The sequence below is a fragment of the Brienomyrus brachyistius genome, chromosome 8, assembly GCF_023856365.1.
Source record: "Brienomyrus brachyistius isolate T26 chromosome 8, BBRACH_0.4, whole genome shotgun sequence".
In the NCBI taxonomy this organism is placed as follows: Eukaryota; Metazoa; Chordata; class Actinopteri; order Osteoglossiformes; family Mormyridae; genus Brienomyrus; species Brienomyrus brachyistius.
This window is the reverse complement of record NC_064540.1, coordinates 13,816,489-13,888,577: the sequence shown is the minus strand read 5'-3', so window position 1 is coordinate 13,888,577 and position 72,089 is coordinate 13,816,489. Positions and strand designations below refer to the sequence as shown.

Here is a 72,089-nt window from a genome sequence, read left to right as displayed (position 1 = left end):
AAAAATCTTCCTGGTCTAGGTCATCAGAGCAGCGGTTTGAGGGGGGCTTCACATTTTAACCACATTTCAATGCTGTAACCTTTTGTTCAAGCGGCCCAGATTGGGTCTATTTCGGGAAGAGATTGCCTTCTGAATTGGACATTGCTCTAGAGTCAAGGACATCGGTTCCTCTTATTTCGTCAGTCTCTCCTGCAGCCATGGGGGGTCGTAGCCGCTGACAGTGCCTCTGCCCTGTGAAGCTCAGGTGCGCAATAAAATAAGCAGGCGTGGTTTTAAAAAAAGAGCGAGAAATGGTAGCTATATAACTAAATAATCTGCGGCTGGATCAGAGAAGCACTGTTAAACCTGCTGCAAAGATATTTATTTTCATGTCTTTATTAGTATGCAGTTCAGTAAATATTCATCCTGAAGTCTTTTGCTGCATTTGATAATGAATACGGAGCATAATGAACATGAAAATTCCAACCAAGACGATAGCTATACTTGGTTCACCTCCATTCAACGCCTCACACTCTCACCTAATTCCATACAATATGACAGACTTTACAGGTTTTCAGTCCACATTAATAGTTGCACTGTCTTGCATCAGTGCTACAGGTTCTCTCTGTGTAGCCCGGTACCAGTTTCTCACCTATTCCTAGTTACTATGTTTTTCACGTTCGGTGTTAAGCATAAATACTTGAATCAGATTGGAATTATTTAATAACAGTCAGAGTTCTCGTGGTGTTGATTGGTTATGCTACAGGAAGTGAGGGGCGGGTCCTTGGAGAAGGATTGATTAGTAAGCTGTGACTTCACTTATATTTCCAAAAAGATTGTAAGTTATTCTGTTCCGTTTCATTTTAAGTAAGCAGCACCAAACCTCCAAATCTAGCCTGATACCAGACAGCCATGCTTTTGTCCTCCTTTTTGCTGAAACTGTCACGGACTCGGGTGGTTCTGGAACGGGGGCGTGGCATAGTAAACTATCAGAACAAAAAGGATCTACAAGGGAACTGGTTACACTAAGGATCAGGCGGGAAATCAAAACTCACACACAGTCAACAAGAACCATCAGCAACCACGACTACATCAATGAGCTGGTAAATAGGCAACAGGTGAAACTAAAACATGAAACTCAAACTAGGAAACAGAATCTAACACTAGGGGGATAACAGACAGGTAAAACACAACCACAGGCACAAAACAAAAACCGAATACAAATCACAAAAAACACAGGAACTACAAAAACCTGATACGAATGAAATACTAGGGAAGCAAATCTACAAAAACAGAGAAAGCAGGATTTGTACCCAAGATTACAGGGATTGGTAGCCACATGCTCACCTCATTGAGCCATGCAGCTGGTCAGGTAGCAGCGGAAATACACTGAAGACCTTAACAGGGAGGACGGGATGGCCAGCGACATCTGCTGGCCAAACGGGGAGGAGACACAAAAGTCTCGGACAGAGGGCTGCTGACCCTGACAGAAACACCGTTTATTTTTATGTTTGCTTTTGTGTGGCACTGAACCCGGTCCTGTCCCTCCCCGTACTGTAAGAACCTCCCATCGAATTCCCTGTCATGTCGCTCTGCCTGCGATTCTGACTCGGAAAGACCTCTGCAATGCACTGACCTCCTTTTATCCATAACTCTCTGACCCCTGCCACTAGTACTGTATATGCTTGGGTGAAACTGCATTTAGCTGTCAAAGTAATTAATATCTTAGGTGAAATCAAACAAAACAAGTCTAAGTGGTCTGCACTTAAATATAATCTTTGACAGCATTAAACGTATTCAAGTTATTGAACTGAATTTCCTAACATAAGGTTATGAAAGTGCCTCTTCTAAGATACGCAGACCCAGGAGCATTTAATACAAACAGGCTCATCTCTTTTATACAGATCCATGGAACATAAGTATTTTTTATTGATTTCTTCTACACAGCATCTGCCAGGCAACTTAAAAGGTCTATATTTTACGCCTATTTATATAGCTGGATATTCACTGAAGCATTTCAGGTAAGCACATCGCTCAAGGCCACAACAGTACAGTCTCACTTGAGATTAAAACTTACAACTTCCTGATCAAATGGCCTTGGTATTTGTGTGGCTGTAGTGATGTTCTGTAAATATTTTTATAGAGTAACTGGTTCAATTTAATAGTAACATGAGCATTTTTTTTAAAAATGCCAATTTCTTCAGAATCACCTTTAGAAATAGATGTAGACATGCTGGATTACGATTTTGATATTGTAAGCCTGAATAAACCCAAAAATGTTGAGAAAATGCTGAAAATGCCATATGAGTTTGAGATATATATGCGGAACAGGGCCACCCTTAGCCTTCAAAACAGTGTTTCCTGGAATGCTGTCATGGAAGTCATGAGCCGTGTGTAGCGTGATATTGGATCATTCTTCAGGAAGAAAGGCCTCCGGTTGTTTGAGGGATGAAGGAGATGTAAAGCTGCATCATACCCTGAGCTCCAGAATCTCCCGGAAAGATCCAGTGATGTTTAGATGTGGTTGTTATTCTAAGTCGTCTTCTACAGCTGATGCATGGCATCTGTGACACATGCTACTTACTGGTATCTAACCTGATATGACTCACCTTCGAGCTACATTTGAGATTTTCTTATTTAAAGTTTTCTTTTTCCTTTTTTATTTTACATTGTTTTGTCCACCCACTCTATATCTTCATATTTATACACTTTAACAGCAAAAAAAAATCATTTTAAGTTAACAGCATTTTAAAACTGGTTTGGGATGGTTTATTGACAGCAAGTTCTCACAGAATCGCTGTAGGATGTAAGCCAATATTCAGAAATGGAGAATCAAGCTCTTAAATTCTGCTGCATATTTTGTGTAATTTATTTATTGAGCCCTAGAATGACCAGTGACCCCATGCAGTTTATGTATATTGCCATTGCTGCAAAACAAGCTGATTACTTCACAAGCTGTATAAGGAATCTGCATTGTTAATTATCCTTCAGGCAGCTCGTGCTGGAAGGCGAGCACACATCCAATACATCGATATTTAGCATTTTAGTGTGTCTCCTTTTTACCAGTGTGGCGGAAGGTAGCGGGGGGTTTAAATAATCTGAAGCAGCTTGTTCTTGTCCTCCAAGAAAGCAGCATTTCCTGACCTTGTCAATATTCCACAGATGAAGAAAGACACTTTAGATGTATTTCTAATGTAAGCATTTGCTAGGTCTTCAATAGTAGCAGCACCGACGTCTTTGATTTCACCTGCATTGACACCAAAGTCGACTTTCAGCTTAATGTCGAAAATTGTACGTCTGAGTACAAAGGGTTTAATAACAACATTTTTTTCTTTTTGAAGTTCAGTAAGAAGATGTTCTCTGTCATGCAGCCTCTAACGTCAAGTTTTAAAAAACTTATCAGGCTAAAATGCTGGCAAAATGTTTTACTTAGTTTGACAGTTGCACCACAACATTCAGTATCTTGCTTGTGAATAATATCCCCATGGCAGGAGGGGGGGGGGGGGGTCATATGTATGAGGAAACTAGTGGACTGAATACTGAGCCCTGTGGAACGCCGAATGCCAAACTCCGCCCCTAAGTAATTCCGTGATTAATTATTCATTATTGCGTCATGATGGCAAGCTGTTAGATAACATCTGAAGCTGGATAGCAGCTGTCCTCTGAAGGCAACGGGATTTTCTAATATGTCCATAAGAACATGATCTTTACTGTCAGAAGCAAAGTCCAGATGTACAAGAACAAAGAGATTACCTCAAGAGAGAAACATTGCCCTTACAGGTGCATTTTCATTGTTGTGATGCTGCCTGAACCAGAAGAGAAGATGTCATAGACATTTCTGCTTCATAAGAAGACAAACAGCTGCTGAGCAACTCAGTCATCGAAACTTTTGATAAAATGAGAAAGTTTGAGAGGGCTGTAGCTTGACCAAGATGTGTTTACCCTTATCTCGCATCTGTTTTCCAGCGATATGGTGGATCAGAGGGGAGCACTCCACAAGGATTGGAAGTTTAAATTCCACCCTGTGTGTACCGCAGTTTGTAAGCTCTCTTTGTGTTGCACTTGTTTCCCGCCACGGTCCAAATGCACACACTCAAACACATCAGCATCCGATCCAGGGTTTCCTCTTGCCCAGGATTGCACTGGCCATCTGGCATACCAAGAAAATGCCGATGGGTTTTTGGGCCTGTCAGCAAAAGTCCAGCCATGCTCCAGCCTTGTGCCCAATACTGAATGAACATTACATTTATATAGTGCTTTCTAAGACACCCAAAGCGCTTCCCAGAACTAACGGGGAGCCACTTCAACCACCACACTCTGCAGCACCCACTTGGATGATGTAACGGCAGCCAGTTTGCTCACCACGCAGTAACTATGGTGGTGAAGGGGCAGGAGAGAATTCACCAATTAGGTATAGGGAATGGATAGAGGCCATATTTCATAGGGCCACGGTGGGCAGTTTTAGCCTGGTCATCAGGGTACCATCGGTACTCTTTCAAAGGATGCCCAGGGATCCTATATGACCTCAGGACCTCGGTTTTATGTCTCATCTGAAGAATGCTACCATTTTTACAGCACAGTGTCCCTGTCACTGCACTGGGCCATTGGGATCCACACAGACCACAGGATGGGCCTCCCTGTTAGCCCCAGTGTCCCCGTCACTGCACTGGGGCATTGGGATCCATACAGACCTCAGGATGGGCTTCCCTGTTAACCTCAGTGTCCCCATCACTGCACTGGGGCACTGGGACCCACACAGAACACAGGATGGGCTTCCCTGTTAGCCCCAGTGTCCCCATCACTGCACTGGGGCACTGGGACCCACACAGAACACAGGATGGGCTTCCCTGTTAGCCCCAGTGTCCCCGTCACTGCACTGGGGCACTGGGACCCACACAGACCACAGGATTGGCTGACCTGTTGGCCACATCAACACCTCTTCCAGCAGCAAACCAGCTTTCCTACTGTAGTTGGTCTCCAATCCAAGTACTGGCCAAACCTGCTTAGCTTCAGGTGGATTAACTAGACTGATGGTGCGTTCGTTTTTCTCTAGGAACTTGTAAATTCCAAGTTGAGTGACATCACGTCCATCAATCTCCTGTTCGAGTTACCACATCTCGGAACAAACATGGCTGCCTCCATGAACATGCTGTTCTGTGTTGTTGCTTTATATTTTAGCAGTTTTGGAGTAAGATTATTTTTCCGAGAGACAAACAAACAAGAAACATGAACTAGTCAAACCACATAAAAATATTTTAATACATTCAAAGTGATGCTCTTTTTTTCAAGAGGCAAACAAACTACAAACAAACCAAAGATACTAACAAGTCTGGTAAAAATATGATATTGCTGCTAGGATACTGTTTACGGTCATGATATGGTATTCTCTAAATCGAACACATGCAATCACATTTATAATTATTAATACATTTAGCAAATTAAACATTTTTAAAGATTTATAAAATAGAATTACTTTAGAGTTGAGTGTGTAAACCGCCATGTTTAAATTACATCACAGGGGAAACTCGGACAAGAAAATTCTATCCGACATCAATGTCATACAAGAGGCGTGTTTCCAACGGGAAGTGACATTTTTGTGTGACGTTTTGTGACGTTTCCGTCTGAGTTCCAACTTGGGGAGAAATAATCGAACACATCATGAACCGCAGGTGGTACAGTAGGTATCACAAGAATTCCTGACAGTAGACATGTCACGCACTTGCCAGTAGCAGAAAGTTGGTCATCTTCCCACATCACTTTATCACTACTGTATAGTATATGGGTTTATTTATTTATTTTTTGTGGTGGATTTTCCAGGTAATTAAGTAACTTTATTACTAAGAAATCTGTGGGTGTTCTAATCTCTGTCAGTTACACTGGAGTATTGTATCGACTGAGCCACTGAGAGCACTTTTCACAATATAGGTGACTTACAGTAGCTGTATTTGGAATTCAGAAGGACACCATTTTAATCGTTAAGCAACCAATATCAGAATATGGCCCATTATACCGAGTCATACATTTATCTTTTCCACTTCTCCTTTGTATCTGTGTCATTAGTCTATTTTTTTCTGCTCCTCAAAGTAGAAACAATTACATTTTTCCTTCTCAGTATCAGATTGAGTTGCACTCTATGAGACCTTCATAGCAAAGGCTTTGCTGCTCACGCAAAAGGCAGAGACACCTGTAATCACAGAAGTTCTGACAGAGGCCCTGGAAACGTTTTGTTCTTGTTTCTGAGGGTGTGCCAGCCTCGCTTTCATTGTCGTGATGCAGGCTTATTTGGAGAGACAGAAAGATGGAACAGCAGTGCCATCGCTTAATGTTGTGAACTGCAAGCATGTGGTTCCAGGATACCACAGAAAACAGCATCTTCCTTAATTCTGCAAGGACATATAATTTACAATGAATGTCGTTGTAACGTACAGTAATGCTGCTTCTAAAACTCCTGCTCCCCCAAGGGTCACCAATATCACATCAGATTAGAAATCAATAGAAATATATAAACATTCAGCTTTGCTTACAAGCTATTTGTCATTATAGACACAACTGTCATGTCTGGCATCTCTAACAGGGTGTGTGGCGGACATTTTAATTTTCTTGTTTTTATAATGCTTTATATGAAGTCAAGGAAAATCTTGTCACTTAAGATATCAATACATTAAATATGAATATAAAGTTGCTGCAGATGTTCAAGAAATTTATGAATTCCCAAATGTAGCATTCTGAGTGTGGAGTCATTGTTTGCGTCATGCCTGTGCTTTTCCATTAGCTGTCAGGTAAAATTCTGGGTGCTAGTTTGCTCCAAATTCAAGGGACATTATTCAAATGAAGAGCTGGTTACTGTGCGTTGGCTCCACAGCCAAATGCTCAGCAGAAGTGCCTCAGTTTCTCCACAACCTTCTGCTGAAGAGAGAAATAGCCATCACTGACTACTGTAGCTGGCCGCCCGTGTCTCCCAGCTGTGAGACCAGATAAAAGATGTGTTTTTGTCGCTCTTCTATTGGGAACATTGCATTTTATGGATTTTCATGCATGGTGTTTTAGCCGGTCATTGGAGAAGGGATCCCTTGAAAGACAGCAAAATTATGAGGTTATAGTTACAGTAGAATGATGTAAATACTGTATATACAATTTTTTATCATTTTTCTTATGAAGAAATAAGATTCTTCAAAATACTAATACACTATACTGGCAAAAGTATAGGGACATTCTCAATACACAGGCTTTAATATGGAGTTGGCCCACCCTTTGCAGCTATAACAGCTTCGATTCTTCTGGGAAGGCTGTCCACAAGGTTTAGGAGTGTGTTTATGGGAATTTTTGACCATTCTTCAAGGAGAGCATTTGTGAGGTCAGGCAAGAAGGCCTGGCTCACAGTCTCTGGTCTAATTCATCCCAAAGGTGTTCTATCAGCTTGAGGTCAGGGCTCTATGCAGACCAGTCAAGTTCCTCCACACCAGACTCGCTCATCCATGTCCTTATGGACCTTGCTTTGTGCACTGGTGCGCAGTCATGTTGGAACAGGAAGGGGCCATCCACAAATTGTTCCCACAGAGTTGGGAGCATAGAATTGTCCAAAATGCCTTTGAATGGTGCAGCATTATCAGTTCCTTTCACTGGAACTAAGGGGCCAAGCCCAACCCCTGAAAAACAACCGCACACCATAATCTCCCCTCCACCAAACTTTACACTTGGCACAATGCAGTTAGGCAAGTACCGTTCTCCTGGCAACTGCCAAACCCGTCCATCGGATTGCCAGACAGGGAAATGTGATTCGTCACTCCACAGAACACGTGTCCACCGCTCTAGGGTCTGGTGGCGGCATGCTTTATACCACTGCCTCTGACGCTTTTCATTGCACTTGGTGATGTATACAGTAAGGCTTGGAAGCAGCTGCTCGGCCATGGAAACCCATTCCATGAAGTTCTCTACGCACTGTTCTTGAGCTAATCTGAAGTCCACATGAAGTTTGGAGGTCTGTAGCTATTGACTCCGCAGACAGTTGGTGACTTCTGCACACTGTCCACCTCAGCATGCGTTGTCCCCGCTCTGTGATTTTACGTGGCCTACCACTTTGCGGCTGAGCTGCTGTTGTTCTCAATTGCTTCTATTTTGTTATAATACCATTAGCAGGTGACCGTGGAATATTTAGTAGCATGCAAATTTCACGACTGGACTTATTGCACGGGTGGCATCCTATCATGGTACCATGCTTGAATTCACTGAGCTAATGAGAGTGACCGATTCTTTCGCAAATGTTTGTAGAAGCAGTCTGCATGCCTAGGTGCTTGATTTCATACACCTGTGGTTATGGAAGTGATTGGAACACCTGAATTCAATGATTTGGAGGGGTGTTCCAATGCTTTTAGCAATGTAGTGTTTGTATCAGAAACACATGAATTGAATACTCATTAATCAGAATCAGCTGTATTCGCCAAGTGTGCTGGAGCACACAAAGAATTTGTTTCCGGCTGCTAGAGACTCCCTAGTACACTGACAATAAATGACACTGTACAAATAATAAATTTCACTATATAATATCTAATATAGCATAAATACCTCATTAAAAGTCTTTTTAAAAAGTGAGCAAAATGACGCCAGTTTTGCAGACTTTTTTTCTTTCGTTTGATGCGTACAAGAGTTTGTGTTTTTGTCAAATTTGCCGTATCATCAAAAGTCATTCTGGTGATAAATTTGACGATGGCTTTTTAATTTATTTGTTTTTCTCACCACTTTTTTACATTGCATCATATTTGGAATTTATTTCTTTTAATGCTATTTGCAAAAATATGCACAATTACACTGGAAACTACTCTATAAAGTTTTAGATTATATCAATAATTGTATGTGTGAAAAAAAGTGGTCCTTTTCATCTAGGTATAGGTTCTCTAAAAATAGCATGACAACTCAGAAATGTACTTTACAGTTTTGCATTGCAGTGTTCTTCACTGTCTGCAGTTTCAGAATTCTTGGATAGGTAGTCTTTGTATGTAGCATGATTAACAGCAATAGCAGGAACAAGTACAGTAATCCTGCATTTGGGACTCTCATATTATATTGGCAGCCCTCTACCCTTCTGCTCCTTGGCTGTGGATTACTAAACCCAAAACAAAAAGCTTCACCAGTTACATTTAATTTAATTTTGTCATACTGACTACTTCAAATTAAACAATATTATTATCATGGTGTGAGCAACTGTGAGTACAAAATGCACCTCATTAAATACTTCTGCTGCGCAACATTTTTTGCGAATTTATCTACAAGAACTAGTCATACTGCAAGCGAGTTACATAGTTATATAAAGTGGTTTATAGAGAACAGATTACAGCTTTTCTCCTAGATACTTTATATCGTAGTTTATTTGTAATATATTCTATCCTTTGTATTTTATCTTGTTTATTCAGTTTTATTTCATTTTTGTTTGCCATATATTACTTTTCCATCCTGTTAAATATCGTTCATCATGTCCAATGGCGTCTCTGTATATCTGTACTGTTCTAGTATAAGCAATTTCCCTCCTGGGATCAATAAAGTTTTTCTCTTATTCTGATTCTGTATTAACTACAATAACACATATTGTAATTAGTAATAAATAATCATATATATAATGTCTGATATGATTGTTTGCATTCAAAATGTTTTCTGGTCTTTCCCACATTATATTACCGATTAATGCATTTGCAAAAATCTCCAAATGCATGTTTGAAGAGGTTTTTCTTCTCATGGTCAATGAAATTTATACATAAAAATTACAAGCTGTTTACCTACTTCATAAACACATTAGCACAATGCATGAAATCGCATTTCAAAAGGAAAACATCAACTTGCAATTTTTGTGTGGTAATGAGAGTTGAAGCTTTTGTTGTACAGTACATTTATAGTACTTTGATGGTACTTAACCTTACTGTCCTGGGTCCTAAAGTTTGTTGCGTATCGTAAGGATATCCCATGTTTTCATTGTAAGATATCTGTTTGTAAATGTTTGCAATACAACTTTTGTTTTGATTTTGCTTACCACCAAATTTATAAATATCCAACAAACTTAGCAGTTGCTGTAAAGTCGTACAGCTGCTGCTGGAATGATAATTAGTGTTGTACTTCCGGAGATAACAGTAAAAAGCCTTTGTTCTGGTGTTGTCTTGCTCATTCATCATCGTTTTGTAGCTTTGAGTGATCCATCATTTCAGAAGCCGTACTATAGTCTAACGTCACGGCGCCACCTTTACTCAAAAGCATTTTACAATATCATACGTCATGCTGTGACTAATCAATTATTTTATTTTTCACCAGTGTGGGGCTGCCTCTAGAACAAGGCTTATCGCCAAACACATCGCTTATTACGTGGCTTTGTGGAGGTTTGCATAACCCTAAGCATACATCAGTTAGGGCAGATAAAATGCTTATCTCTTTTTATCTCACTTTTATAACACTTAAAGCAGTCGGTCCTTTCACTCTTACACGGAAAACACCCTGACAGGTCAAAGGCAGCAACTCCGAAGTTGACATCCTGAGAATTGTAATTTCTTGGGGATTTATATTACATTTCCTGAGTAGGGATGAAAGCCAAACTTTACCTTGGATTTAGCGTCAAGCACCAAAGATATTTGTAATCGGGAAACAATATAGGTGTCACTGATCTTACTATGGAGAGTGCCGGTTGCCGCTTTTATCAAGCAAATGTAAAAGAATGCATTATGTGAGGGATTAGACGGCAACAACAAGTAATGCAGTATAAGGCAAAAACAAAGGCCTACTGAATAGTTATATACGCACAATAGTCCTCTGTCGCCTGGGAGGAGAGATTCCCCAATGACCTCACAAACAGCCGATAAAGTCGTTAACATCTGATCTGAAAACATCTGAAATGGCTTCTTATGGGACGGGAAGTGAGCAGGGAAAGGTGTCCTTGACAAAAAGCAAATCGGACAATAATTAAGTCTGCTACACCATAGCAAGTGAAGGCTATAGCGAGTTCACTTCTAAAATGAATCCAAGACGCCACTAAATAGAAATGCATTCTCTTAAATGTTTCACAGCTCATTTGCTTTTGGGTGAACACCAGCCTATTTCTGTGGTTAAAGGTGCAGGGCAAAGAATAAAGAGGTTACATGAAAAGCAATGTTTGTGTGAACACTGTGAAACATCATCTGAGACCATGTCAAAAAGATCACAGTGTTCCGAAGACCTGGATTGAGGTTATTATTATTTTTAATATCCTGTAACTTACTCTGGACACTGCAATTAATCATTGCATTTAGAACATATACGTGTCATTGGAAAAATAATGGCTATAATCAAGGAAGAAGAAGTGCCAAAGCCTGACTTTTGTGTCCATGTCATTGATTACATTTCCCAAGCCAGCCCAGTCCCATCAGACAAACCAAACTGCCCCAGCTTTCTCTCTTAACTAACACTTGCCTGGAATATAGATGTGGGGGCCCTGGCTCCGAGCTGTCTGAGGCCATGCTCCTTCCCCGAGGTCCCGTCTACTGCTGTTTTAAATATAACTCATTTCTGTTTGAAGAGCTGGATACTCAGTGGTGGCTCTATGTTTTTTTCCCTTTGAGTGTGCCAGCTAATAAACGTGCCTTTAATCATACATTCAGTGTTAAAATATCGTGTGTCTCCAGGCTCTTAAAAACCCTTCCTAAGAGCTATGATTTTCTTCCCCATTCGTATCAGTATAAAAGTGTTGACTTGTGCTGAAGCACTGCACACTGCTAACCATTTCATTTCATTAGAATTAAAACCACTCAACCATCCATCCATCCATTTTCCAACCCGCTTATCCTACTGGGTCGCGGGGGTCCGGAGCCTATCCCGGAAACTATGGGCACCAGGCGCGGAACAACCCAGGACGTGGGCCCAGCCACCATTCAACCATTGCTTTGATTATCTGTGTTTATGTTTATATGAACACAGGGATGGGAGCTATTCCCACCACAGGAATTGTTCCCCTCCCCGGTCTTTGAAAAGCATGAGAACCATGGGAATAGAGGAACTGCCCAGGATCTTTGGATTGGCTTGGGGATCGCCATAATCCTCGGTTGGAAGGATGGAAAGACGGATGGATGCACAGATGGATGGATGGATGGATGGATGGATGGACAGATGGATGGATCAATGTATGGATCGATGGATGGAATACTGCAAGTCAAAGCATGTCAGATTCCCTCATTCAGTTAGCAGCGATTGCTTACCAATGTAATTATTATAATAATTACATTGGTAATAATAAGAATTATTATTGTTATTATTATTATAGGTAATAATAATATAATAATAATTGCAGAGTTGGTGGACCTTTCAGTGTTGGGACTGACCCGCTTTGCTTATCCACACTCTTGCTATGTTCACAAAGGCCACATATTACAGCAATTCCCACAGAATAACAAAAAGCCCACAAACACCTTTTTATTTCCTCCTGTTGAAATTATGTTGCTTATCTCCTCTTATAGCTCCTAATGTTGTTATTTTTCAGTATTTCCTGGACAAACTGAACAGGACACTACAATAGGTATGTCAGAATGGCATACTGTAATATACAGAAAGGTTTCACCACATGCAAATGAATTAAGTAATTAACAGTCCTTATAAAATCTATGCTGTTATGATCAACGATGAAGGATTGATGATGCTTCCTAAACTGCAATTTTATTTTTACAGTCACCAGCTTCCTCGACCATGACACACGGAGACTCTTCAAAGACACATTTGAGGATTTTTTCACATGCGTGATTTTTACATCATTCATATATCGTGATTTATTTTTCCACACAGGCACATGCCCAGCAAAACTCACGTTGCATGGGAATTATTTTCAAATGCATCTTCTGCATCCTGCCTTTTTGATGGGCAGGTAATCAGTATGGTATTTTATAGATTCCAGCATCACACCAAAAAACAGAAGAAAATGCCCCCTAAGATCATAAGAGAGACATAGCTTTGAGACCCTACGGCCCCGTATGAACAATAACTGTCTGCTTTTTTATCCATTCATTTTTTTTAGATTACTGGCATGTAGTCCCCAAATCTGCCATGTTTTAATAGGAAGAATGACCAGAATCCTCCATACATTGTTTAAGGCCATGATACTACAGACTTATGGGTGTAGTGACACGCTCCCTCTTCCAGAGGTGACTGCAGTGGTTATGAGCGTCTGGATGTGAGCAGTAATAATCTCATCAAGCCAGATGAAATGGGTCTGATGGAATCCACAGATAGCTTTTATGTCTCATCCCCAGGGACATCAGGTTTAGGGATGTGAGAAGAGCAGGGGCCGAGAGAGCCACCGACTGCTTCTCCATCACCTCTCCGTGTGGATTGCTCTAATCCAGTCACCTCCTATAAGATAAACGCACTCCAGTCACTCCCGCCTTGTTTGATGTAAAGTTCAGCTCTCACAGTTTAGTCGAAATCAGTCAACACGGTTGGGGATCCTCAGTTTAGATTAAAAATCATTTGCCTATCGTAGTTTTCTGCCAATTGACAGCACAGGTGATAAGTCTTTAGCATGATGTATTTTCAGATCGTAAATATGACTAGAAACCTGCATGAACATTTCTCTTTGTCTTTCTTTCTTATAAGACACCTTCTCCGAGCTACTCGTTTGAAGTGCCTTTTATGTACGACGCTTCGGATTTACTCTGCAATTCCCGGCGTCTGGCACAGACCTTCTAAAGCAGGGAACTCAGCTCGGAATTTAATGCCAGGATCCACAGAGCCCCTAAATTGTTCCTACACACAACAAAAAGGGTATTTCAGCTAATACTGGAATATGCCACAGATCAAACAATCACAGACTTCATTATACATTCGGTATAAACAATCCAGAGGAAATGTAGCTATACTGAGGATACAGGATAGTGCCATAAACCCATAATGTGTTTTGTTGTCGCTGCCATTGTTGTTATACCTCATTTCAGTCCACATGTTTTGTTTTCCCATCATTGTCCGCTCTTCTGTCTGATGAACTCATAGCTATCAGTGTGTGCCAGTGAGCGGCTCGCTTTCCGTGTCGCGCTCCCCACCGAAGCAGCAGCGTACGGTCAGACGTCTAGTGAGAGCCTCTCGCCGGCTGCAGCTGAAAACTGCAGCAACAGTGCCACCATTAGATTAGACCAGATTTAGTAGCACAAGAAAATGTAAGGGATAGTTATGTTCATACGTACACAAAATAATAAAAAAATATCATGTTTTCCTCTCGATCAGTTACTGGAAAAAAGGTGATCTGCAGCGGTAATTAACGTCAAATTATAACATTTCAAGGACGATGCTGTTATGACATTTAAATATTCAATATTCAGTATATTTTGCTTTAATCAATCATGCTTTAGTTTAAAATTGGCGTTAACTTATCTTATGCATATCTATGTGTTTATTGTGTACATTTATTTACTTATAATAATTTGCATATATATTTAATACTGCCTAGACAGTATTTATTATTTTCGTTGACAGAAAATAAGGTTGTACCTTAACATGTGGTATTGTCATTGGTAGAAGAATCACATGCACATAATAGGATTGTTAGTAGGTGTTTGGAATATGATTTTGCTCCAGTAAATGTGCAGCTGTAGCTGTTCATGCTATCAGTAAAGGCCCAATCTGTCCTATCCTCGGATCATTATGCCTTAATGCCCTTATGCCATTATGCCCTTAATTAACATTCCCTGAGTATTCGTCTTAGATTTGAGTGTCACTAATGCTGCTCTATCTCTTGATGCAACATATTTTCTGTGGTGACAAAATGAGTAGCAATCAGTCTTGATCTTGCTACACGCATAGCCATGCAGCTTTCCTGGTTCGATAATTTTCTGGCAATCCGCCGGCATGGCATGATTACATCACAGCGGCAGGGTTGTGCGGCACCCTCTCCTCCAATTAGATGGCGGGCTGAAAATGATCACCCCTATATATCCCACGTGCCGCTGCAGGGAGCCGTATAAGGTCGGATCGCATCATGGCGCCGATTCTTGGTGTCGCACACATCACCGCCGCAGATACTGCACCACGGAAAAGGCTGGAAGGTGACCTCTGCTTAAAGTTAGAGAATATCTTCAGATGCAGTTTGTGTGCAGGACGTGGATGGGAATAACTCCGCGATTTATCATCAGGCGGTGCTTTAGAGACCGTAGGCGGAAGCACTGGGGAGCCGGTTCATAGCCTCGGGTCCCAGCTGCACACAGCGACTAATTTTAACGAAAGAATCTTTTTCCTCCGCCACAGGCTGCGCAGGTCAGCCTCCTCCCATGCAGACCGAGATGCTGCCAGAGGTGCACAGCCCTGCGTGGGGAGGGAAGGCTCAGGTTATTCGCAGGAGACGCAACGCATGGGCTGTTCACGGGGGAAATTTGCACAGGGAGAAAGTACAAAGGAAGCAGGGAGACGAACAGACTTCTTTTTGTTGTTTCCCTGTTCTGCTCCTGCACAGGGCACTTTTAAATTCCCGATACACGCCAGGCACAGCCTTAAAACAGGAAATCTCCCGGCTTCTCAGCCGTTTCTTTAATTACGGCCTGCGAGGCAGCTATAATTTATGACCATTCTGTGATATTAGGTGAGATACCTCCTGCATAATGGCACAGGTGTTTTTTTTTTTTTTTTATAAAAATACTTATGACCCTTACAGCGTCCTTCCCTTAGATGCATTAGAAGGAGTGTGTCTTCAGTTTTAAGTTTTATTTGTTGCATACAAATTGGGCAGTGTGTGTGTGTAGTGAAATGTTTGTTTCCACATACTTCCAGGATTGTGCTTGAAATGAAATATGTAATACATAATATAAAAAGAATAAATTAAATTAAACTAGCAATAAAAACGATGATAAAATTACATGGCAAAATAAAATAATGAAAGCAATATTGGTAACTAGAAGATGGAAAATGTAAAATGAATGTCTGCAACAGAATATAGTGTGTAAAGTGACGTTAGCTATTGGAGTCCTCATTTGGTGCATCTTCAGATTGGGACCATGTGTGTAAATTAGCCTGGGATTGATAGAGATCCGTTGCTGATGCACAAAATAAAATTTTAAATTCTGCACTTATCCTTTCTGTGATCTTTGTATGTAATAATGCTGATATTTAACATTATAAAGTGTTTTTATTATTATATATAGTGGAGATTTGAGATGATCCATGACAGTAATTACATTTAGTTTCTGGTCATGAAAATTTAAAATTCAAAACACATGTCAAGTGCAGTGATCAGATGTGCACTAAGCCATTGCATTTCATCCCAGATCAATATTAAGTAGGAAGGTTACTTCTGCAGAGTATATATTTTAGCATTGTTTCAGCAATAATTAAAGCAGTATTGCAGCAATTAAATTTTAAACAATTTAAGACAGACACCTGTCATTGTTTTCCTGTTTGCATAAGTGCACCAACTGTAGGTGCTTCTCTGGTGTTTGTGTTTGATTAAAATTGATTTACGCATGCTGTTCCCCCCGGGGATTAAGACAACACCGTCTTTAATGCTGTTCTGAGAGGCTGCAATTGTGCACAATGCTGCACAATTGCAAGGTAGGCAGAAGAAGAAGCGTCATACAAATATTCAGCAGATGGAAAAATTAAATAAAATTTTAAAAACCTTGGAAGTCTGCCTGAAGGACAAAAAAATGATCATCTTTGGTGAGCATTGAGTCTGTCCTCCTGGTTACTGAAAAGAAAGAAAATACCAGTGTGTACTAACCTTAGAATTCTAAGCGAGCGTCAGATGGAAGCTCCCTGTCCTTCCCAAAAGCTCACTCCCCAAAGTTTCAGGGTTCGCAGGTTACCAGGTAGTAAACAACATGCCAGGGTACATTACCCGGAATCCAGGAGCACTTTGTTCCGAAACAAATGGGGGTCAGTAAGACAGCGTGCTGTGCAGAGGTGGATCAGGATCTACCACTGGCCAAAGGCATCGGCGAATCCTAATAGCCGCACTGAAATGCAGAATGATGTCAGAGAATCACCTGAGACACCACTGAAGCACAGAGTAGGGCAGCGAAATACTGCACGAGGTGAAAAGTACATATCCTGCTTCCATACTTGTTTTCTGTTCAGAGAGCAAGGAAAGTGTTTTTCACTTTCTAAACGGCGTCTGCATTTTACAGCAAGCCCCAGGTCAACCTCCCCCTGCTTCTCCCGGTGAACGTGCCACTGACAGTGATCCATGGCTGTTTTATGTGAGCTCGCTACTTCTTTAGACTGACGCTTGCTCCTGACCTGTTTGCTGTAAGGGAAATGCTTATACATATCTACAGTAAAGTCTTTTCAAGTCCATTTTGATCTCCACAAAAACATTGAACTGACTTGACTGAATATTGATCTAAGTCCAGTGAAAATGTGTGAGAACCTGTCTTATGGAGGCACCCTTGCAGTGATTATTTTATTCATTATTACTCTGATTTAAACAGTTAAGTAGTAAGAAACATCATTTTAAAAAATGTATTTCTGTGATGGGTGATCTATGCAGGTTTATTTTCCTGGGATGAAAACAACCACTTATTGATCCGTTATTAAGAACCTACATAAAGTATGGCAGCTGTTTTGGAAATAAATTTGGACGTTCTGAAGCATCAGTACTGTCACAAACAAGTTTAAAATATTTGATTTTCTTGTCTTATTGAGTAACTGCGGACTGCTGGGTCAGACTTATCACCGCCGAAACATCTGATGTTACAGAAGTGAGACTGGAACCAATAATGCCCTGGTGCTTCCTGTTCATCGATGAGCATACTGATTTTTTATTTTTTTTTTTAAATATTGGTTTGCTAAGAAACATCATGTATTTTTTTATTTGTTGTTTTCACTATGTGAGATTATTGTACATTGTACTGCGCCTGGGCAAAATAATGGAGACAAAACAAAAGCACTGGAATGCTTAGTTACTCAGCCAACACGCAGAACAAAGAACACTTCATTTAAACAATAATAATGTGAATCTGTAAACTTATAAATGTTTCATATTCTGTGAGGAAAACATACTGTCAAGGGGGCAGTGGGATTAAGATTAGCCACCAGGAATTGTGAATTGCAGATGAGCAAAGGAATGCAGAGCAGAGGTGCCGAGTGAGCAGATCCGGAGCTCGGGGTGACGTGATGGATAAAGCAAGCTGAATGTGGAGCCTTCTGCAGTGAGTATGAAGAGCAGGGCGTCATACACAATGCTGACCACAACACCGACCCACACACAGCAACAGAGATATAGGTCGTTTGATTCTGAAGAATGCTCATGGATCATTTTACTCTTAGATTTTTATTTATTTGGAAGAACCTTTTATCCAAAGTAGCATGCAATTAAGAAAGCTGAGTTAGCCAGTCCGTACAGCGTTGGGACTTAAGGGCCAAGTGGTGACATCACTCTGCTGACCAAAGGCACAGTGTCCTACTGTAACACACTGAGTCACTCACCGTCCATTATGTCCTGTGAGAACCTGTGAGGACAGGTAATGTAGGTCAGAGATGGGCAACCCCCTGTGACACTTTCTAGAAGGTAACCTGCTTTTTGTTTATGCTGAGCTACTAATTAATTATTCTTAAAGAGCCATGGCTAATGCAGGCTAATCACTTCTCGGTGGTCAGGTATGCTGCGTGCCTTTGTAGGTTCAGTCTATTTTATTTCCTCTATTCAAGTGCATCTAAAAGAGCATATTCTCCTCTGAGGAACAGCCACGCTAAGCATCTTGTAATTCAAGGCACAAAGTACAAACTTTCATGGAAAGCCCTGCATTGTTTGCTTTAGCGGTGTCTTTGGTGAATATACCTGGGTCGTGAAGTTCAATGTTTTATCAACCCATTATTTATGGTGTCGCGTTAAGGAGGGTGACAGCTTCCCTGCGCCTCATGCACAGACCGTGCGTGTGCATGCCATTACATCAGCACGCCCGTCCTCCCGTCCGGTCGCAGGCGCTGCGGCGTCTTCACCTGTCTCATTAGCTGCTGCTGTCACTTTTCATTAATCTTCCGCAAACTAGCGACCACCCTGGAAAATACAGAGGCCTAATTCAAGTAACCAGGCTGTCATTATCTCAGCATTGACTGCACTGTCCAGGGCTCAGGGCTGCTGTTTCATGTGCCTGTTATCGTTCCTACTCCCCTCCTAGTTACTTGCTGCAATTACAAGGATTAATGTCAGTCACACAGATAAAAATTCCACTTTGAAGCCCTTCTCTGATTGGGGGAGCAAAATGTTACCGTATCCTGCTAGCTGGTATTTCTGACGGCACGCGAAGCCCATTGCATTGCTACAAAGACTACTAATTGAATAAACATCTTTTAAGAATAATGACCTAGAGGGAACTATGTGGCTGTCTGCCTGGGCATTATTCACTGAGATACTGCACTGTCCAGTCAGCATCCATGGTTTTATTCATAATCTTGTAACATGCATCAGTAGAATCTCATGTGAATTGGATCCGTTAATCGTATAAATATGCCAAATGAATGAATAAGCCAATCACATGAGGGTCAGCAGGAAGGACAATTCAAATGTAAAATGTACATTATTTTAACAAGGGCAAACTGGCATAACAGAGGGAATGAGACAGAGATCGGTTCCCTTAAAATCTTCTTAGTTTCGTGTCCTTCGGTATCTATTGCCCGTGGTCTTTTGGCTGGCCTCTCTCCTGCCCACACAAGTATGGTGGCTATCTTATTCCCTGTGTCCCCAACAACACTATGCCTTTGTTTGCTGGACTAATACTCTGAGCACATTTAAAAGGATCAATCCTGCCCTATCAGACTTTCCTGTCTCAATAACCCACAATTTACATTTTCTCACAGGTATGTTATTTTATTATTCTATTCTATTCTATAGCGGATGGTTTAGGAATGAAAGTTATCAGATGAAATGTTATCTTTTACTATCTCTTTTTCTCTATAGTTACCGGTTTAAAATAATATATATGAATAATGGAACTGAGAGAATTATTTAATGTTTTTTTCTGCATGGGTACATTTTATTCTTACACAACAAAAAAATCTAGATACTGAGGTCTACAAAGCACTAAGGTTTTATGAAGAAATTTCTCTGTCATCGTTCGGCATTTTAAATCAGTTTTGAACTGTGTGGTTTTCTCAGTAATGACTTACTGCTCCCTGAGATGTAACTAAAGAGTGCTCTTTGTCAAAGAAATCAGAGTTTTCTCTCGCCAGCCACACAACACTGGCTCAGTGTGCATTCCACAGTCCTGTGATTGGAGATCTCTTTACATCCCCGTTAGGTTCCATTTCACTTTTAAGCAAATTTCAGGTGAAGACCAAAAGTCTTCTTGCCATCACTCTTTGATAAACAATGCAAAAGCAAGATGAAGCAGCATTCTGATCTTTCCTGTTTATTGTTGTGTCTGACTTTACACTGTGGCATAAGGCCTTTTCTCTGAGCTCATATTGCAACACTTTCAGTGTCAATGTGCTGTTTCAAAATATGTCCCACATATTTCCTCTTCCAAGTAAAAACAGGTACAAATTGTGCCGATGAACGAGCAATCTGATCTCTCATTATATTACATTATGTATAATACTGTCTGTTATATTATTAGTTATGTTGAAGCGAGGTACTTTCTAGTATGACAAACAGCAAAGGCAGGAAACCTTGTGGGGCTAGGGTGGAGCTAATTGCGGTGCCCATTCCGCAGCTATAGAAAGCTCGACCTCAACTGAAACAAGTCTAGCAGGTATTCAGAAACAATGGCATATTTCTGTACCAGAATGCTGCTATGGAAAAATGTGGTTTCAGATTAGTGCAGGAGTATTAGTGCAGGAGTATTAGTGCAGGAGTACACGAGAATCAGCCAAAAACAAGCAAACTGCCTGGCCCGTCCCTCGGATTCTGCTGTTTTGATCAATTTTGCTCTTTTTTTTGTGATAGTCCAGTTCAGGTTCCCTGTACTCTAGAGCAGTGTTTTTTAAATCTTTTCTGTGGAGATGCCCCTTTTGATATTTAAAAAATTTCTACGTGGCTAGTAACCAATGAGAAAGTTGGCAACAAAGTGTTAACAATAAAATTTGTTGGGGAGGGGGGTAATTTTTTTAAAAACTCTGAGAAACCCATCCCACGACCCCACCCACTTATTTGATGACTCCTGGGGGAGTTGTGGCCCCCAGTATGAGAAGTGCTGCTATAGAGGACTTACAGCACCGTGTAAGAAGGGTTTTTATTACCAAATCATTAATAAGTTAGAAGCAGCAGTCCTGTAGACCTCATGCTATCAGATAACAGCGATGCTTCATTTTGCTCAGCCTTGCAGTGTCCTGTAACAGACAGCCCTCTCAGCCACTGAGTGTATATCTGTGTCCAGGGGGACACATTTTCACCTTAAGCTTACTGTCATTTCTGTAACTCGAAGTATTAAGTATAAAAAAAACATTCATTGTGAAGTTTCCTCAAATGGAGGCCATCCGGAACCTGTTGTTCCTTCTGTGACTTGTTGAGAAATATTCAGATTCATGTGTTTTAGTCTGCAGGGTGTGACTCAGCCAATGTGGGCTCTCTGCCCGTGACGGAAAAGGCTGCAGGTTTGAATCCCTGCCTTGGCTTGCTGGTTTCATTTTTAGGCATTTGAACAAAACATTAACCCTGACCTGGTCCAGGGATTGTTTGGCTCTGCCTTCTCTATTGTACGTTGCACTGGATAAAAGCACCTGCTAAATGAACAAAATGTGAAACATCTATCGGGACGTCACAGGAAAATGTGAAACGTCTATCCTTAATGCTACTCTGCAGTGTGCCACATACCAGCGTAACTGATGGTTTGGTTTGTGGGCCTTTGTAAGTGCACTTCATCACCGTTTTGTGTGCAACGAGAGCAAATTAGCATTCTAGAGTGAAAGAGACAAAGATGAGGACAAGCAGGTTCATTCTTCCCTTGGATTCCAGGCTTCTGTATGTTCTGTTGTCTACGGAGTACGAGAGTTTTGCTGGAATTTCTCAAAGTGCCCGCCGTTTATTTGTAACTGGCCACAACAAATCCAGTCATTACACCAAGAGAAATGGAGGCTCATGCTACCATATAATTGCCAGACGTGCTGTCAATGGAGTGGTTACAGAAAATGTAGCATGTACCTTCAGGATCAGGAGTTTTGTGTCGCAGGAACAACATGTGTTCAACAACGTCTATGCCGGGAATTCATGGCATGTTTATGCTTACAGCATGAGAGTCACTATGTAAAACATAAATGTGATACCATAATGAGTCACAGGTGAAAAAAACACCTTTAGTGAAAAATACTATTGTTTTTTTTTTGTTGTTGACTGAGCGTAGGAGGCTTTGTATGTCTCACCTGGCTTATGGAAGCTGGAAATTGCATATTAATGGGTGATTTTATCTGGATGGAATAGATGGATATAAGTTGAACAAAAATGCAATTTTATCTAGTATGCAAGATGCCAGTCTGATAATATGGAGAGATGACAAAATGGTTCACTGGCGCCACCCGCTGGAAAAATATCGAGAACTACAGTGTGGGTTTCAAGGAAAAGTTGAGTTTTCAGGGGAAAATGTAATTACAGAAAAATATAATTACAGGACAATATAATTATAGGAAGATATAATTACAGGACATTTTCTCCTCACTTTGTGAGAAACACTTCAACTGTTAAATCATGACAAAATCTAATTTCTTGCAGCCAAAACATGCCATATGAAAATAGTATTTTTAGCAAATAATATGAATACATGTAAAAGCATGTAATTCACAAATAATAAAACAGATTACAGTGACACTGAACACCGATCATTTTTGCACACCGTTAAATTAGAGCTGTCTTTGGTTGAATGACGTTTAAAACATAATGAAGGGCTGCATGCAATCCTTTATTGATTTCAAAATTTGCATTCAGTGAATATGAGGTACACAGCTTAGACGTGCATGGGTTAATGGGAGCTGCAATAACGAGTATCACCAATTTATACATATTAAAGGCCATCACTTTCTGGCAGCCTATCATAAATCTTAATTTGATTAAAAACACAAGGGATAATGTTATATTTATTTTAAACAAATTGCCTCTAGGACAACATCAGTAACTACAGAGCAACAAATATGGACTAAATTCTGCAAGTAAAATAATTGATTATTTATAATTGATTACCAAAGAAAAATAGTCTGTTGACTTGAAGAATATTAGTGGCATGCAGCACATTTAGAACATTGCTTTTCAGTTAAAAGTAAAGACTTTTATACCAAATTTTGCATTTAGGGGACACTCCAGGTTGCCAAATCGTGATTATTTTTGTGATATTGTAATATTTCTGTCATGTTTTGTGACTTCGGTGATTAGTTTTGTGATTAGTTACCAGCTTGACAAAACAATGAAAGGCTGTTTCAAATAAATAGGAAATACATTGAACTGCTACAGCTCAAACATACAGACTACATACTCATAGGCAAGAATAAACCCTTTGGAACAGTTGCCAAATGTTAAGGGGAAAAAATTATAAAGTGTATGCTGGCAGCATCTTCAGTGGGGAAATTTTCACGATATCTGCTATATCTGTACTCAGCATCCAGACAGACGGTTAGCATGAGAGGGAAAAAAATAATTTTATGGCAACACTGTTATGGCGTCAAACTCAATGTTGCCAAGAACGGGCTCTTCTGTGTGAAAACAAATGGTAAAGCTTGACCACTGTAAAATGACCCAGTGCCATGTCAAAGTATCAGCAGGTTTCGCTGTCCATCTCCCCAGAGCTGAAAGGAGTATATAAATCCTGAGAGTGGTATATAAACCCTGAGAGCAGTATATAAGTCCTGAGAGCAGTATATAAACCCTAAGAGCAGTATATAAACCCTGAGAGCGGTATATAAGTCCTGAGAGCGGTATATAAACCCTGAGAGCAGTATATAAGTCCTGAGAGCAGTATATAAACCCTGAGAACGGTATATAAACTCTGAGAGCAGTATATAAACCCTGAGAGCAGTATATAAACCCTGAGAGCGGTATATAAACCCTGAGAGCGGTTTATAAACCCTGAGAGTGGTATATAAACCCTGAGAGCGGTATATAAACCCTGAGAACGATATATAAACCCTGAGAGCGGTTTATAAACCCCGAGAGTGGTATATAAGTCCTGAGAGCAGTATATAAACCCTGAGAGCAGTATATAAACCCTGAGAGCAGTATATAAGTCCTGAGAACAGTATATAAACCCCGAGAGCAGTAAATAAGCCCTAAGAATGATATATAAACCCTGAGAGTGGTTTATAAACCCTGAGAGCGGTATATAAACCCTGAGAGCAGTAAATAAGTCCTGGGAGCAGTATATAAACCCTGAGAGCAGTATATAAACCCTGAGAGCGGTATATAAGTCCTGAGAGCAGTATATAAACACTGAGAGCAGTATGTAAGCCCTGAGAACGATATATAAACCCTGAGAGCGGTTTATAAACCCTGAGAGCGGTATATAAACCCTGACAGCGGTTTATAAACCCTTTCACACTATGTATTTCAAATTAGACCCAAAAGAAGTAATATACCTTTTCAAAGATATTAGGGCAGTGACAGAAATGACTTCTGCTAATATAAAAGTACCACGGTATGTTTTACAACGTATCCCAGAGAACCAGTGAACAGTTTTAATGAGGAAGGGCACAAGAATATGAGGAAAAAAATGATAATATTTCAATATCTTAGGTCTGTATAGAAATTTAACGTGTATCAACGATTAGTCAATGATTGTTTTTCATGCTCTTGCGCTGGGCATGTACATAACTGAAACACTTCACTGCCCAGCTTGAATTGTAGCAGTGGAAGATCTCAAGGAGCACTGGGTAGTTACATCAAGGAAAGATCAGGAAAGTGTTGTTTCCTGTAGTCACCTGTCTTCTAGGAACTTATTCAATACACAGACTTGGACCACATGTAACAGGTATAACCAACACGTCAACTGATTGAGCGTCCTGGCTTATGTTAAACCAGAACCTCATTAAAATATCACATAGGAGAAAAATGGATGTTGGGGAAAAGCATTTGACACTAATATAACTCATATGTGCAGGAAGCATATTAGTGCTGTACCATTAACTTGAATTAAACATGAGAAAACTGCTTGTAAAATCCTATCACACGATGAAGTGAAAATGCTACTGCGGTCATGTGACAGCGATGACTCATTTAATCATTCTTTACGATAGCATTATGAAAACATTGTTTGCCAGCTCATTTTCCTCCTTCATCAGCAAATGACAGAAGCAGCACAACCCAAAAAAACTCATGAAAAGTACAGGGAAGCGCTCTGTGATTTGATCTAGGACAACATTGACAAAACACACTGGCTCCCCTGAGCAAACTTAGCCAAGATGTTTCTCTTCCTGTTTTTGTTTGAATGCCAAGCGGCTGTCAAAACGCTGAATATACCCTTGTGGTTACCTTAACAAGGCTATGAATGTCGGCTGTCGGCCGCAGTCTTTCGCTCTTCCCCTCGCACCTCAGGCTTCCATGAGATGAGACGTCTCTTCTCTTAAGACCTCCTTTCTTGTGGGAGAACGATAGTTATCTCCTCAGAGGCTGAAACGCCACCCCCCAAACATGTGGTTTTCCGTCAGTTTTGCTTTTGTTAAACATCTTTGTATTCCCTGCTCGCTTGCTGTCACAGCAGTCATTTCCTCCATGCTCCATGATGCTCGAGCTATGAGTTGTATCCTTTATGCCATTTTTACCGCCTATGCGTTGTGCCTGTTCCACAATCACCCTGCAACTGTACATTGGCAAACTGATCTCCTGTTATTCTAGTGCTGCCTGATTGCGCCCTGTGCAGTAGCTTTAGTCCTAGGCGAACTCAATTTTAGACAAAATTTTGAGTTGTCGTAGTTGCTGCTACTAACATGATCGTTTTCATCTGAAGCATCCTGAAGATACAGAATAATTGAGCAAATTTCCAAAACTCACTCCGTTTTGTGTTGTTTTTGAGATGAAACTGCCAGTGACCTAAAGTCAGGCTTCCTCATCATATGTTACAGTACTGTGAACCAAAACTCACTCAGTCCTCATGTGATGCAACAAAGAACTTCTGTTAAATTTACAAAACGCACACAGGAATTTTCTCGAAAACATAATGCTGTGAACTGAGCTATGAATATTTGCTCATAATTTTTCTGTGGCTTTTTTTGTTTTATAAAATATTCGGTATTCAACAACGCACACTTCCTGCATACATTGCAAGGCTGCCTTTTGCAGTGAGTAACAGATTCCACACCCATGGGTGGTATCGGTCACAGTGAGAATCCTGCAAGGCCGGAGCGAAGGAACCACCTGTTCTGTGTTTCCTGGCAAGCAACCACCATGTGTGTCCCTGCCGTCATCCTGAGCATCTCCCCCTCTTCTCTGTGCTGTTGTCCTAATAACTGGGGGGGGGGGAATCAAAGTCCTTTTCATGTTACAAGCAAGGCCCCCATCTCCATGGTCTCAGCCTGTTGCCAGCCTCTGAAAGCCATGAACAGTATGCATCAGCAAATACTGTATATCGACCAAAGCATGCTTTAGTCAAAACACATTTGTCTGCTCCAGAGTCCATTAATCATTCCCAGGCTGCTGTAACAGGAAATCTGACTGAATGACTGGAAAGTCAATAGCCTCTCAAACCCTCCCTAACCTTTTTTTTCCTGTTCTAAGATGTGATAACAGTGGGTGAGTTCCCAACAAAACTTCCATCAAGAACATTAAATTAAGCTGCCTTGTTTTATCCGTGCAGCAAAGTCTGTCAGGCTAGAGCATTCAGGGTTGAATCAGGACAATTTATGGATATGAAGCCTGTAAACATGCATTCAATCAGGAGAAAAGTTTCCGCCTGCAAGATCCTCTCAGCATTGATATTTGGCGTTTGGCACCAGCATCTTGTAGAGCATGTTTTATATTTTCCGTTTCAGTGTTTTATTGGCAGAGTGACTCACACCTCCAGGGATTGTGGTTCTAACTTCCTGTTCTGTGTGTGTAGAGGTTGCACGTTCTCCCAGTATCACATGGGCTTCCTCCTGAAGACCAAAGGCATGTTGGTTAGGAGTATTGGTGTCTCTCTGCTTTGGATAAGTCTATTTGTATGCCGTGTACTCATTCCGGCATCTGTCACGGCACGGCATGGTGTGGACAGGGAATAAAGGTCGATCCACTGGCACCTCCGAGACACAAAGCAGTTTATTAAAGAAACTGAACTAACTGGGGAAAATTACAAAGCAAAAGAACCACAAGGGGTCAGAACTAAACAGGGGTAAGCACTTCTACCAGAACCATAAAAGGTACCTACAAAAGAAACCAAGTAACACAGGGAGCAGAACTTGGGAACAAAGTGCAATAATTGCACCTAACGCAGTGACTAAGTAAAGAACTGAACAAAGGCATACATAGCAAAAACCAGGGCAAACAAAGGTGTAAAACATAATCTAATCAACTAATCAAGGAGGGCACAGGAGCAATGAGCAACAGGTGAAACTACTAAAATTAACAAGCACACAGAAATTGAGAAACATAGCAAAACTGAAAACTAAGAAACACAGCAGACACTGGGATAAACCAAAAACAGGGAAACACAACTGGACAATAAGAAGACAAGATAGAAAATATCAAAGACCAGGGAACAGAAAACTATCAGATACAAATAACTGGTCAGCCTCAAACCCATAACCCGAGAGTTATACAAGTAGCCTTTGTGCCACACACTCAATCCACTGAGCTATGCAGCAGTCCAGGGAGCAAGAAGCATATAAGGGTTTTCAAAAAGGGGGTGAAAAGGCGAGATGGCCAGTGACACCTGCTGGCCAACACTGCTCACCCTTCCGCCTGTGACGTCTCCTGTATGCTCTACTGCTGTGCCACTGTTCATCATGCCATCAGCAGCAGCATCAGCACCTGCCTGTCACCTGCTTTGAAACTCAAATGTGAAAATTGGGAAAGTGTGAACTGGGACTTTACCATCTTGTTCATTTGACATCCTCTGTTGGCACCTAGAGGATGGTTCCTCCTAATGTTTCTTCTCTCTAGGGAGTATTTCCTTGATATTGTCACATCCGGCTTGCTCACTGAGGGCTTTGAATTGAATTTAATTGAATTGAATTAAATTGAATTTTACCCAAACCAAAACTTGTACATAATAAAAAATGACGACATGAGCCATTTTATGCCTTTTTAGCATCTGCTGTCTCCTACTATTCGCAAGCCCTCAGGGAGCTGTTTTCCTCACATTGCCTGAACCAGCTTTTATTGAGCAGGACTGCCAAGGGACTCCAAAGAGGGTTTCTTGAAGCTTTTAAAGTAACACGCACTCTGGAGGCTGTCTAGAGCATTGAAGTGGCCCCCGCCCTTCGCATCAGAGAAGCCCATCTCTTGCACACCTCCTCCTTGATCTGATGAGAGCGCACATGATAACCACCCCTCCCCGTCTTGGTGAGAGCAGACATGAGGACCACCACTCCCCATCTTGGTGAGAGCGGACATGACGACCACCACTCCCCATCTTGGTGAGAGCAGACATGACGACCGCCCCTCCCCGTCTTGGTGAGAGTGGACAGGATGATCCCCCCTCCCCGTCTTGGTGAGAGTGGACAGGATGATCCCCCCTCCCTGTCTTGGTGAGAGCGGACATGACGACCACCACTCCCCATCTTGGTGAGAACAGACATGACGACCGCCCCTCCCCGTCTTGGTGAGAGTGGACAGGATGATCCCCCCTCCCCGTCTTGGTGAGAGCGGACATGACGACTGCCCCTCCCCATCTTGGTGAGAGTGGACAGGATGATCGCCCCTCCCCGTCTAGGTGAGAGTGGACAGGATGATCGCCCCTCCCCATCTTGGTGAGAGGGGACAGGATGATCGCCCCTCCCTGTCTTGGTGAGAGGGGACAGGATGATCGCCCCTCCCCATCTTGGTGAGAGGGGACAGGATGATCGCCCCTCCCTGTCTTGGTGAGAGCAGACATGAGGACCTCCACTCCCCATCTTGGTGAAAGCGAACAGGATGATCGCCCCTCCCCGTCTTGGTGAGAACAGACATGACGACCACCACTCCCCATCTTGGTGAGAACAGACATGACGACCTCCACTCCCCGTCTTGGTGAGAGTGGACAGGATGATCGCCCCTCCCTGTATTAGTGAGAGTGGACATGACAACCGCCCCTCCCCATCTTGGTGAGAGTGGACAGGATGATCGCCCCTCCCTGTATTAGTGAGAGTGGACATGACGACCGCCCCTCCCCGTCTTGGTGAGAGTGGACAGGATGCTCGCCCCTCCCCGTCTTGGTGAGAGTGGACAGGATGATCGCCCCTCCCTGTATTAGTGAGAGTGGACATGACGACCGCCCCTCCCCGTCTTGGTGAGAGTGGACAGGATGCTCGCCCCTCCCTGTCTTGGTGAGAGTGGACAGGATGCTCGCCCCTCCCCGTCTTAGTGAGAGCGGACATGACGACCGCCCCTCCCCGTCTTGGTGAGAGTGGACAGGATGATCGCCCCTCCCTGTCTTAGTGAGAGGGGACAGGATGATCGCCCCTCCCTGTCTTGGTGAGAGTGGACAGGATGATCGCCCCTCCCTGTCTTGGTGAGAGCGGACATGACGACCGCCCCTCCCCATCTTGGTGAGAGTGGATAGGATGATCGCCCCTCCCTGTCTTAGTGAGAGTGGACATGACGACCACCACTCCCCGTCTTGGTGAGAGTGGACATGACGACCGCCCCTCCCCATCTTGGTGAGAGTGGATAGGATGATCGCCCCTCCCTGTCTTAGTGAGAGTGGACATGAGGACCGCCCCTCCCCGTCGTGGTGAGAGTGGACAGGATGATCGCCCCTCCCTGTCTTAGTGAGAGTGGACAGGATGATCGCCCCTCCCCGTCTTGGTGAGAGCGGACATGACGACCGCCCTTCCCCATCTTGGTGAGAGTGGACAGGATGATCGTCCCTCCCTGTCTTAGTGAGAGTGGACATGAGGACCACCCCTCCCCATCTTGGTGAGAGTGGACAGGATGATCGTCCCTCCCTGTCTTAGTGAGAGTGGACATGAGGACCACCCCTCCCCATCTTGGTGAGAGTGGACAGGATGATCGCCCCTCCCCGTCTTGGTGAGAGTGGACATGAGGACCACCCCTCCCCATCTTGGTGAGAGTGGACAGGATGATCGCCCCTCCCTGTCTTAGTGAGAGTGGACATGATGACCGCCCCTCCCCATCTTGGTGAGAGTGGACAGGATGATCGTCCCTCCCTGTCTTAGTGAGAGTGGACATGAGGACCACCCCTCCCCATCTTGGTGAGAGTGGACAGGATGATCGCCCCTCCCCGTCTTGGTGAGAGTGGACATGACGACCGACCCTCCCCGTCTTGGTGAGAGTGGACAGGATGATCGCCCCTCCCTGTCTTGGTGAGAGTGGACAGGATGATCCCCCCTCCCCGTCTTGGTGAGAGCGGACATGAGGACCACCCCTCCCCATCTTGGTGAGAGTGGACAGGATGATCGCCTCCCACTGAGGTCACTGACTGTGTCCCTGTGTTCACCACTGAATTAAAATGACAAAAGTGTGCAATGGGGCATATTTATATACATCCTAGACAGCTTGATTATCAAGACCATATTAGACTGGTATCATTCTCAGAAGGTCACAAATAGTGTTCTGTATCTTTAAAGGGTTGACATCTGCATTCCACATCAATGGTGGGGGAAAATAAAACTGTTTTCAAATGGTAAACATGACTGAATTAATGATTCCACTAATTTGCGTGCGGAGTTGCCCCTGCTGGTGACCTGTCAACATGGCCCATGCAAATGAGACCATCCTTAGTGGAACCCAGCTCACCTACTGCTGCGTGACCCCTGCCTCTGCTGCCGCTTTGCTCCTTTAGATGTCCGAACTATGGACACATACATGAACTGAGCTCTTTTAGTTACACTTCCTCTTAATGGTATCATTTGCATGGCGTTTTATTTTATTCTTACATTATATAAGCAAACAAAAGCTCTTAAAATTCCAGAGTGATTCCCCATTGAAACTGTAATATTAAACATGTTCACTTTTTTGTCTTTTTGCAGTTTTTCTAGCAGTGTTACACCTATAATGAGAAGCTGAAGATGTACGTGATGTTGTAACGTGCTGTAATTTAGAAATTTTACAGATCATAAGTGTTTTCATCTATCACATCACTTCGTGGTTTGGTGTTCATTCCTACAGACTGCTTTGTAAACGCTGAGAACAGTCAGTCCAGCAGTTTGGGATAACCTAAAAATATTGTAGTATTTATGAGCACAAATCGGCGGATCAAGCCTATATCTGTTTCACTATTACAAAATAGTGCAAATAAAGGCCATCCCACAAGTTCTCTGGGTGTGGAATGTCTGTAGATCCTGGGTCTTTGACGTCAGACAGGTCAAACGCGTTTTTCTTCCTAAGCCAGGCTGCACGTGGGCCCTTACGAGTGTGTGACATGCACATTTCTCTGTGAGTTAGTCACACAGTATACCTTCAGTCTGCGCAGCGAGCCAAACACACCTTTTCCTGGAAGACAGACAGACTCAGGTAAATCATTATAAGAAACTTTTATTGAGTTTCAGTATAAAGTGGTCATTGTGTGATGTGATTTAAAATTGTATTATATTGTATTATAATTGTACTAAAACCACAATACAAAAGAAATACTTAAAACTAGTTTACATAAAATTCCACAAGCCTGTAGTGGATATACAGTATGGAAAATAGATGGATTGATCTAAAAATGTTATTTTGTATATAAGGATAAGCGGTTTGGAAAATGGATGGATGGAAGGCTGGTTTAGTTGAGGTCAAAGTCGAATTTCCTCATGAGAAATAATATAAAGTAATTTAATCTGTTTCAGACCCCCAAATGATTGCCTGTTTAATTATAAAAAGCATAACAATACATTTAAAACTAATACACACATGAAAAAGCACACAAGCAATGAATACAAAATAGATGGCCGTTTATGAGCACTTTGCCTGTATTGAGGTGAGCTGTTGCCATACTGGCAGTGGCAGGTGGAGAGGAGGGATGGAGGGGGTATTGGGTTATTGTTTGGAAGGGGAGACGTGTCTTTATCCGTATGAGTTTTAGCAGGTGTGTTTTGTTTTGCTGTGTTCCGAGTTTTCGGTCGAGTTGCGGTTAGATCTGACTTGACTCATTCGTTCGAAGGCAAATTGGTAAAGCTGAACGCTGTACAACTTTTAGCAGGAACGGTCAGGTTCCGAGATTTCAATCGTGGTAGAAGTTGAAAAAAATAAATAATAAACACTTTTGAAAAATTGTTACTTGTGTTACTCATAAACTCCATCATTAATGTATAATACATCCATCCATCCATCCTTCTATCTTCCATCCACCAGGCTCCCTGCCATCCAGTACTGTACTAATCATGATTTCTTTCCATCACAGGTCATAGGCATTTATGTAGAGAGCCGTCCAGGATGAGGTGCAGATGTAAGACACTGAATCACTTAAAATGATGTCCCTTTCTTGCTTGGCTTTTGTGTTTTGGTGTGCATTCTCCACTGTGTCTTTGCTGAACTTTTGCAGATCTTCTCCGTTGTGGACTTCTTCTGCTAATTGTACTCCTTACGTGGTATGCTGTGTCCAACAGCTTACTTATAAAACCTGAAGTCATATCACAAGATAAAGTCATATCACAAGATAAAGTCATATCACAAGGTACGTTAGGAAGGTTTATGCCAAATTGTACAAACTTTTGACTTTGTTTTTTGAATTTGCTTTCTTTAGTGTTTTACAGCTAAAAAAAGCAGTAGAAAGCATAGAGCAGGGGTGCCCAACTCCAGTCCTGGGGGAATGGAGCCCTGCACATTTTTGGGTTTCCCCTCGTTTAACACACCTGATTCAACTCTTTGTTCTAATTACCACACAGCACTTGAGCTGAATCATTTATGGTGGAATTGGGAAAGAACTAAGCTACACAGGGCTCTGGCCCCCCAGGACTGGAGCTGGACTGCCCTGGCTTAGGGTCACTGCATGCAATGTGCGACACATACCGGCCTTTCAGTGCCTGAGTGAGACTAAGACAGACTAAGACTCCAGAACTTGGAAAAACTGAAAATATCTACATGCCCTTTCACAGTATAACAAAAGAGGCTAACAGAGCCCCAAATGTGAAATTGGTACGTTTTCGTATAATTAAATATCCAGTCATACTGAAATATGTTGGGAAAGTGCATCACTGATTAATATTATTTGATTAAAGAGATTATTCATAGTCTGTTGCATTTGGTCAAACAGTGTTTATCTTTACCTGTGAAATACATCAAAAAGAATAATGACTAGGTTAATTATATTATGCTAATTTAAAAGCAAAGTGCAGTACTGTTTCATCACTAGCAATAATTAATGAAGGCCCATCTTTTATTTATCATCATATTATGAGTAAAGTATAAAGAATTTACTTAGATTGAGTTTTAATGACAAATTGATTCAGTATTTTTACCCAAATTTGTAAACAATAGAGTTGTTATCTCGTATATTCGATTGGTTCCTTTATTTCCTGCTGGTTCATAGATGCTTGTTGACAGTTTTAAAGCTTCCATCTAGGCTGATGAGAGGAGGCTTAGCTGCCACAGAAACTCTGTGACACACGTGTTTCTGTCTGCCACCAGCACCATCCCACGACCCTAAGTGTGCACTACCAAAGTCATGCGACATCAACCAGTTCGCGTTTTACCTCCAGACAGGAGCCGCCAACGTCCTTGGGCCCAAAATCTGTTTTGAAGGAGAGGTGTAAGTTCCATCTGGTTAATAGCAGTTCAGCAGTTTCAGACACTGGGTGTTTTGTGTCAATATATTTGTAGTATTATAACCCAGGGCACTGTCACCCCACAGCTGGGTTTAAGTCCCACGTTCATGTTAGGGTGTTCTCTCCTCATGTGTGTATTACGGTGTATGTGTTCCTTGTATTGGACTGGCATCAGTGTCATTCCATGTGTTCCATGACAACATGAAAACTACACACACACACACACACACACACACACACAATCCTGGAGGTAGGAAACAGCTGAAACCAAGGATGGGGTGTCAGGTAAAAATGAAACACATATAACTTCTTGTACTTTTTTTTTGCATATAACGTGAACACGTTTGTCATCTCAACTTCCTGTACAGAGGAAATCACACTAAAATACTGTGGATTGGGAGAATCCAAGGTCATATGCAGATTGCAGTGAGCCCAGTAGGTGGCAGTACAAAATCAGTTGGGCTTGCTGATGGTTCCATTGACCTGCTCAGTAAGACTGAACCAAAACCAAATATCATACAATTATTGTTTTAAATCAATATAAATTCTAAAGTGAATAAGCATTTTTATTTGTGATACAGTATAAAACACCTCATTATCATAAGCAGAAAATAAATACCAGATTAATTTAAATTGTTATTGTTAATTAATTATAATAGTCACAGACTACTGCCATTTTTCCACTGTAAGGGCTTGATGGCTTTAGAGATGGACTGATTGTAATGATGTGTTTGTATATATTATATGTGTGTGTGTGTGTGTGTGTCTGTGTGTGTCTGCATCTGTGTGTGTGTGTGCGAGTGGGTATACCTATTCTTATGGGGACACCTATCCTTATGTCCCCATAACATGATAAACATCCGTTTTTATAAAACTCTATTTTATAAAAATCAGTGACTGCTATAGTATGAAAAAACTAAAAATGCAAAAACTCTTGTATTTTGCTTGGTTACTTATGATTATGGTCAGGGCATAGGTTGTTAAGGTTGTCATAGTTAGGATTAGCATTTTTCCCATAGAAGTAAAAGAGGATTTAAGTTTAATAAGGATAAACATGTGCATGTGTATTATATGTGTGTGTCTATATATATATATATATATATATATATATATATATATATATATATATATATATATATATAAAACTGATTTTCTCCTTCAGGATCATGAGTGGTGTTCACAACAATATTGGACATGGACTGAACATTGCAGTTATAGATGGTTAGCTACTTTACTTTCTTATACTTATGCTATTATAATAAGGACAATAAACCTTTGAGTTTTTACCAATGTGATAAAGTATGACTCGAGGATTTTATGTTAATAACAAAGAATTTTCTTATCTATATGGAAATCAGGAAAAGTCAAGTCAAATTCTAAAATTGGTTACATTCTGAATATAGTCTGGTACTAATCAGAAATAAGCACATCACATTAAAAAGCATCTGTTTCATTCATTTCTTGTTTCACTTAAAGATCATTAAATGCATTTTGTTTTGGTTGACAGCTGAAAGTGGGAAGATTGAGAAGACTGATTATTTCAACATGTACTCTGGAAGTAAGCTACCCTGCATATGAAGCAACTTCTGAGAAATGCTCCCTGTAAGATACACACCCTGTGCTATGGAGTACACTTCCTGTGCAATGGAGTACACTCCCTGTGCTGTGGAGTACACGTCCTGTGCAATGGAGTACACTCCCTGTGCAATGGAGTACACTCCCTGTGCATTGGAGTACACTCCCTGTGCTATGGAGTACACTTCCTGTGCAATGAAGTACACTCCCTGTGCTGTGGAGTACACGTCCTGTGCAATGGAGTACACTCCCTGTGCAATGGAGTACACTCCCTGTGCATTGGAGTACACTCCCTGTGCTATGGAGTACACTTCCTGTGCAATGAAGTACACTCCCTGTGCTATGGAGTACACTTCCTGTGCTATGGAGTACATTTCCTGTGCAATGGAGTACACTCCCTGTGCTGTGGAGTACACTCCCTGTGCAATGGAGTACACTCCCTGTGCTGTGGAGTACACTCCCTGTGCTATGGAGTACACTCCCTGTGTTATGGAGTACACTTCCTGTGCTATGGAGTACACTCCCTGTACTATGGAGTACACTTCCTGTGCAATAGAGTACACTCCCTGTGCTATGGAGTACACTCCCTGTGCTGTGGAGTACACTCCCTGTGCTATGGAGTACACTCCCTGTGCTGTGGAGTACACTCCCTGTGCTATGGAGTACACTTCCTGTGCAATGGAGTACACTCCCTGTGCTGTGGAGTACACTCCCTGTGCAATGGAGTACACTTCCTATGCAATGGAGTACACGTCCTGAGAAGTGGAGTGCACCCCCCGTGAAACGGAGTACACTGTCTTCAGGACTGTTTCACGAAATATAGCTCTAGTTAATTTTTTATTCGTTGTTAATTTTCTTCTGAACACTGAGTAACTCTCAGCAAGTGCATTTATATCAGCTGAAATGAGCCAAATTTGTGAACCTTCAGTAACCGTTATAAATCCAATTGACTGTGTCTATGTTTTGCTTATTTTAGAACCAGAGGATTTGATGCAGTTTCTTTTAGCAATAAAACCTGGGAAGATTGTCCTGGTTGCCTCCTTTGATGACTCAGCAACAAAGTAAGTGATTATCACGAAAAATCGACAAATAAACATTTATATATATATATATATATATATATATATATATATATATATATATATATGAGTCGCTTCTGCATTCCTGCAGTATTTACACATCACAAGGTGACTTATAATTACAGTTACGAAATGCAGTCAGGCAGCATTACATTCTACAATTTTCCATTTGTGGATAAAACACACGGCCTGAGATACTGTTCATTAGACTTCCTAATCTATACATGGATTTTTGACCAAAATTTCTGTGTAATTTACATTTTAAAAGATGAATTGAAGAACAGTTAGAAGAGACACCAATGTGTGAATGATGAATTATGGATCAAACGTTAGAATCCCAGGGAAAAAAATGCACTGTGAAAGTTCACAGTAAAACTGTGAAATTTACAGTTAAACCTTAATTATTCGTAATTCTACTACGAACTTTACAGTTAGATTATAAAAATTTCATAGTTCAAATTGTGGACTCTTGTTTTACTTTGAAGTTCATATGTTTAATAATTCTGACAGTGAAATTTACAGTTCAGATTTGTACATGATATAGTTTAACTGTGAAGTTCAATTTTGACAGTTTTAAGTCAAAGTTTACAGCCAACTATGTGCTATGAACTTTCATCAATTCCACCACGGAAGAGTTGATGGTAATATTGTCCAGTCAGTTTTAAGTCATGATACACGAGGGTCTAATGAACAGGACTATAAACTTCACTGTTATAACAGCTAAGCTGATAGTGAATTTGACTGTAAAGATTACAGTAGAACCCTGAACTGTCCACGTGATACATATATGGTAGGTTAATGCACCTGTGCCTATATGGGGAGAAATGCAGTAATTAAAAGTAAACTTAGATGGAAGTACACATATGCTGGTGGGCTACCTTGGACTCAACTAGCCAAACAGAATTAAATCTTCATCACAATAATTTACAGTCCATAGCTTAACTGTATACTTGTAAACTTCACAGTCAAAGTTTACAGTTCGACTGTTGATTTCACAATAGAAGCATGAAAATTCATGGACAAACTTTGAAATAATTCATGCCCAAACTATGAAAGTAAATATTAAAGCAGTCTAACAAGTTTACAGTTTTTCTTGTGAAGTTCTACAGTGCATTGTTTTTAGGGTTCTGGGAGTCTTTAACAGCTCATTGCATTGTTGCCTTTTCTTGGAGAACAAATTCAAAGCTGTCATTTAATTGTCCTCTTTTTGTAAAATGACGAACACTAACAAGTGTCTCGCACTGACAGAAATACTGAAATGATGTTTCTGCTTCTGACGTTCATGATCAAAGTGAAATATAATGTCCATGATGTTGATCATCAACTACTGTAAACTACTAATCCCGTCACAAGATCAAGCAGGGAAATAAGTCATGATCTCAACTTTAGTTTTCTTGAGATCCTGAGAAAATTAGCTTGTGAACTTGAGATCACAAGAAAATTAAGAAAATTAAGTCCTCCCTGGACTTATGTAAATTAACGATGGTAATTTTTTTCATTAAAGGATTTGTCATTTTCATCTTGTTTGCCGACTTTATAAAGTGTTATAAATCAATGACATAATGTCTGATGTTTTTTACAGGAATAGATACTTTTAAAAAAAATAAATCTGTGAAGCTAGGAAGTCGCAACTTTATATTTTGTCAATTCTGGTTTGGACCCTCATAATACATTCTGTTGACACTGGGTGAGGGTGGCAGTTCCTGAAGGTGTTGCAGTTGACTAGGAATGTCTTAAAAATGTACCTGTCAATTTCATTCTTGCAATCCGACAACATCATTTCCATAAAGCAGGATTTTAACTTGATGATGATGTCACATCTTTAACTAGAAACGAACTGCACATCTGGTTGGGCCACATACCCAAAGCCTGTGTTAATGCTTGAATGGATAGACAGGACAAACTGGTTAAGGAAACAGGTTAGGATGGTAAAGCTCAGCATAAACTGCATGAGGATTCTGAACACATTCCAGGTTTAACTTTCAGTTTATTGAATAAGTGAATGCAGCACATTTAAATTCATGGATGAGGAGAGAAAAAAGAAATGATATAGAGAGACCAGAGCATTTATTACACTTTCATGAATATAAGTACAGATGCTCCTCAATTTACGATGGGGTTATGTTCTAATAAACCAACTGTGTGTGTGTGTGTGTGTGTGTGTGTGGTGTGACAGGTGTCAGTGCACATGTGTGTGAATGGTGTGTATGTGTGTGTCTCTGTGTGTGTGTGTGTGTGTGTGTGTGTGCGCCCTGCAGTGAGTCGGCACCCCATCCTTGGTTATTCCCTGCCTTTCACTATTAGCTTCAGAGTTGGGCTCTGGACTTTGCATTGGGCAAGTGGGTGCAAGATGGATGGATGGATGGATGGATGGATGGATATTTTAAAGTTGATCTCAATTGGTCATTCTCCCATGTCATTGCAAGCAATAGTTTTTGACACATTTTTTTTGACACAACAGGGATTATCATGATATAAATGCTATTGGTCAAAGAATAATTAGTGATAATTATTTTACATTTGTGAATATTTTTCTTTCAATATTGATATCATTAGATTATTTTGTGGAATGGTATCAATGAGTTATTCATTTTGTTTTAAAGAATTGAACACTTAAGTCTTGTGGTCAATTTTGGAATCAAGTGAGGTGAATAAATTTTGGCCAAAATTATAATTTGCTATATGTTTTCTCCAGGTCTTCGCTTCTATTCAGGGTCTTCATTTAAGTGTAATTTTGATAAGTATTGTTACTGGTTTCCCAGTAAATCCAGTTTATCCAGAGTAACACACAGAGGATTTCTGTGTGTTCAACAGAGTTAAATGAAAATTGAGTCCAGAATATTGAACCTGTTGGCAGCTGGTTATATTGGAGTAAATAGAAATAAGTACATTTTATAACTTGAATTATTATAGCTCATTTAATTAGAATTTAGCCAATAAATGAAAGTGGCAGTTTGATCCGGTCGCTTAGAAGGTCTGTAATATTTATGATACTATAAAACTGAGATAAAATAATTCTTACAGGTTGCCGGAGATACCAATATCAAAATCATTTATAACAGATTAAAGTTACCTAACAATTGATTAAAGTGGTTTTTTGATCCAAAAAGACAACATTCTGGAGAAATGCTGTCTTTGTAGTTTACAGGACTAACTTATAAAAAATATTAATATATTACTAATTATTTTAGTGTTTTAGTAAATAGTGCAATACAACATGACCAGTCCAATACAACCATGATTATAAAATTTGACAGAACAACAAGCCATCCCAGCTGATACGTTTTCAGGCATGACACAAAGAGAACCTTTCCTGCTTGATTCCTCCATTCTGACTCTTCACTGGTTCCTTTTCCTAGTTCTCCAGCCCTTTGAAGAAGAATGTGGCTGATTTTTACTGCAGTATGTTGTCAAAATTCTGAAGCAATAGATCTGACATCTGAGGCAATATTATGCTAAAACTAAAATTAAATGCTGAAACACTTTTGGAGTAAAGTACATGGTTGATGTAAAGAACATGCATTTTTTTATGGGTGTAACTCAATATGTAGGTATATAAATTAAGTATTTTTGGTATTACCCAGAATCACATTAGTGCGTAGCTTTGAAGTTTATAATTAGAAGATTTTAATTAGTTGCAGTAGGCTCACCACCATAGCCTGGCATAAAGGCTGTGTTTGGTGTGTGTGTGTGTGTGAGAGAGAGAGAGAGAGAGAGAGAGAGAGAGAGAGCGCATGTGTATGTGGTCCAGGTATACTTTACCTTGTGGGGACCAAATATCCCCACAATGTGATGAATACCCATTTTTTTTTCACCTTATGGGGACCACTTTCCTCTATTTTATAAATATCCGTGACCGCAATGAAAAAACTAAAAATGCAAAAACTGTTGCCATGGTTAGCATTAGCATTTTCCCCATAGAAATGAATGAGCGGTCCCCAAAAAGATATGGTTATATGACTCTGTGTGTGTGTGTGTGTGTCTGTATCTTTCACAACAGTTTTACTTCTGTTGCAATTCATGTTTTATTGATGTCCTTACTTTCTCCAGCCCATGGACGTATTCCCCAAATCCTTTCTTTTTCATTGCTTTTTCAGATTGACAGACGATATTCGGGAAGTTTTTGCCAAGATGGGCAGCACGCTCATCAAATCCCTGTCTTTCAGGGATACTTGGGTTTTTGCAGGAGCCACTGGAATAGAGCACACAAGCTCATTTGAGAAGGTAAGCCTGACAGAGCTTCAGGAATGAGTAAGCAGCTGCAGCACTTATCGGCACTCTAGCCACACCACTCAAACTGTCTCGACACTAAATATCATCGAAACACAATCCTGATATAGGAGATCCTAAAATAACATGACCCGTTAATGAGGCAGCTAGCTACAGTCCTCTGGCTACTCAATAGCTATTTTCAACATAGAAACATCTGGGGGAGAGTGGGGGCTGAAGTGCCCCAGATGTTCTTCAATCAGCACATGTTATAAGCATATACTAAGCTGTTAAGTGAAAAAACGCACCTTTAGAGACATTTGCATATTTAAATTAGCACACAGCACTTGTGAATGTTTTTTTAATGAATGATTAAATATGGATATGTCATGGAAGATGAATAGCATGAAAATTAGTAGTGAGCAAGTATTTTTATCAGCTTAAAAAGTACATAATGAAGGTACCTGCAGCAAACAAATGAGGACAGACCATGACACTTTCTACATTTGCTGTTAAATGTGTAGACTATTGCCATCACATTTTTTTCATCAAATAGCAATAAGTTGTATACGGCTAGAGCTAGCTAAATATGAATTTGCTGTGTAATGCTTAATTGTTATTGAGATAAAATACCCAACTTTTATAGCCCTGACAGTGATACTTGGTGACTAACAAACACATCATGTAATAGCATTGCAAAAACAGAATACCTCAGTGTTTGTAATAATTGATACATATTAAATGCTAGAGCTCACCTTTCTGCTGAAATTACAGCTTGTGTATTCTACCAGTTTGCTTGTTTTATTACCAGTACTGTTACTGAATTTGCTCTGCTGATGTTGTTCAACATTTTATTTTTACAGATGGTGAAAAATAACAAAGCAACTAACACTTATGATGGCTGGCCTGAAATAGCAGACTTGGCAGGGTGTTTTCCAAGAAAACTTTATTAGTTGTTTGAGCTTTCGGCACAAAATCCTGCCTTCATCACTGGCATTTTTGCCATATTACTGATATGACTTTTGGACAGCACTGGAAATTGTTGTGCAATCTCAGGTTCATGAAAATGAACATTAAAATGTTTTCATATTGTTCAATGATGCAATGTTTGTTTTTTTTTTTAATATAATGTCATGTTTACATTAAGTATTCCGTTTTTTGTTATGTAAAGGAGTGCAGAAGTATAATTCTGTCCTGTTTCATATGTGCCTCATCTTTCTTTGTTAGTTATTATGAGATTTGTTATTTGATGTTATTTTCTGAATAATTGATATTATATAATTATTCCCTCATAATGAGTATCCAGGGGTATAGCTAGTTATTCCCCCCCCCCCCCCCCCCCGCCCTATCTATGCCCATACTATGCCCCTGATGCCAGAGTAACCACGCCCCTACTGCACTCCAGCTGCCAGTGTATCCATGCCCTTACTGTGTCTCGGCTGACAGCATATCCATGCCCCTACTTATTCCCTGCTACGAGCATATCCAAGCCCCTGCTGCGCCTCTGCTGCCAGAGTAACCACGCCCCTACTGCACTCCTGCTGCCAGTGTATCCATGTCCCATGTTGTCCTTGCTGCCAGCATATCCATACCCCTGTTGCCATTGTATCTATGCACCTGCTGCTTCCCTGCTACCAGCATATCTGTGTCCCTACTGAGCCCCTGCTGCTGGTGTATCCGTGTACCTACTGTGCCTCTGTTGTCACTGTATCTATGCCCCAGCTGCACCCTGCTGTCATTGTATCCATGTCCCCACTGAGCCCCTGCTGCTGGTGTATCCTTGTACCTACTGTACTGTGCCCCTGCTGCCAGTGTATCCATGTCCCATGTTGTCCTTGCTGCCAGCATATCCATACCCCTGTTGCCATTGTATCTATGCACCTGCTGCTTCCCTGCTACCAGCATATCTGTGTCCCTACTGAGCCCCTGCTGCTGGTGTATCCATGTCCCCACTGAGCCCCTGCTGCTGGTGTATCCGTGTACCTACTGTACTGTGCCCCTGCTGTCAGTGTATCTATGCCACTTCTGCACCCTGCTGTCAGTGTATCTATGCCTCTTCTGCACCCTGCTGTCAGTGTATCTATGCCTTTTCTGCACCCTGCTGTCAGTGTATCCGTGTCCCTACTGTCCCTTGACAGCTATATGTGACATACATGCGAAAGGATATTCTGTCTTCTAAATGTACATTAAAACTGCAGTCACAGACTGCATTTGTTTAGTAATCTATTTTTCCTATATCAATAAATTACTGTATAAAATTCATGATTGCATATTAATTATTATACAGCCTGTCTTTGTGGCTGGAGTGTAGCTACCATTTTATTTTTTCCTTTATTAAAATTTCTGCTACATACTCATTATAAAACTTAACCCTCTCATTTCTCCGTACCGGAAGATCCAAGTAAAAGTCAAATCAAAGTCTTTAATGCCATCTTCAGCTATATGATGCGTGGATATGCTGGCAGACTCAGCCCCCACTGGGCATGTTTCCTTCGCAGCCGGCATGTAACGTCAGCTCAGACATGATGATCCACTGAATTTAGGAAGCATGGTGTTATTAGAGGCACAATGTCACAATGGGCCTGTGTTCGTAGGGGGGTACCCCAGGGATCAATTTTAGGACCATTATTATTCCTATTTTACGTAGACGATATTGACACTAACATACATGGAAAACTGGTTTCTGATGACACCAAGTAATGAGGTGCAGCAGATTCTGAGCCAGCAACAGAGATGCTACAGCAGGACTGGAATGACAAATGGCAGATGAAATTTAATGTAGATAAATGCCAGCATAAAAAACCCTAGATTCCTTCAAATCTGAACTTGACAAGATCCTGCACGCTTTAGATTATTCATTTAATTCCCTCCATGCTCAATAGGCCGAATGGCCTCCTCTTGTTTGTAACTTTCTTATGTTCTTATTTTCTTGAGTCATACACTACATGAAATTTTTGTCTTGTTAGTCATGGTGTTAAAAACCAGTAATAAATGGAATATAAATATGCATTACATTGAAACATGACACATTGAAACATAGGACATAGGACAGAAAAGCAGAGTATTAAGTGGGCAATGGGCACTGCGTGCGTAATGAATAGTTCATGGTTTCAGTGCTATGATTCCAGTGCACTGAGAAGGAAAGCCAGTCCCTGTGGGAGATCCAGTCTTGCTGGGAGGGGCCAGACTGTTTATCAGTCACTCTGCCAGGAAAATCAGTTCTCTTTCAGCCTCACTGTCCTTGTTTTGAGACCAGTACCTTCCCAAAAGTTTATTAAACATACATATTAATTCAAACCATTTACTTTTGATAGCATTCTTGCACTAACAGTAACAGCATAATGAGTAAAGGGAACAATGGCACTGCATGCAGTGACTCTGTGCGCTGCCCACTGTCGATGGACCTCTGGCATTCCTGAGTCACAGCCTCGGGCCTCCTGCCCAGTTTCTCACTGCCAAACTCCCAGACAAGGACAGGGACATTTGGGGGAGGTTACAGGGCAACAACACACCCTGCACGCTGCTCAAAAAATGTCCATTTCTGAGGGTAGCCAGAGGCAGCTCCTGCTCCCAGGCCATGCGCTCTCTCGAGATTCCTCATCTGTCAGACGCAATTACTCTAATCTTCCCTGGAGTTTTTAATCCTTTAAGAGTGGGCAGTCGGCTATGAACAGGTGGCTCCGAAGTTTCTGTCCTGCAGGACTATTTGGATAGGTAATCTCTCCCTCTGCCACTCTGACTGCACTGGAAGTAGGATGCCCTGACTTGCTGCAGAGTCCATCACATCAACATGGATCTCCTCTACTCCTACCAGCAAATTTGCACTTTTGCTGCTTTACAAAACATTTCCTCAGTCTCCTCATCAGTCTAGTGTCGGTGGAGCAAAATCCTGTGGTTCTGGTGCCGCAGGGTGGATGGCAAAGCCCCTGCCTGAAAACCACTGGAGCAGGAAGGAAACCTGTGGTCCTGCAGAACGGCCCACATAGAGGCTGATCACTGGAAGCCATGGGAGCAGCATATGCAAAAAAGGTCAGCATTGTCCTTTTGATCTTGGTATTATTGACTGGATGTTGTGTGTTGACGTGAACTATTTATCATATATGAATGGTGGCTATGATTGAATTAACTTTCAAGAAACTTACTGTGATTATTAAAGAAACAGAAAACAACTCAGAAATATGTACACTGTTACTAAGATTCACTATTTTAATTATGAAAAATTTTGTTTGAAGAAAGTAAAGATTCCAGTGTGAATATTGTGGCAAATATGTGTCATAAATTTTAACAGTAAACATTATACCTTCACTATAATATGTGTTAAAATATATTCTGACTATATCTGTAATGAATGCATTCTGAAATGAAAGATTATATTCTTTCATTTGTATCTTTGTATTATAAAAGATAAAGAAACCCAGACTGTACATTGTTTCACCGCACTGCAATTTAATAACGATTTATATTTCTGTCTTGGTTAAAACATTCTAAGAAAGCTTCCTTGTAAATATCAGGGAGAGAGAGAGAGAGAGAGAGAGAGAGAGAGAGAGAGAGAGAGATCCCTATTAGCCAGAAAATCTGCTGTTAGGTCAAACGTATGAAGGCTGATATCAAATGAAGCATTCAGGCCATGTTAATCAAATATATGAGGTGGCTGAACTTGCAAATATTTGAGGAGCAGGAGCGGACTTACTGTTGGGTGGGTGGGGGTAAGGGCGTCGTCCACAGGGTTCAGAGTTCCGGAGAGCTACAGATGCTAGAATATGTAGGCTGACAGGAGGGCAGTTCCAAGGACAGTAACAGTACAGGGACACCAGTACCAGGAAACGTATAGTCAAGACCACAGGTCACTGTGAGCAGATTCACTATCCAGAGTTTCCAGTAGGACAGTATGTGGTAGATGCGCTCATTTGATGCTCCTCTGCCTTGTCTTGCTTCCGAGCAACTTCACACCTTGCACATTAATATCTGTGGGTTTAGAAAACAAAAGTAAATAAAGGTGGGAAAGGCCCTCCTTCAACATAACCCACACAGCTGGACAGGAGGATCCCAGTTCTTTGACTTCCTCTTGCCAGCTTGCGGGCCCATTTGGCAGCAGGTGAATGGCCAACCTGAGCCTGACCGTGCTGGCAGCAGGCCTCAAAGCCCAGCGTTGCCTTTCATTCCCAGGCAAGCTGCTAGGGAACCATCTAGAAAGGGCTTTAACTTTCATATGCTTTTTTATAATAAGTTTGTGTTCTGATAAAATGTCACGCATATCAGGAGAGTTCAATGAAAGTCATTTAGTTACTGTAAATTCCTGGTGCACTAGTATGCTTACGCTCTTGAAATAATAAATATACTGCAAATACTTGTTAAAAGAAGGGTTAGGGTTAGCGTTAGGGCTACAAAGCTAAATAGTTATTACTGGCGACAGTGTTAACAATAAGTAATCTAATGTATTTAAATAATGTTTTGTTACATGTTTACTATGATTCCAGATAAAATAATTTTCACATTTACAATCAACTATCTTTAGAGATAAAAAAATAACTCAGCTAAATAAACAAATCATTTGCTTGTGAGTGATGATGCTGGCATATGAAGGTGGTGGAGCATGACAGAGTGATCCTTGGTGTGAAAGTGGTGGAGAGTGGGAGTGAGGATCCACAGAGTGATCCTTGGTGTGAAAGTGGTAGAACGTGGGAGTGAGGAGTGACAGGGTCCTTGGTGTGAAAGTGGTGGAACGTGGGAGTGAGGAGCCACAGAGTGATCTGAGAGTGAGGAGCCACAGAGTGATCTGAGAGTGAGGAGTGACAGAGTGATCTGAGAGTGAGGAGTGACAGAGTGATCTGAGAGTGAGGAGTGACAGAGTGATCCTTGGTGCTAGCGGCCATTTGGAGCTGCAACAGCACAGCTGTCTTTTCACAAAGGTGACTCAAACTCCCCAGGGAAGCAAACTGCTATAGACCTGCCTCTGGTTCGAACACCATGTGGCTCTCCAACATAGGACTCTCCCCCTGATCCAAAGGTCCAATCCTGTGACCATTACAGTGATTTCATGGTTGGGCCCCTGACGCTGAGCGAGGCACTTAATGCCCATTTGCAAGCTAACCCCGTTTTCTCAGTTGCAGGTAACTTTGGAGGAAAGTGACCAGTAAATATATAAACATATAAAATATATAAAGGAAATGATTCCCAGGTCTAAGAGTTCTGACAGTGTATTGCATGGTGGCGTACATAAGGATGGCTGTTTCACAAAATAAAACAAAATACAGCATTTTTAACAATTACACAATATTTTTTCTTGGTAGTTTTCCTTAAATGCTAACCACCACCACCAAAAAAGCAAGACTGCCCAAGAAAGAAGTAAAATAGGTTCATAAGCAACTTTTGTAGAGCGTCTCAGCAGTGAAGATACCCCTAGTGTATAGCTAATGGCCTGTAGTGAGAAAGGCTTGTTTAGGAGGATGTAAGCAGTCACTGCTTTTATTATAATTTTTCTATGCCATGACTTTTAGTTCTTCTACTATAAGAGGAAAATGTTTAGCTTTCCCAAGAAATACAAAAGAGAAGATAGTCACAAAAGGAATTGTGGTTGACTTTTCATCTATCAGTCGTAGAAATTCACACATTAAACGTACCCTGAGTATATTTGTGAAATGCATGTTTAAAAAAGGGCGAACAGGGACATCCACTTGGGGAAATGTTCTGCCTGAATACCTGAACAGATGTGTGTGTGTATGTGTGTGTGGATTATCTTTATATTTCATTGTGGGGATCAAAAATTCCCCACAATGTAATAAAAACCTGTTATATTGACCTTGTGGGGACCGTGTTTCAGGTCCCCACAAAGATTTGTGAAAGCAATTAAAAAAACTAAAAATGCCAAAAGACGCCTCGCCCACTGGGTTAGTGTCTGCGAAACCAAGATGACAGGTGTCGGTCATTAGGACGCTCCCACTTACTGGTTCACTCTATCTTATTTAATTCTCAGTAGGTGGGTGGGGGGGGGGGGACTGTTTCAATCATAAATGGAGGGGCAAAATTTTGACCCAACCCCTGTCTTACCCTTAGCCTTCTTCCCAGTTGATTGAGCAATAAAACACATTATTGCCATCATTCTCAACAGACCGTGTGCGGCGAACAGACAAGCAAAGGGTGGGTGAGGGGGTGGGTGTTACATAACAAGCAAATTAAAGCCACAGCACAGTGCTTCTTTTCATGGCTACTTTTGGGGGGGGGGGGTCCTCTACGTTAAATTACAGCCAGGACCAAACAAGCAGGTCTGTCCCTTCCTGGTCGACTGAAAAACAAACCTCGTCTTTGCTACGTATTTTTTATGAGACGTCACAAAGTCTCACTTCTCCAATGTCAATGCAGCCCATGGCCTTGAGTCTCTAATGGTGCATGCAGCATTATGGGAAATGCGACGTCCACGTGCTCCGATACAGCGTCGCAGCATGGGAGCTCACTTCCTCTCCGGTAAGCAGCACATTGCTAGGGTAAGTGTGAAAATAATATGCCGGTGGGCACTTTCCTTCGTACAAAACAAAAGGAGATAAGACAATGCATTCATGCAGAAGTAAACAGTCATTAGCAAAGTGCCAAGCATTACAGGAAACGCACCAGGAAGGACAGGAAACAGAAGCAGATGAGGTGGAGGTGGAGAAAAAAGAATGCGGTCTTTGTTTAGGGGCGAGAGTGAAGATGGATCTAAGCAAATTAGGGTAGCTTGGTGAGAACACAGGAAGCATACTGGAATGAGCGCAAAGACAGGATCCTACATAGGGTTTATAGGGTATTTACAGGGGTTGCAGAGAAGGAAACCCAGTCTTGTGTAATGTCTGGGAATAAGGAACAGGTGAGTCCACAGCAAACTGTCAAAAACCTGTCCAGCCTTGACCTAGAATGCAAAGCAGCTGTTTATTTGACCATTGACTGCATTTCCTGTGGAGATCCCCAGGGGGCAGGAGTGAGATCTTTCTGCTGTTAGGACATGGGGAAGAGCACTTGGGTAATGCATACACTGTCAAACAAGCAAAGCAATGAGCTGTGTTTCTCGCCAGGAGATGCAGAGACGTAAGAACAGCAGGAATACCAGCTCTAAGTCTTTACAGACACGATGGCATTAAGATGTTGTTTGAAAGCAAAAGGCCTTTTAACCCTAACACAGACCTTTCCCTGAAGTAATGGCCTTGTGTAATTTTGTTCCCTGACACAGTCAAATATTCAGAATTGCTTTTTAGAGGGATTACAAAGACTCCATCAATGCAAAAATGTTCAATAACCACAAAATTCTCCTAATGTGGCCTCAAACAGCACCGGGCAGCACCAAGATTATTGACAAACACTGTCATACAAAAGGTCACCAATTTAAATCCAACAAGGACCTGTGTTCTAGTCAATTGTAGCTGGATACTCCGTGGCATATGGTAAATAGGTTTGGGTTAGGGTTTGGCTGAGGATATACTAATACTAATACTACTACTACTACTACTAGTAATAATAATAATAATAATAATAATAATAATAATAAATTATGAGGACTATATGATAATAATTACTATATTATTCAGGCAGATGTTGTGTAGTAATGTTACATAGTGGCTTAATAATCATTAATATGAATTTGTCTGTACTCTGAAGATTACAAAACCAAAACTAAATTAGTTTAGTTTAGTTTTATTTATCAAGTCAGCATTAACTCAGCAGTTTTGAACACTGAGGCCTCTGTGTTCATGGGAAGCACAGCACCGTAATAGGAATTCTGTGTCTGCTGAACACACAATACTCTTTTGTATGGAGGGTTAGGTGTGCAAAAGTCGTGGCTGGTGAGCTTCTTATGAAATGTTCTACCTCAAAGACCCACAATAAATGCATTAAAAGTCACAAAAGCTGAGTTTCAGTTAAAGTACTTAGTGTCTTTTTTCCTGGTTAGCAGGCAGTGTGCTAGTGAAATGAACATGACAATTGCTAGATCAAATTGCAGGGGAGGCAGTGCCACTAAAGCCTTTCAGCTGAGATCCTACCTATTTTCCACAGCTGCTTATTTAAAGCACCTTGGCGCTTATTACTGGGCGCACAAGCACATGGCACCTTCTTGGGTGACAGGATCCAAGGCCGACGGACGCACACATAATTTGGAGACCTCCATTTGCCCAGCTGCATGCTCTGGGTCAGCAGGATGTAACAGAAGAACCCAGAGGAGACCAAGGGTACCAGAAGTACCAGGTGGACATGCATACTCTGCAAATGCAGACAAACAGGAGTCAAACCCACAACCCTAAGCTGCTTTGAAAGGATTTGCCAAAATAATCATTATTCCCCTTTCCAAAAAAAAAGGCAGAGCGACATTTTTTCTAAATCACTGGGAACCGGCACATTGACGTGCTTTAAATGGACTCCTTTAGCCTTTCCCATTAATTTATTTACGGGGGATTTTCGAGAAGGCATTGAGGAGGGACTGGCATATTTCCCAGATAGCCAGCGTATTCCACTCCGCGAAGGTAACAAGATGAGACAGCCGTGAGTTCAGCTGATGTGCCCTGATGCGTCCCTGCTTGTGAGAGCAGTGTGGGGGGTACCGAGGACACCTGACATCGGAGGAGCACGCCCTGCCGCACATGGTGTGTGGCGCATGCAGGCAGATGCTGTTTACTTTACATTCACGGAGATATCCTTGTTTAAATTCCTGAAAGTCCGTCACGTCGGCTCCAGGAAGTGGAGTTAGCGAGGACTGTCACGCGAGACACATATCTCTGTCCCTTCATCTTCCAGGCATGATGACGGATGTTGCCACGTGACAAAGATGCCCATCATTTCAGCGTCATTTAGTGAACACACAGACTGTTCCATATGGTGCCATTAAGCAACAGCTGTGAAATAGATAACTAAGATGAAATAAAGGTGTAATGCACATCAAGTTTCGATGAGTTGACCATAGATAACGCGGATATTTAGTGCGATTACAGAGTAATTAAGTGTAATCCATAATGTCCATAATGTCTTCAAAAGATGGATGTAACTTCTACACACCTCCCCTCCTACCTCCGTCGATCAGCGATCATCGTTTTACCTCATTGAGCAATAACTGAGTTTCTTTAGTAAATTTAATATGCTAAATGATGTTTGGAATGCCATCTGTTAATTCAAGTAATTCAAGTAATTCAACTCTTGGGTTACTCTGGGATATATAAACATTATGGTAAATGATATTATAAGTGATTTTCCATTTAAAATGGTCTGTAAACAAAGGATTGAGCACGCCTGTACACAAGCTCTTCAAAGAGAAATATTATTTGGGGTATTTTTTTTTGTTCTCTGCATACAGAAACCAGTTAATCAAGGAAGCAAACATTTTCAAAATGTACTTAGAGTGTACACTGCCTTGTGTACTGTGATACCACTAATGCTCCACTGGGTGGCGTTGTTATTCTAGTAACTAAGCTATTTCAAACCCAAATGCCTTCTGTGGGAAGTTCAAAGTCTTCTTACATGTATGTAGATATCGCTTCACTATTTACAGTCATTTGTTCACTAAATTTAATCAAACTAAATATATTATCATAGTCGTAACTGTATCACTCAACAGACATTGTACATTTTCAAAAGCTAACCATCCTTAGATCTTAGCAATACTTAAAATTGACTGTTTGTCGAAAGCCATTTTCTTTCTAAAACAATCCATACTGTCAGTCATAAATCACTGATGTGCTACATTAAAAGTATATACTTGTAATGTACTAATACCAGGCATCATGGCAGAGAGTCGGTAACAAGCTGCCAGACACAGAAAGCTGACTTTCTCGGCTGTTTGAGCAGAAATGATGGCAGTTTGGGGACTTACTGCGGGATAGAGCCGGACTCGTCACCCAGGCTGCCATACTGCTTTGTCCTAGCGACGTTTCCGGAACGAGCGCCCTCTGCAGTTTATGAGAGAGGCGTGTGTAACAGCTGCATTCACATGTATTTGTAAAATATGACATGCAGCAGTTATAGCTGCCTTTCCAGACGGTGAGGGTGGAAAAGCCCCTTGTGCACTATATCCCCAAAGAAGCACGGCGACCTGGGCTTTGGGCTCCACCCTGCTGCCTGGGCACAGGGTCCCTGCAATCTCCCCTGGACCTCCCACCCTTTTTACTCCAGCAGGAGAATCCGTCCCCTTCATTCCCAGAACGACAACGAGCAAGCAACGCAAGAAAGAACACCATACTCTGCGGGGGGGGGGGGGGCACAAGACACAAGGAAAAAAAATCAAAAAAAGAAAAGATCCTTAACGACAACCAGTATGAGAAGCAGAATGCGACTTAGAAAATGTTATAAAAGAGGTTATAAAACGTAAAAGGCAGTGAGAAGCACCCCGTAAAAAGGAAATGTAAGCGTACTGCCCCCAGCACGGCAGACAGTACTGCATGCACACTGACTGGGAACGTGCCTTTCTCCATTTTTTCCTGTTTATGATGAAACACAAAGGAAGGACAAAATATCTGTGCGCAAGGTGTGTGGGTGGGTAATTAGCAGAACTCGGCACTCCTCCGTGGCCTTTGCTAATCGTGTGTGTCATCTGAGAAACCCGAAACCCCTGCATGTAACGAGAGCGCAGGACCACAGCTGAAATCTATAAAAAAACCTTTGTGTTCACAACATATGAGGGGTGTAACATCATCGTCGCTGCACTGGACACGCAGAAATAACTGCTGCAGTGGGGTTAATAAAATATGAGGGAAATCGTCTGGGTTCAGCCTGGAAAGGTCAGATGACCACCAGCAGTAACTGGAGCCAAGGGGAGCCGAGGCTTCTGGTTCACCTTGACAAAGAATATGGTATGTGGTGGCCGGTCATAAGTCACCCCTAACCACCCCCCCCAATTGGTACCAGGTCATAAAGTCACCCCTAACCCACTCCCCATTGGCACCAGGTCATAAGTTCACCCCTAACCCACCCCCCCATTGGCACCAGGTCATAAGTTCACCCCCTAACCCACCCCCCCCCACCACCACCATTTGGCACCAGGTCATGGTCACCCTAACCCACCCCCCATTGGCACCAGGTCATAAAATCACCCTTACCCCCCCCCCATCCATGCCAGCAGATTGATGTTTCCAGTACTTTCTGGAACTGTTGCTTAAACAGTCATCAAATATGTGGCTCCATTTCTAAAAGTAACCCAGAAATCCAATCTGAATTGACCCAAATGATTACATGTGTAAAATTACAGCGGAGTCCAAAGTTACTTAAAATTAGGCTTCACCACCTCGAAACAATAGTAAGCTTGGAGTACGATCAATAAGCACGTTCTGTACTGGTGTCCTATTTTCAATCATATTGAATATTTAAAAAATCTATGTAAATCTCAGGTTATAGCTGGTATGGTGGCCTGTGAAGGGATTAGTGAATGATAGCCCTCGTGTTCTGTGTGTATATAAAAGCAGATGGACTCTTATTGCACGGAAGCCTGTTTAGAAGCTCGTTCCTTCATTGTTACAGCAGGCTTCCCTTCTCTGCCCTCTTTGTAAAGCCTTTGTTGATTGTAACGCTGCTCGGACTGATTTTACCTCTGATCTGGGCAGCGTTTCACACACTCACCAAGCAAACAAATCCCAGAAGCTTAAAATATTCAATTACAACAGACAGAGGCTTGTCTATATAGGTTACATTCCAGAAAAAAAAACATTTTTACATATTTTATATATGTATTTTATGTATTCCAAGATGATGAATGAGAATTGGAAATATTTCAGCTTTCTGCTGAAGAAAATAAACTTTTTTTTTATTAATTATGAATCATAGTTAGGAATATCTAGAACATTTAGTCTTAGATGTCACTGTAATCCAGCTGTAACACCTGTGAATATTCATGACGTAAAATGAATATGTATGCAATGCAAGCAAACGCATGAATCAGGAAACTTCATTGTGCTTATCAGCCTCCAACTCCACAGCAAACCTGTGCCACATTCCTCTCACGAATCCTCAGTGTACAAAGGGGCTTCCCCACCCACACTAGCCCCCACTGCCACTAGCCCTCCCCCATTCAGTGGTTCAGTGATCTCCTGAAGGCCCTGTGGGCAGTAAAGATTCAGAGGCTGACTGGGCTTCTCCTAGCAACGGCTCACGGTAACACAATATTCTTTCACAGTCCCTTGAAGATTCCCAAACAAGCCCAGTGCTTTCTTGGAGAACGTCTTGTGAGGGGCTACTGTACTGCAATGGGAAGTTGGAACAGAAAGACTCAGAATGCAGAACAAGTTGCTCCAGAGGAACCCCCGCAGTCTAACCTGACTGTGGCCGACATTGGGATCCCCTCGGTGGGGGTGGGGGCTGGACCCAATGGCTGGGGGGTGGCAGTGTTTTCTTTGCTGTTGGTTCAGGTGTTGATGCTCTTCTTTTCTGTCTCCACAGAAGGCGTGTGACTTTAAACAACCATGCAGAAGAAACGGGAAACAGCTCAATGGCAGAGGTGAGCCCCCCCCGCCAGACACACCTGTGCTGAGGGACTGTGTATGTACTGCATTATCCCAGATTGCAGTATCACCCTACAAACCTGCCACTCCTTTCAACATACACAGGGTGGCTCTGCTCTAAATGCACTACTTTAAGTGCATCACGCATCTGAGTACAATTATATAATGTTCACACTTGTGACTTGCGTAATTGACACAGGAAGTAAATATAGGCGCAAACATGAACCCATGGCATGAGACAAGACAAAAATTCAGATGAAAGCTGTAATTTAAGTCCTGATTGACCAGCGTCTGGGAATGTCTTGTTAACGCAGGCTTAATAAATGTTTTCAAGAACGGGACAGCTTTTAGAACGGGGTTATAGCTGGGCTATCTGTCTTCAGATTGTACATTTTCAAAATTAAATTAGGTGTTAGCATTAATTAATTGATTGATTGTTTTTTTCCAGAATCAGCAACCATTTGCTTTCTAAAACCAACCATACTGTCATTCGTAAGTCGCAGAACAACAGAACTAAAAAAAAGCTATTGTTAGAAGCATGTTTCCAAGCAGCAACTTCCTAATCCAGGCCCAGAGATATGAGAGAACAGTTACTGAACAAAACTCTCAGTTTTAGTGACCCCCGACTGCAGCTCAGTAAATGCAAACCATGCATCTCATTTTACAGAAACTTAAAAGCTCTGACCTGAATGAAGTCAGAAATGCTTAGAGTAATAAAAGGTGGCATTAGTCTGGTAAGAATAAATAATATTTTGTATTTATGCTACCGTTAATATTCAACAGCAATGTTTCAACCAGGAATATAAAGTAGACAATCGGCAACCACCCAAATATGGTGACTAGGATACAAACACGATTGTCCCTTGTTTCAGAAAGGTCTTAAAGGCCATCAGGTTCACACAGCTGACTGTGAAATTGTTTGGGAGACTAACAGTTAAAATGAGCCAGGGAGCTTAAAAACGCCACTAATGCAGAGAGAGGCAGGTCTCCTGCGGAACATCAAGCCAGCCCGAAGCAGGAGGGGGCGGGGCTGTGGAAAGTCCAGGTCATGTGACTGTTTACTCAAGCTCAGCCAGACGAGCATGCTTTAAAGGAGTTCGGCGGCTCAGTGCAGCCCGGCGGCTCAGTGGCCAATGGTCCCCCCTTGCAGCCTGGGGACACAACGGACTGGGCAGGCTCACTATGACTCAGAGAGTCACACACGGTGTCTTCCTGGCCAGGGAGTCAGAGAGGCGCAGGGACGGCATGGTCAAGTCAGGTAGGAGGCAGGCTTCCTCGTCGGCGGCATGGGGCATGCTCCCCAGTGCCCTCCAGACACTGACAGACACATTCTTGTAGCCTTGTTTATCTTCATGCTATATTCTTGCACTGCAACAGAATGTAATGTTGTCAAAAATTTTACAAGAATCTGTTGCCAATTATTGTCAAGCTGTACGTTTTCCTGCAGTTTGAGAAAAAAAAAAGCATGACATGAACATTGAGATGCCTTTCTGTGACAGTTGTTGGTGCCCATGTTGCGTGGTCATATTGCGGTCGCATTTTAGAGCATGCTAATAGAGGCAGAACACCTGCAAACTGATACAGTGTCAAAGCCTGGCAGCAATTTTTCAAGAGTAAATCCGGTTCCTGTTTTTGGGACTGGGGCGGGCCGCTGAGGTGGGGATAAGGTGCTGTACAGTGTGCAAACAGGAGCTTTGGGGGGGGTGCATGGCTGTATCAAGTGTGGCGCATGTGGGAACATCCTGGCCGCTGTGCTCCCGCCGCCAAGCCGCACACCCCCACAGGATGTGGCCGGCAGGCTGTATCTGGAATACCAAGCCTGGTGTCACACAGCCCGGAGAATTATCTCCTGGCATGTTGTCAGACATCTCAGGAGGTACCAATTTCTGAAGCCCCCTTGTTCCTTTTCTCCAGATTTACTCCTGCCACCCCCACGGAAATGTTAGCACATCTGTTTACCTACAAAAGAGGGTGTAAATCACATCTGAAGGCATGCAGACACAAAGTTAGTAGTCTCTCATGCAGCACCTGTAAATACTATTTTAAAGAAGAGGAAATTTCAGGCTTTTATAATGCAATAGAAAAGCTCTTCAGGAGTGTTTCCTACTTAAGCTGGTTTATATACGTCCTTGTACTTTGCCACCCTTTGGAATCGATTCCTCAAGCCTCTTAATGTCCTTTCATCACAGTATTACCTGAATGTTTAACTACTGGGGCACTTGAGTTTACTTCATCAGTTAATTTTTTAACCAAACTGCTCTTCTTTTTGATATGTGTCCAGAAAAAAAGTACAATGTTTTCTAACACTCAAAGAATCCTCATAAACTTTCAGAAATACGCAGAAGCTCTTGAATGGTATTTTAATAACCATACGTTGTTTTTGAAGCAGTAGTGTGTCCTTTGCACAGATTAAACATCCGACTTTAAATGGCTTCATTTGGCTTGACTCATTACTCATTCCCATATTTGCATGTCGTTCCTTCTGAGGTTAGCTGGCTGCTTTTTTTGTATGATGATTGTTCGCTGAAGTTTCACCACGAGTTTCATGGTGAGTAGGAGTGGAGACATTGATGTTCTGGCTGTGAGAGCGGACCACCCCGCCATCCCCCCGTCCCCCTCTGCTCCATGGGTAACTGGCATATCTGGGCATCCTCCGCTTAAGCCGGTGTTTCCATGGAGACCGGCACTGTTCTGTTTGTATACAATCTGGGCTGAGAACAGATTCTGTCACCCTCCGAAGACCTGAGAAATGCAGACCCACAGGACAGCATGGAAGTGGGCAGCTTTCCTAGCTAATGTCATTCAGGACTGAAAGGGCACCGCGGACAGTGAAGAGCACAGCCTGGGCGGGTCTTATGCTTGCTAATCATGTGGGCTGAACTAAACTAGTGGAGCCAGGGCATCCTTACATAAGGCTATAATTGTAATATTACGTTTTCTGTACTTTCTTATTTGCGTTGTTATTTTTTTATTATTATTTTCAGCTGAATGTGAGATGTGGCGATATTCATCTGAGGATATATGGCATCTGAAAAGCAGGACATTGGCTCATAGCTGCTCTGAACTGAGACTGAAATGCATGTGTTTCGGGAGCCTTAGGTGCCACTGCACACAAACAAACGTACATATGAAAAACATAGAAATATGCATAACACAAGCATATGTAAAACTAATAATGCACTTTACACACACACTCACATGAATACAATTTGCATACATATGCATTTGTGTAATAGTGTGAAGGGGGGGCGCAAGAACATATTTCAGCTTCAAGAGAGCTAGAAGCTACTTGAGAACATCACCCCATGTGTCCAATTGAACTGAACACCATAATTACATTTTCCAGAATTATGAATTAAATGCAATAAGCTTTGGCTCTTCTATCAGGACCACCATGAGAAATCTCTATCCCAGTTCAGGGGCTGATCTTTTGTAGATCGCATTTTTCTAAAAACCCACGCAATGAATCGTGGAACACGTTGGGCTGCAAAGCAGTGTTCATTTTGACATCCATGTTTTATTTAGTGTTAGACTTAGTCAAATGACTAAAGCACATTTTAGTCATATTTTAGTCATTATTTTAGCGGAAAGAAAAATCAGTATCATCTTGTGATCATTGTGATCATTCTGTCAAAACTGTAAATATCATTATTATTTACAATAATAATAATAATGATAATGATACTTAATAATAATACATTTGTATCAGTGAATGACGCAGTTGTTATGAAATCTGGGTTTTAGTTTTATTTGTCAGGCGAATAATGCATTTGATTTCATTATCACCATTGATACATATTTCATTCACATTTCTGTTTTACTTATGTCAGGCAATACCCACCTCATCAGGCCATATTTTTGTCACAGAATCAACACTGTTGCAATCCACTGGGTGGATCCTTCACGGCCCAGGAAAAGAAGCAAGCAATTCTAGGCCATAACAGAAATAGCATCTGTGTGGCAGGAGAAGCGAGTGGAGGAGACTGGGGGTCTGAAATCTATACACAAATAAAGAAAACAAGGAAGCATAGCTTGCACTGGGCTCCTGACAATCTGCGGATGATCAAAAATGGCATCCAACTTGATTGCAGCAGTGAACAGAGGATTGAGTTGGAGTCCTTAAACCCTTGGCAGTCATTTTATGATCGATAGCCATCTCTTCCATCCCAGCTCTGATCCATACGAGTCTTCTAACCCAGCCCGATTTCAGGAAGAGCTGAGGCCAAGAAGGACAATTCTGAAATATTAAATAGCATAGGTGGGTCCGGTTCCACTTGAGAAATGATGCCTCGCCTTGCCGAGTATGAAACCTGACCCTCACCCCCCACCCCGGAATGGCTGTTTCATCAGGTCCCGTCTGATTGGCCTGTTCAGAGAAATGCAGCTCCGGAGTTGCCAGATGTAGCTCACGTCATACAGACGTCCACCTGCTTCACATTATACACTACATTGGTTTACACAGCTGGACATTTACCAGAGTTAATTTTGTGGCCCAGAAATTCAACAACCCATCACCTTTGGGTCACCAGTCTAACCTTTATAGCACCTGTTGTTGCCCAAGGTAGGGGTGTACCAGAGTCTACAGTGGGAATTGTTGAAGAGAGTGACATGAAAAAGGTCAAGTAACCAGTTAAGTTGAGCAAGTTGGGCAAGGAATCACCTTTATAAGGACATAAAAAAAATCAAATCACTTGTTAGCAATAAGCTTGCTAAGACATGAAAAGTGCTTTTCCCTACAGGAGACCAGGGGCAGAGCTGCCTCAAGTGAAGCAGATGGTATAAGTCTCAAGGTTCCCACATTCAGCTCAGAAAGAATCTAAAATTTCCCCATGGTCTGCTCACCCAACTCGCTAATGATGCAGTCTCTGCATTTATCACTTTCTCACAGTTTCTACTTTCAGGCGGCCTCTTGATCTCTTAATCATGGAAAGGCCAACTGCATGCCAGCACATCACCATAACCCCCCTAGGAGTAACTAAGTATTTACATTTGATATTTAAAGAAGAGTGTGAAACGCTGTTGAATATTAGCTAAAACATGTATTCATAGTTTAAAGCAAAACTGTACCCCGTATTGCGCTCAGCGAGATTCTCCTATAAGCTCTGTGAACTGTCCATTGATTTTACCCCTCCTGCGGATTAAGTGTCAGGAGTCTGTAACCGCCACTCCATCCCCCCCCCTCTCCCTCTCTCTCTCTCTCTCTCTCTCTCTCTCTCTCTCTCTCTCTCTCTCTCTCTCTCTCTCTGCTGCACCCTTGAGAAAAACCTTGAAAACAACATTAAGGTGCATCTCTATGACACAGTGTCCATACTACTGAATCAGACAATATGTACTTTAGAGCATTCTAATGCTAAAAGAAGCATAACAACTGAGAACCAATACTCCCGCTACCTTCTGCACATCTTTGTGGGATCTGACCGACCCTGTGGATCACCATTCTGCCCCTGGTGCTCCCCCCTCCTCCCCCAGCCTCAGCCTACGCTGACCTGCAGCGGGACGAGCAGCAGGAGTCACGACAATGTCAGCACCGAGACATGCTCACAGCTGCCAGCTACGTGCCCCATCCAGATTACATGGAAGAGGACAATGATCTGATCAAGCCTAAAAAGCTGCCTAATCCAGTGAAAGCCTCTAAAAGCCACCAGGATCTCCACAGGGAGCTTCTGATGAATCACAAAAGGTATGGCTCCCACCCCAAAGTGCTCTTCTAACAGACCCTAGATTTATATGGTTGGGGGGGCAGGGGTTAAATGGGACATCTGAACATCCTGTAACTGAAAGATGACATTCTTATTCTGTTTGAATTAATCTCACAGTTAGATACTCCAGTACCTGATGTAAAGCACAGCCAGTTCCTGAAAGGGTAATATGCAAGTAAGCCATCCTAAGATAAAATGGATATTTGCTCTTCTGTAATGATGCTGATGTGGGCCTTCGTATGACAGATAGTCAATAAATATATCAATATCCAGATAATGTTCTGTGATTAACTTTAAAATAGTCTCCTTTTTCAAGTGAGCCACAGATGATTTTGGAAATGGTTGTATAACACATAAATATTCCATACAAGATATAAATAATATAGATAAGATACCAAGAAAAATCGCAATAACTGCGCATAATGCGGTGCAGCACATATCCGCGAGGCAGATGCTGCACGGTTACTTACAAAATAGGCACCGAAAGGAAAAATATTTGGCATTCCGGGGTGGGTGTAAACAATGTGAATTGTCTCCCCTTCCGCAAAGAGAGTCCTACTGTAGCTCTCATATTTTTAAGGGTAGCAGCAAAAAAAGTGCGAGCACACAAAACTAATGATACATGATATGATAACGATAAGGAAAGTAGTGAGCTAATGATACACATACTTTAATTAAGGTGTTTCTACACATCTAAACACAGCACGAAATCCATCTTGTTCCAAACAGCATTTCTGTGCCATGGCTTTCGTTGATATCCCTGCAGGACCGGGCAAAATAGATTATACATTACAGAAAAAGCTGAAACCGGCAAGACAATCTTCTCTATTTTCTTCCATGGGCATCCTATTGGCTGAGTCAACCATACGTCACATCGTGGCACACAGAAGGTCAGTAAAAGGTTTAGGAAGAAAGGTCCCTCAAGTTGGTCAACTCAAAATGAGTTGCTGAGGACATTATGATGCTGATTAGCTGGACCCTAGAGCGAGGGAGCTGGATGTTGGGGTGTGCCTCATACACACTCGCATACCCACAAAGCGCCTTTCTTTGAGATTGGTGCCATTGCCCTCTGTTACGTCCCTAAAGATTTAAGAAGCCCTGCTCTTCTAACAAACTCTTTGGAGCACAGGACTACATGAAAAATTAGAGGTGGGTGGGGTGGGGGGCTATAAAAATACACCCACTCCTTGTTCAGCAGCTGAGTTCCATTCTAACAACCAGATTAAATGAAATGTTCACTAAGTGAAAATCACATCAGACAAGGCGGAACCACAACTGTGTTTAGTACTTAACTTCAGTCTTTCATGCACAATTTATTTTATCATTCATGAAGTGGACATTTGTAACATTTTGTACTTTTTATTGCAGAAATCTCTCTCACTCCTGTGTGCATCACTGTAGGGTGAATGACTTTTCATCGCCGATGTACACATTGGTCGGAAAATGATTTCTTTATAATTACCGCTGTATTTCTGAATGGTGGCTAACCAAGGTAATTGCAATATGAGGAGTACTAAAGCTGCCCAGCTCCTCTCCAAGTTCGTTGTTCCGTATTTTTATGTATATATGATAAAAAAAAGGTAGAAAATCCCTGTCCTAGTACACTATAGTGCAGCAAATTAAGTATACGTTACATCTGCATAGCATAATTATTTCAGATGGCTTCTGCATGAAAAAACTTCCAATAAATTAATTTACAAATCACACGTGGACTGAATCCTATCCCAGGCAGTTTAGGAAGACCCTGAGTGTGATGCATGCAGGGACATTACAGTGTACTCATGCCTTGGGCAATTTAGGTAACAATTAACGTAACAACAACAACGTAATCTCTTTGGATTGCAGGAGAAACCAAACTGCGCAAGAGGGGCTTACAAAGACTGACACATATAGAGAAAATGAGGCAGGACTCACAACCCTAACCTCAGAGCTGGGTGGGGCAGCTCTCCTAGCCAGTGAGCCAACGCTTATAATTAAAAAGCATCAGTAATCAATATACTCAACATGGATGCTGAATATTCAGCCCCCTGATTTCTTTAAAATGAGCAAGAAGGCCTGTCATAGCCGAAGTAATGCCAAAGACTCCTGCCATATTAATCCTGCAAGTTAGGATGTGCTTCTTCCCAAAGCCCAAAGCAATGCAAAATAACTGATGTCCTACAATCCCTAATGCACCATTGATATCAGGAGGCAGTTTCCATGGGTACAGCAGCCAGAAGCGATCAGTCTAAAACATCTTCAGCACATAAAGCATGTGTAAAGAAATAGGTCACTTTCCCACGTCTTAAGCCATAATTCCATATATATCAAGCAGCCCTTGGGTCATTCTTGGCTGGGAGATTTTCTCGGGTTGGGGGGCAGGGGTTACAGGATGGGCAGTGCCTTTGAGCGCAGTTTCTGGCCTGAGCCTGAATATACACATGAAAAAAATGACCTCATCAGACCTCTTGGAAATGATTTCCTCCACTGATCTCTAGGCCGAGCTCAAAAGAAAACACACCCCTTTCTTCACCTCGTTTGACTAATGCCCTTTGTAATTCCCTTACGTTCAACTGTTGATTTGAAAGAGGAAAAAAAAACTCCTTATCTTATGTTCATCAGTCATATCATTCATTCTGCCAACGCAACTCTCCTAGGCCAGCTGCCTTTTCTGCTAATAATTAGGAAAAGTTAGAGCCTGGAGATGCTGAGTGTCTCGTGCAGCAGGAGAGCCGGTGGAGGTGCAGAAGTCAGCTGGCACAGAGCCACACTGACAATTAAGAGGGCATCCAGCCGGGCAGCTGGCGGCAAAGCGTCAGTGCACAGGGGGCCGTGAGAGTCGACCCAGGGCCAACTTCGCGGGGGGGGGCGCTTTGGGAGCAGCTCGCAGAGGGAGTGACCAGCGAGTCGCCGGCACGGAAACAGAGGTCACAGCCACGGACAGAGTTTCTTTCCATTTGCTGCCCTATTCTGGATAAGACTGGATTTTTAAAGACAGGGAGAAAATAAGAGAGAAACACACCCTAGGTTCAAATGTCCTTCATTTGACTGCTATTCCCATCCTCTAAATACTTGGGAAACTGAGCCCTGTTATGGATTTCTCAGGAGAAACTGCGGTCAGTGGTAATCTCTAAGTTGTTTTTATTAATTCTATTAACGTGATTCCAGTGCCCCCCCCCCCCCCCCCCCCCCCATCGACACCTGTATGGGTGTTGGTCTGTTTCCCTCATGATTGCCTATGCGGTTTAATTATCAGTGTGTTTCTGTTTTCCTCCTTATCAACATGGGCAAAATGAATACAAACACCACTGCCAAGCTAGTCTTCCCTGAGCGCTGCGTCTGTTTCACACCTTGCAGACTTGTGACTTCAGCAGCCCCAGGAGAAACGGGCACCATGCTAATTTAATAATCTGCCGTGGAATCGCGTCCGCCTCGCTAATGCTGCTCTGCACTTCTGAAGCGCATTCTGCTCTGGCCTCAGCTTGATATCGGTACTTGTCACAGGACAAGTGAGAGGAGAAAAAACAGTGTCTTAGCGAAATCAGGTTAATGAAAATTCCATCACTATCTAATACATCAGCGGGAAGTAAAATGTTGCAAAATTATACTTTGATCCGAGATTCTGAGACAGTTCTTAAATAGGACAATGACCACAGATAACATTCAAACTACAAATTAATTATTCACCGATTTATCATAGTCATACATCTATATGCACTTGTAGTTCAAAATAAAATGGCATTTAAATTACATATTTTAATTATGCCATGAATACATATACAAAGACACAAAATGGATTCAAGCTGATAAAACTAAGTTTTAGCAGGTCCAGGTTCTGAAATGTTATTATTGAAAATGCTTTTTTTCCTGGTAATATAGTACAGTACTTATATCTCATAATTAGTACTTATATCTTATAATTAATATATTCCAGTATATTTCTTACATAACATTATCGGCTGTCAGTTATTGGATTATTCACAGTTGTGTTTTTAAACACATTTTTGTCTGTAGCTGGTTAAATCTGTTGAGTTATAAGCATGGCAAGAGTGCCCTCTACTGGGAACATGAATTTACCTGTTTTGCATGTTTCAAAACTACAGTTTTCTGATGTCTAATATGAAAATAACATTCATGGTTATTCGTGCACTCAGTGTTCAACGAAGTGCATTTGTGTTCCAGGGCTGTAGCAGAAATCCCCATTCATGGCCCCTGAGGGCTGAATTCTGTGGGTGTCTTTGTTCCGTCTGAGCACTTAAGTACTCAGTTTAACTCCCTGAGCTTGGGCCCCCTGGGGGGGGGGGGCTCCTTCTTTGAGATCGGCGCTGCATGGCTGAACCTCTTCCTCCACCTATATCTCTATGGCACCAGGGGCGTGGGAGCGGAGAGCAAGCCAGAGCTTCAGCGTGTGTTGGAACAGAGGAAGAGGGAGCAGTTGATCAAGCAGAGGAAGGCAGAAGAGGAGGCCAGGAGGAAGATATCCCCACTGGAACAGGAGCTCCTCAAGAGGCACAAGAAGCTGGAAGAGGTACGTAGATGTACACAGAGAGCATGGAACTGAGGACAGGCTGAGTGCAGCCCACAGACGGGCTGATCATACCTCAGAAGGCAGGATGGCCTTAGCCAACAATGAAGGAGGGATCCATGTCAGTTTAACAACAGCCATTATGATGATTCTTCCTTTGTTCCAGCTGGAGAGGGAACAGGAGAAGCAAGAGGAAGGCGCGGAGAAAGCACCAGAGTTCATAAAGGTGAAGGAGAACTTGAGAAGGACAAGCATAATGAACACAGGTGAAAAGGAGGTGTGAGAAGGTACCCTTGGAGTCTTCGGGGACTGGAGGTGGGGTGGCCTCTCCGATGGGCCTGTCTGACAGGACACAAGCCCCTTCTCATCACGCAGCAGATGTTCTGAAGCAATTGGACCGCAAAGGAGACACACCAGTCAGACAGTGAGCATCTCTAATGAGACCAAGTGAATCTGCCATGTGCACGTTTGATCTGTATGACCTCAAAAGCAGGCCGAGAGGAGTGTGTGGATGTGAGTAGGCCTAAAGTCCGTCATATCTGTGGGGTGGGGGGTCTCCTCAAAAGCAGGCCGAGAGGAGTGTGTGGATGTGAGTAGGCCTTAAGCCCATGATATCTGTCTGTTTTTGGTGTCCATCTCGGACCTTAGATCAGACAAGTTTCATAAAGTCTCTTTAATCTTCAAGAGGCTATTTGAAGCAGAACACCGGCCTTGCCTTTATGGTGAAAGACGGGGCTGAACGCGCACTGATGTCACACCACACGGCTGCGGACCCATGACGAGTGTCTCCATATGACATACACACTGCTTAGCTTCATTTCACAGGGACTTCAAACCGTCCCTGAATGTGCTCCACAGTGGCCGCTGTGAACAGCGACACAATACAGACAGTATTACATGAAACAGAAAGAAGCGCTTCTCTCGTCAAAGAACATATATATATATGTACATATATGCCAAAAGCTGAACTAATGAAAGTAACAATACTTAGAAAACAATTCTACAATGCTCAGTTTGCACTTTAGCTTGCATGCGTTACAGCACAATTTTGGATGTCAATAAATATTTTGTAAATTTTAAAATGACTTGGATCATGCTTCCCATAGCATTAATTCATTAAAAAGATGCATATCTTAACAAAAAAGTGCAGATAATCTTTATACAAAGTAGAATGTGCAAAAAAAAGATTTCTAGACTGCAACAAGAAGGAATCAGAGATTTGCAGGGTTTGTTCAGGAAACAATCCATGGATTATGGGCTCAGTCTTTTTCTAGTTCCTTCTACGGGGATGCGTGCGATCTAATGCCCATTCATTATTCCCACTGAGATGACATGTTCGGGCATCAAAAATCGAATTGTTGAAATGTAAGCCTGAATGAATGTTCCCCTGTAATCGTATGGGCACTGCTGGTGTCAGATGTAGATATGACCAATGGTCCGTATTGATCTATTGCAATGTACAGCATGTTTGTGTTTGTGTGTGAGAGAGAGCAAGAAACAGAGTTTTGAGAGGGACTTTGTACACTGTTTGGAGAGAGGAATTCTGTAAACTTTCTAATATATTTCAGGACATACTTGCTCCTCTTCAAAATGCTATTTTGGAAATATATACACATATAGAAATAGCGATGTAATCTTTTCCTGCAAAAATAATTAAGACATTTATTAAAGCTACTTGTCCAATTTACCACAGCACTTTAGAAATTCTTTAAAGATGAATCTTTTAGTACATATGTGTACATTTTTTAGAAATAAAAATCTATTGCAAATACTATTAATTTATATTCTGTATTACCTTTTATGTTGACTTCTCTGTAGTATTTAATTATTCATAATTTCAAATTTTGTTTAAATAAATTGCAAATGATCTTTAACTGTAGGAATGATTGGCATAGTTTAATTATTATAATGTCCTTTTATGTTAACTTATTGATTTAAGTGTCTATTTTATATTAACACACTGAAGTTTTATGAGCAGATAAAATGATTTTTTTTCCTGTTTTTGCACACGGCACAACAAATGTTATGAATAACATAGATTATTATAAGCAGCAGTATTTAAAAGAAGGTGTATGGAAGTAAAACAAGGATGCGTTGCTATGTATTTCAAAATAAAGAATTAATGCCACATTAAAAAGAAAAGTCTTATATCATTCAAAGAATGAGTCCATTTTGTGCTTCAGTTGAGCTGAGGACATTCAGAATATTCTAGAACATTACTTGTCACTTTCCCAGAAATCAGTTCACTCCTCAAAATTACGTTCTGTCTGCATGCACCAGTGGGGTTACAACGGGAGATCAAGTTAAGAACTTCTACCATGACCATTCAATGTGTGCCAGAGCTGCTCTGGCCTAGAACCCAATGCCGAAAACTCTAAGGGCCCAGGGCCCATTTCCTGTGGAATGTTACAAACCCCAAAGTGAAATGTAGAGTATCAGGGGGTCACAGGTAGAATTAAACTAAAAGCTCCTGAGTAGGTGAGAAGAGTCTGAGAAGCAAAGATGTCAATCCCTCAGTCCCTCACTGCAAGGCCCTGACCTCCTGCTTGGCTGATATGATGATAAGAAACAAAATGCATAACAGAAGTGTTAAAAACAGCTCCCTATTTTCAAGGACTACTGCTGTAGTATTTACAATAATTCTAAAACATTTTGCCTAGTCTTCAGTAAAGCTTTAGCTTCTTTCTGGGTTCTTGATTGCCGAACAGGTTTCGACCAGAAACAAATTCTGCGACATCACAAGGTCCTTTGTTTTGGCGGGCACTCTTTCATTTTCCAATCTGTGTAATCCACGCGAATCATCAGTATCTGATTTGTTGGGCACTGAGTAACAAAAACCAAACTGTTTTAGCGGAGACTTGGAGAAACACAGAGGTGCAACAGATTGAAATGGTAGAAGTTTTGCCGAGGGAGGGCAGTGCAGCTGATAACAAGGATTAGCTCATGCATTATCAAAGCCAAAACATTTATATTTATAACATACTGGGTAACATTAACATCTGAGGTCCTGCGCTGCTTTTAAAAACAACAATAAAAATAATACATCCGCTGTCAATAAGAGAGAAATCGATTAATTTCCTTAGACTGCAGACGATTTTGCCTTTTTTACTACAACCAATAATTAAAATAGTAGATAAAATCCTGTTGTTTTGAATGAATAATGAGGCACGCATGGACTTTAAAATGTCCGCTGTTTCCTGAGTGAGGGCAATGCTGGGGCACTCCCCAGGGGCTCTCCTGGGGGGCGTGGCCTCGCTGCCGACAGTGTACAAAGGCCCGGGCTGCTGCTCAGCGCACCATTCAGGGCCTGAGCAGAGGAGATGGGGCCTCGCACTGACACGCTGATGCCTCTGCTCGTGCTGTTGCTGCTGCTCAACTATGTCTGCATTGAGGCCGGTAAGTGAAATCCGAGTGCTTGGGCAGCATCCTGTCACTCTGGGTTCACATTCAAGTCTTTGTCACCTCAAGGGCAACAGCAAGGAAGGATTCCCAGGTACCTGTACCCTCCTCCACACCCTTGCTGACGGTGTGCACCTGCTGCGACTTTGGCACTAAAAAATCTGGTGATGCTATTTATATTAACTGCACCTCCATAATGCATTCAAAGAACATTCATAAGCATGTAAGTATACCTTAATACCTAAGATACCTTATCAGCTTTAATATACATTAATTACAAACATTATATTATTATGCAATTATAATGTTTCTTATTATCATCTAATGTTTATTAATGTATTATTTATGCTGTTAAGGTATGTTAGGATGTTTAGATATACTTACATGATGCACATGAATGTTCTGTGAATGCATTATGAAGGTGCACTGAATGTTCTATGAAAGCATTATGAAGGTGTAATTAATGTAAAGCGTCACCGAACATGACATGGGAAGGGGCTCTTCCAGCGCTGAAGAGGAAGTCATCAGCAGCAAACTTCTTGAGCCGCGGCCGCGAGAAGCCGCACTCGCGCTGCCTGAGGGGCTGCAACATGGAGAGCAGCGAGGCGGAGGAGTCGCTGGAAGCCAACTCGGACTACGTGAGGAAGATGTGTCACTCATGATAATGCTGACCAGGGCACAGACATAGGGCATTCCGGGAGCACAAATTACTCTGCTGTTACTATTGTATTATCTTACAAGTAGTACTAACACTTTAGCGCAAAAATATTTATAAATGAAATATTTAAATATTATCAATTACACTCGTTCTTTAAAATTGTATTACTGTCCAACTAATTACAATAATGTGCTCCTACATACAGAAATAAAAAGTGGTGTTTCCTCGTGAAACATCATCATATTTGCTGAGATAGTAGGTATATTCCTATCGATTATCAGCAGAGCTTGTTTTCCATATGCTAGCCCAACCATTTTCATTCATTCATGTTATTGTTCATTCATTCATTCATTCATTCATTTGTTCATTCATTCATTCACTCACAGTTATGCTGATTCAGTGGCAATTAGAATGCAAATCCAGGTTACATCTGGAACAAGCAATCTGTATGCATTCACTGTTTGATTACAATCTGGCATAAGGGCCATTTTCATGAAACTCACACGTCCTATGATGACCTGAGCTACTTTTCATCCACAGGAGGAGAGTTTGACAGCGCGACTGAATGATGCGTCTAAATTGATACAAAACTCGGTAAGCAGCTTCATGCACGTGTATGACCATTTGTGTATAGGACAGCCAATGTTCGGTAAGGAACTTCATGTACGTGTCTGACCATTTGTGTATAGGACAGCCAATGTTCAGTAAGCAGCTTCATGTACGTGTCTGACCATTTGTGTATAGGACAGGCAATGTTCGGTAAGCAGCTTCATGCACGTGTCTGACCATTTGTGTATAGCACAGCCAATGTTCGGTAAGCAGCTTCATGCACGTGTATGACTATTTGTGTATAGGACAGGCAATGTTCAGTAAGCAGCTTCATGAACGTGTCTGACCATTTGTGTATAGCACAGCCAGTGTTCGGTAAGCAGCTTCATGCACGTGTATGACTATTTGTGTATAGGACAGCCAATGTTCAGTAAGCAGCTTCATGTACGTGTCTGACCATTTGTGTATAGCACAGCCAGTGTTCGGTAAGCAGCTTCATGCACGTGTCTGACCATTTGTGTATAGGACAGCCAATGTTCAGTAAGCAGCTTCATGTACGTGTCTGACCATTTGTGTATAGCACAGCCAGTGTTCGGTAAGCAGCTTCATGCACGTGTCTGACCATTTGTGTATAGCACAGCCAATGTTCGGTAAGCAGCTTCATGCACTTGTCTGACCATTTGTGTATATGACAGCCAATGTTCGGTAAGCAGCTTCATGTACGTGTCTGACTATTTGTGTATAGGACAGCCAATGTTCGGTAAGCAGCTTCATGCACGTATATGACCATTTGTGTATAGGACAGCCAATGTTCGGTAAGCAGCTTCATGTACGTGTCTGACCATTTGTGTATAGGACAGCCAATGTTCGGTAAGCAGCTTCATGAACGTGTCTGACCATTTGTGTATAGGACAGCCAATGTTCGATAAGCAGCTTCATGAATGTGTCTGACCATTTGTGTATAGGACAGCCAATGTTCGATAAGCAGCTTCATGCACGTATATGACCATTTGTGTATAGGACAGCCAATGTTCGGTAAGCAGCTTCATGCACGTGTCTGACCATTTGTGTATAGGATAGCCAATGTTCGATAAGCAGCTTCATGCACGTGTATGACCATTTGTGTATAGGACAGCCAATGTTCGGTAAGCAGCTTCATGCACGTGTCTGACCATTTGTGTATAGGACAGCCAATGTTCGGTAAGCAGCCTCACGTACGTGTCTGACCATTTGTGTATAGGACACTTAATGTTCGATAAACAGCTTCATGCACGTGTATGACCATTTGTGTATAGGACAGCCAATGTTCGGTAAGCAGCTTCATGCACGTGTCTGACCATTTGTGTATAGGACAGCCAATGTTCGGTAAGCAGCTTCATGTACGTCTCTGAGCATTTGTGTATAGGACAGGCAATGTTCGATAAGCAGCTTCATGCACGTGTATGACCATTTGTGTATAGGACAGCCAATGTTCGGTAAGCAGCTTCATGTACGTGTCTGACCATTTGTGTATATGACAGCCAATGTTCGGTAAGCAGCTTCATGCACGTGTCTGACCATTTGTGTATAGCACAGCCAATGTTCGGTAAGCAGCTTCATCTTCGTGTCTGACCATTTGTGTATAGGACAGGCAATGTTCGGTAAGCAGCTTCATGCACGTGTATGACTATTTGTGTATAGGACAGGCAATGTTCGGTAAGCAGCTTCATGTACGTGTCTGACCATTTGTGTATAGGACAGCCAATGTTCGGTAAGCAGCTTCATGTACGTGTCTGACCATTTGTGTATAGGACAGCCAATGTTCGGTAAGCAGTTTCATGTACGTGTTTTACCATTTGTGTATAGGACAGGCAATGTTCGGTAAGCAGCTTCATGTACGTGTCTGACGATTTGTGTATAGGACAGCCAATGTTCGGTAAGCAGCTTCATGTACGTGTCTGACCATTTGTGTATAGGACAGGCAATGTTCGGTAAGCAGCTTCATGCACGTGTATGACCATTTGTGTATAGGACAGCCAATGTTCGGTAAGCAGCTTCATGCACGTGTATGACCATTTGTGTATATGACAGCCAATGTTCGGTAAGCAGCTTCATGCACGTGTATGACCATTTGTGTATAGGACAGGCAATGTTCGGTAAGCAGTTTCATGTACGTGTTTGACCATTTGTGTATAGGACAGCCAATGTTCGGTAAGCAGCTTCATGCACGTGTATGACCATTTGTGTATATGACAGCCAATGTTCGGTAAGCAGCTTCATGTACGTGTTTGACCATTTGTGTATAGGACAGGCAATGTTCGGTAAGCAGCTTCATGTACGTGTCTGACCATTTGTGTATATGACAGCCAATGTTCGGTAAGCAGCTTCATGCACGTGTATGACCATTTGTGTATAGGACAGGCAATGTTCGGTAAGCAGTTTCATGTACGTGTCTGACCATTTGTGTATATGACAGCCAATGTTCGGTAAGCAGCTTCATGCACGTGTATGACCATTTGTGTATAGGACAGGCAATGTTCGGTAAGCAGTTTCATGTACGTGTCTGACCATTTGTGTATATGACAGCCAATGTTCGGTAAGCAGCTTCATGCACGTGTATGACCATTTGTGTATAGGACAGGCAATGTTCGGTAAGCAGTTTCATGTACGTGTTTGACCATTTGTGTATAGGACAGCCAATGTTCGATAAGCAGCTTCATGTACGTGTCTGACCATTTGTGTATAGGACAGCCAATGTTCGGTAAGCAGCCTCACGTACGTGTCTGACCATTTGTGTATAGGACACTTAATGTTCGATAAGCAGCTTCATGCACGTGTATGACCATTTGTGTATAGGACAGCCAATGTTCGGTAAGCAGCTTCATGTACGTGTCTGACCATTTGTGTATAGGACAGCCAATGTTCGGTAAGCAGCTTCATGCACGTGTCTGACCATTTGTGTATAGCACAGCCAATGTTCGGTAAGCAGCTTCATGTACGTGTCTGACCATTTGTGTATAGGACAGCCAATGTTCGGTAAGCAGTTTCATGCACGTGTCTGACCATTTGTGTATAGGACAGCCAATGTTCGGTAAGCAGCTTCATGTACGTGTCTGACCATTTGTGTATAGGACAGCCAATGTTCGGTAAGCAGCTTCATGTACGTGTCTGACCATTTGTGTATAGGACAGCCAATGTTCGGTAAGCAGCTTCATGCACGTGTGTGACCATTTGTGTATAGCACAGCCAATGTTCGGTAAGCAGCTTCATGTACCTGTCTGACCATTTGTGTATAGGACAGCCAAT

The 72,089-nt window shown here is 41.8% G+C and overlaps 2 protein-coding genes across 4 annotated transcripts; both read left to right on the top strand.

The window, feature by feature from the left end:
- Nucleotides 1-31,367: 31,367 nt before the first annotated feature.
- Nucleotides 31,368-42,780, top strand: LOC125747672 (protein FAM3C-like). Its single transcript, XM_049023086.1, has 9 exons — nucleotides 31,368-31,456; nucleotides 32,328-32,372; nucleotides 32,469-32,600; nucleotides 33,554-33,674; nucleotides 34,853-34,911; nucleotides 35,198-35,248; nucleotides 36,242-36,326; nucleotides 40,442-40,568; nucleotides 41,417-42,780. Exons 2-9 carry the CDS (start codon nucleotides 32,360-32,362, stop codon nucleotides 41,504-41,506), a joined length of 678 nt encoding a protein of 225 aa, XP_048879043.1. The 5' UTR covers nucleotides 31,368-31,456; nucleotides 32,328-32,359; the 3' UTR covers nucleotides 41,507-42,780.
- Nucleotides 42,781-44,076: 1,296 nt separating this feature from the next.
- si:ch211-236d3.4 (protein FAM107B) lies at nucleotides 44,077-66,351 on the top strand. Of its 3 annotated transcripts, none has more exons than XM_049023089.1 (5): nucleotides 44,077-44,582; nucleotides 53,934-53,991; nucleotides 59,465-59,675; nucleotides 64,045-64,201; nucleotides 64,365-66,351. In XM_049023089.1, the coding sequence occupies exons 1-5, from the start codon at nucleotides 44,559-44,561 to the stop codon at nucleotides 64,479-64,481; spliced, it is 567 nt and encodes a 188-aa protein (XP_048879046.1). In that variant the 5' UTR covers nucleotides 44,077-44,558; the 3' UTR covers nucleotides 64,482-66,351. The 3 variants fall into 3 exon arrangements, with proteins under 3 accessions (XP_048879046.1, XP_048879044.1, XP_048879047.1); XM_049023087.1 differs by lacking the exon at nucleotides 44,077-44,582 and adding an exon at nucleotides 47,978-48,034; XM_049023090.1 differs by lacking the exons at nucleotides 44,077-44,582; nucleotides 53,934-53,991 and adding an exon at nucleotides 55,051-55,253.
- The last annotated feature ends 5,738 nt before the right edge of the window (nucleotides 66,352-72,089 follow it).

Coding starts and splice junctions, on each gene's coding strand:
- si:ch211-236d3.4 (XM_049023087.1), top strand. CDS start 47,993: ATGGGAGCTCACTTCCTCTCCGGTAAGCAGCACATTGCTAGG. Junction 59,676..64,044: donor CTTCTGATGAATCACAAAAG/GTATGGCTCCCA, acceptor CTATGGCACCAG/GGGCGTGGGAGCGGAGAGCA. Junction 64,202..64,364: donor GGCACAAGAAGCTGGAAGAG/GTACGTAGATGT, acceptor CCTTTGTTCCAG/CTGGAGAGGGAACAGGAGAA.
- LOC125747672 (XM_049023086.1), top strand. Junction 33,675..34,852: donor ATCTGTTTTGAAGGAGAGGT/GTAAGTTCCATC, acceptor TTTCTCCTTCAG/GATCATGAGTGGTGTTCACA. Junction 35,249..36,241: donor TTTCAACATGTACTCTGGAA/GTAAGCTACCCT, acceptor TGCTTATTTTAG/AACCAGAGGATTTGATGCAG.